This window comes from Protopterus annectens, chromosome 3.part0 (assembly GCF_019279795.1).
Source record: "Protopterus annectens isolate FY-2018-M chromosome 3.part0, PAN1.0, whole genome shotgun sequence".
NCBI classification, from domain to species: domain Eukaryota; kingdom Metazoa; phylum Chordata; order Ceratodontiformes; family Protopteridae; genus Protopterus; species Protopterus annectens.
Genome location: NC_056731.1, coordinates 776,894,717 through 776,966,805, shown reverse-complemented (window position 1 = coordinate 776,966,805; position 72,089 = coordinate 776,894,717).

The following is a 72,089-nucleotide window of genomic DNA, read 5'->3' as shown; positions in this document are numbered from 1 at the left end:
GGGCATGCTCACACAGTAGTAGCGAAGGGCTATCTTGTATGCACATGGATTCTAAACACGGAAGGGCACAGTGTGTCTATAGTGAACATTGTTAGCACGAACGCTGCACTACACACATCTGACACCGGTCATCAGTGCTAGCTGTGTAGCGTTTGTGGTCACAGCTGACAATCCAGATCCAACAATGGGGAATACCGACATCTCTGCAGTGAGGATCACCTGGCATATGGCACAGTTGTGCACAATAGCAGTACCACTGTATACCTCAGATACAGACATGTGGGCCATAAGACCGTGACGGACCGCTCCAGGTGTTACTGTCCCCACGTACATGAAGGCCTCTCACATGTACTGACCAGTACACACTCAAGAGCCATCACAGATGTCTCAGGTGCAGATCACAATAGTAAATGTCGCAGTCTACTATGTAGCCCTCGGACATTACCATGCCCTTGGACCAGCAACACACATCCATACATTACTATACCACCATGTTACTCATGACCAATGGACAGTACATGGGTCTACAACAACTGTGCAGACTACACATGTACTGACAGGGTTCCATCATGTGGTATGCAATGCAATGATACCACAGTTCATAACCAGGTCGGCTCTACACATAACAGGGGCCCTGGGTCTTACACAGCTGTAACAGATGACTGTCACTGTACACCAGAAAACACTCATGTTTGGATATGACATACATGTAATCACAGTGGATATGTACATGGCCCACACACACACAACGCATATGTACATAGCAAAACTTTTGCTGTCCTCTGTGCAGACAAGTGGCTACAGCAATCACACACATACACATGGAAGGTAGGTCTATGGCTGTTGAATGCTAACAGTACATAAGGTAGCAATGTTGACTGAGGTAACATTCCCTCTGTACTAGTTACCCATCACAACCAACATATCATACAACAGTCCATTTGTCATGTATGTCATCACACATGTTCACCAATTGCAATGCATACAAACATGGCTACATGACAGGAATGTAGGACCAACACACATGTACATGTAGTCGTGTGCATGCAGCTACCATGCATGTGCAGTAGCTGATGTATGTCGTTCATCTGTGTCTAACTACAACATGCAGTTGCAATGCAGCCCCATCGTTGACACCTGTATATGGTGAAATACTGATAGTACGGTAGGATGTACATCAGGTATGGATGGATGTGTGTACCTAAAGTGGTGGTCTACCTTTGCAGATGGATGTTTGCTGAGGACAGCTCACAGTTGTGTCACAAGCCATCCTACCATTACATGTGCAAACAGTAAGCTATGTTACTGTTACCTGAAGGTGAAGACATACAACCTACACAGCAGTCAGGGTGTTACTGACTGTACATCACTTGACACCTGTAACACTTACATCCTCCCGTGTGCATATAGCAGCACAATTGCCAAAGGTAGCGTTGGTACACATAATGTGGCCAATACAGCTGCATGTCTGTCAGACGTATCATCATATAGCAGGTGTATGATTCACAGTACTGCCATGTGTGTTTGCTTGTGTGACCATATATGTCACATATGGTGGGGAATACATCCCAATTGTTACACACCCCTGTACACTGTTGTAGAGATCTGTACATACTGCAGTGTAGAAAGCAAGACGTAGGCAGGGGCCGTGTTTGTATCACACACATGCCAGCTATCTGTATGTGAATGACATTTGTGGACTCCACAGTGTGTGTGTATGTATGTATGGCTGTCTGGTGCATGGAGTGAGGGTGTATGCTACCATACAGAACAGACAGGATCCCTAACCCCTCATGGTGATGCAGTCTACTACCTTGTTGATGCCATTGGTCTCAGCCTTACTGGCTACCTGTACATGTTCATTCTCTGTGTCGCGTCATGTGGGTGCACAGTACTGTGAAGGTGATTACCACATAGGCAGGGGTCCTCACCTCGACACTATCTAGTGTGTGTTATAGTGTTGTTGACCCCGTGAGTGTGGTCATGTTACTGTGTGTTTCTGTGTATGTCTGTGCATGTTCTCATCCTGTAATGTGTCAGTGTATTACTGCTGCACAGTGAGGCCTCATGCTATCAACTGGCCTCTAACATTGACATCAGCCAGACCGCTGTGTAAACCCCCCGCACCATGTCACCATACCTGTGATTTGACCCGGTATGGATGTCACGTCTGTAGCCACTGTAGCCTATTGAACAGCTCACATGCTTCTGGATCAGTAGATATGTGGACATCTGTGGAATGGTAGCCTTTCTAACAGTGAAGTTGAGGCTACGTATAGCATGCTGGTATTGCCGTACATGCCTGTGAGTACTCCACATTTACACATGGGAAACTGCAAACACTGCTACTTATTGGCACATGCAAGTAGACCTTAAGGAGGGAAGCAGGGCATCATTGCCAACATGCTGTTACTGTTGTTACCAAGACACAGACTGTGAACATACAACAATGCACTCTAGCTGCAAATACTGTAATGTAATGGCACATGCAATTAGACCTTAAGAAGGGAAGCAGGGCATCATTACCAAACATGCTGTTACTGTTGTTACCAAGGCACATGCTGTGAACATATAACAATGCATTCTAAACCTGTACTACATGGTATGTCTGGTGCATGTCAACAGTATGCAACAAATGTAATATACACTACTCACTATTCTGTTCACCCTGTGCATCAGGCCATATGAGCATGTCCCTGCACTGATGGTGTGGATGACAGGGATGCGGCACAGGCATCATCATATGCACAGGGTGATAATGTTTGCCAGGGGCATAGGCTGCACCAGTGGATGACATCATGTGTGTGGGTTAGGGCCAGTGATCTGATTGGACATGTGTGGTCGTTATGCATGTGGGTGTTGTGGTGCCCTACAGATGTTTCTGCTGTGTGCATGTGTGTGTGCACACAGTTCTGCCATGTGTCCAGCCTACACAGGGGTATTATTGACAGCTCCAGATTGTACAGACCAGGATGTACAGCTCACTGTGTCCGGCCACAGCCATGTGACCTGTGCCTGCCAGGGGTTGCACGGGCACTACTAGGCAGAGGTACAGATTGGCTACTGTCGGATGACACATGTCCACTGGAACCGTGTCCCCACTGGGAACATCCGGGGCCATGTCCACATGGCCTGCTGTGTCCTGTTGTTGACAGCGCGGCACCAGCTGCACTGCTACTGCTACCGGCACTGTGGGAGCGGGCATGTAAGGTGGCTCATTCACGTTGACCTGCACCAGGTGGTGTAGCTGGTCTATGTCCACGTGGCCTACACCTCACTCCTACCAGATGTTCCAGCACAGGCAGCTCACACTCGCAGATTGCCATGCCATGGTTAAAGATTCCAACCATGTCACCCAATCACCTGTCCAGAACATCAGCGATCTGCTGTTGAGCATTTGCCAGTGCCTAGATGTTGTTGTTTAAAGAATGGATAGCAGCCCTCTGAAGCCTCTTCCATTCTGTGTTCTGCCGTTCAGCACATGCCTGTGCTGCCATTACAGTCTGGAACATGCGTCTGGTGACACAAGCTGCTGTGCTCTGTCCTGCAGGTGCATGTCTGCCAGAGGTCCTCCTACGAGCAGCACTGGCTACATGCCTGTGTGGCACATCTGCAGTCATTACACTGACACCATGGTGTGGAGACACACCTTCTGTAGCCACCACAAGTTCCTGTTCCAAGCTAACACACGCTGACTGTCCCTCTATGGCCACTGATGATGAAGTATGTGTTGGCATGAGTACTGTGTGCGGGGAAGAGGGGGACATAGCTGGAATGGCAACCATTGGCACAGATTCAGCCCCTGACAACCCTGCCTGTACCTCATGCATATGTTCATCACTGCTAGTATCTGTGGGGACACTAACATCAGATGGACCGCAGGAGGGTAACGCACCTACTTCACCTGTGAATGCAAAGAAAGACTGTACATTACAATAGGTACACACAGACACACACAGACACACACAGGCACACACAGGCACACACAGGCACACACACAGACACACACAGACACTCACTGACTCACTGACTTACTGACTCACCATGCATGTGATTTGACAGACGGCATGCAGCATACATATGATACAGCAGATGGCATGCAGCTCAGACATTAATAGTGGTAGTTAGCATACCTCCCTGGGTTGCACACAACAGCAAGCAGGTGTCATATCAGAAGCCATGCAGTTCACACAATCATGGTAGTAAGCATGCATCCCTGTGATACACCATGTGGACCAGCACAGGTTAACAGTATACATGGCTGATGTGACCTTGACATTGACATGTAGTATGACATGTAATCTGCGGATGTGTGCATTGACATGCATACATGTCTGACACAATGGTGTCCTGACACATATACAGTGGTGTAATGGGTATCACATTGCAGTGTTGTCTGTATGCCCTACAGATAGAAAGCACTTTTAGCAGATGTGCATGAGCATTGAAGGGTAGTATGAGGCATCTACATTGCTATTCAGTGTGAAGTACAGACACTGTACCATTGCATGGCATCATAAGGTGCCTATATTGCTATACAGTGTGCAATACACACACAGTGCATAGCCATGACTGAGTGCAAACACATGACATAACTACTGTGGATTGTGACCCACGTCGCTGAGGTGTATACACACTAAACCATGCTGTGTCATGTGACAGGTCACTGGAAGACCTACGGATGACACCCCTGCACAACTACTAACATGTCTTAGCTGCCTGACAACCGTGTCCACACATGGCAGACTTGTCAATACACCATGTCCCACATGACAGTTATGTACCACACACACGAGGTGCACAGCTGACAGTGATGTCCAACAGCAGCAAGGGAAATGTACGAAGCCTGTGGCCTGATGTGGTGTCTATGTCTGTGGAAGCTGTACAGGTGATTACTGTCATGCTATGACACAGTCATGATGTTCAAGACATCTTATATGGTCGAATTAAGTGACACCTCCACAAGCTGTGCACAGGCTTTTAGGATGTCCAGTATTCCACATCAACTATATAACCATTCAACAAAGGCTATGGTTGGACCATGTGTGGACCCTGTGCAACAGGGTGTATACACATCACATCTACTGTGTAGCTACATGTCTCTGGCCATCCTCCATAGCCATGTGTGAACATGTGTTGGCCAAATGTTTGTGATGGCCATCTATCTCACATGCCTGTGTTGTCCCATATGACATACACCCATAGATGTCAGATACGTCACTGTCCACAGGGTTATGCAGACAAAGGGTTATATGTTTGGTATGTGGGGTATGTATTATAGGATAGTGAGACAATATTGCAGCTGGAACACTACATGTCTGGGACTTGTCAGATGGCACATCACAATGTGTGCACCCATTGCAGGGGCATATTACACAATGGTGAATCCTGTGGGCTGCCCACATCCCAGCTCACTGTGTGGTACTGTTTGCGTACCACACATGTGTTGTTCCAATGTATAGTACATATGCCTACATTGAACAACACATACACCATTCTATGCACAGCTGTCCACACATCAAGCAATGACAGATACTGTGGTTTCATGTCGGTGTTTCATTTAGTCTGTATATATTGCACATGGGTAGCCAGTGTGCTTGACGACAGATGCGACCTGCATATCATGATTGCACCATACATTATGTGTACATGTGTTAACTGGCCACATGGCGAATAGATATATACATTAACATGCCTGATACTGATAACTGTCTCACCTGCGATGGACTGATGTCTGCGCGGCACGCCTGAGGTACCTGTATAGGGGTGACACAGCGGTTTGAACATTATCCATGACTGTATGACAGCTACAGGGTGCACTGTGCATGTTAACACATTCGTCTGTACAATAGCATATAGTATGCAAATGTGTGCAAACACAGGGTAGCAAACTATAGTATGTGACATGTGTGTAAACATACCTTGCATATGATGTTACATTACATATTGTACAGTGACACATGCACCTAAATGGGATATAATAGTCATATGTGCATTAGTGACTTACCAGGCAACTCCAAGCTCAGTGGTTGGGAGACACCCAGCTCCACGATGGCAGCTACTGTTTGTGGATGCTGTTCTGAGGGTGTCTCCAGGCTGGCCAGTAGCTCCTCAGTGTGTGTGAGTGGGGGCTGGGTTGGTGGCCCACCACCTGTTTCACCTTGTTCCCTGGCGATTGCATTGGCATGCTGTTTTGCATGTCGTATCAGGTCTGTGCAGTGTCTGCGCACCTGCTGGTAGGTGCGGTTATGGCCACCAACATCATTAACCCTCCTGCGTAGTTCCTGCCACAGGTCATCACGCTGCTGGGCATGCTGTGGCACATGGCTGAAAAACACCTCATAGTTATCATGGAGGTACGGGATGAGGGCATCATCCTCCTGGTGGCTATACGCTGGCAGGCATGAATGAGGCATTATCTGGAAGACATAATGATGGAGACAGGTCACAGTATCACAGAGATGTACAGGGATACAGCTGCACATACATTTGTATTAAATCTAGTACATATGAACAGTTATCTTTGCAAATCGTCATGACAATGACATGACTGACATGTTTGTGTCACACACATGTAACACCCATTGTGCATTGGATATCATCACCGTATATGTGTGTCACCTCATTACATTGCTCATACTCAATGTGAATGCTGTCTTGATGTGGGCATGTCTGTTCACCTGTACTGGTGTTCTTACCTATCAGCACATGCCTGGATGTGTCCACAATAATGCTGTTGACCTTGATGCTGTGTATATGTCACATATCAACACATACACTGCCTTAATGGACATGAGCAGTGACAATGCACACATGCACACGGAAACCATTACATGCATGTGTTTTTCCATATACATCTACACGGCACTGTACAGCAGTTCAACATCCTGCCACGTATCGCCTGTGTTGCACATGTGATACACATGGGACAATGGCTAGCCGGATGTTATTCGCAGGGATGGTTATCAACCATGGCATGTACGGGCAAGGTTTTCTAGCTGTATCCAACAGCCATTTTGCCACTGCCAGGTGCATCAGTGCCACATTACTGATCCAGGCAGTTAATGATACATCTACCATGCGGTCATTGCACCATGTTTGACAGAGATGACACATGCAGCTTTGATGGACAGGGTTGCATGGTATGGCATAAGTATGTAACATGTATGGCACACAGATCTGTCCAGCATGTGGCGATCATTGTAGTAGGACAGTGGCTGTCCATGACGTATGTCTTTCAAATCAGGATATGTATGTGTAGCATGTCCAACATCACAGTGTAGCACATGTCTTTATGCAAGGTAGCCAGCATGCTGCATAGTGGAGGTGAGGATTGTGAAGGCTGGTATCGCCCATCCACGCATGGCCAATACCCCTGAAAGGTGATATGTGATCCAACATTGGTCATCCGAGTGCTGAGTATGCCTGTCCAATGATCTCCATGCTCATAGATGGCACACTGTCATGACATGGGTGCCTCATATGACTACCTAATAGGCCTGGAGACGTCACCAGCTCAGGGAGGTGAACTGCACAGCACCATCCCTTACACACAGTGTCCATAATGTTGACCACTGCCTAGGTGGTAGTTAATGGGTACAGGGTTATTCACCTAGCGGTGACAATGCTATTATCAGCTGTCAGATTGTGCACATATGTCACGCACCTCACCCACAAAGCCCATTCTGTATGTTGTCCACAACACTGAAACAGCTGTTGCTCCTAGGTCATGGCCATTCACATCCTTACATATGCAGATGCCCCCATTTGTCTGTGTGGTATGGGCTACAATGAGGGGGGAGTACAAAACATTAACCCTGTTTTACTGTAGCTGCCACTGGTGTGATATGCACATGTCACTCAGACACCATTTGTAGTGTTGCTTCTGTCAACAGGCCACTGGTAGACCACTCCTATGACATACGAAGGTACATCTAGTATACTCAGTGTAGCTGGAACACAGTATGGGTGATGTCCTATGACCTGTCACAGGTATGCTATGCAGTGTGAAACCATCCATACTGTCATCTACATCTCTACTGCTAACATCTATGTTGATAAAGGTTCATAGACTTGCAGACCATACTCAGCAGGGTAATAGTGCAGTGCCTCTAATTATGACTGGCATCTCCGCTTGTGGGTTGCAGTTGCAGTGGGTTTATATTATCCACTACCCTATCTGTATTGCATATTCATGCTCAGCACTTGTTCAGAACATGTAAGCACTTCATGAGGTACTAATTATTATAGCACACATTCCACTCATTTCTTACAGGTACACTGTCTGTCCTTACATTTCCAGCTTGCTCACAGTACAACAGCTGTTGTACACATGTAACTCACATATCTTGTGAGACATGGTTGAATATACAGGCATGTCCAAGTGTCACTTACCAGTGTTATTGCCTGTCTATATGATGAATATGGCAAACATGAGGCAATACAGCAATTGTCTCATGTACACAATCAATGCTCACCTCCCAACATACGACACTACAGCCTGTGGGAGATGCACATATGTAGCCATGCTGGGGATAATGCTCTCACCAACCAGACTGAACCTGACATTCATGTGGGGACGTTTAACATTTGCAACACACCCCACTCATCACATAGTCTCACTAGATCTCCACCACCACAGGCCACACATAGTATGACTACAACATTTGCAGAACCTCTCCATACGCTCTGTGTAGGCAACAGAGGCAGCCCCTATCACCAAACACAACACCAATTACTTATAGCCCACAGACTCATGTGTGCACATTAACTACAGCCAATAGGGTGTCATAACCTACACAACACACCGGCCATAACTCTGTAGGTGGTCACACTGATGTCCCACTCAGCAGGCTACACAAGGCGATAGTCGCTTACATCTGGCTGTCGGGTTACAGGATCCGCAACATAACCTATGCACCCATGCCACACCTCACCAGGTATGATTTGACTGTCATTCTCCATGTTAGTGTGACTGCCCTGAGATGTAACTTCCTGGACTACATGTACAGGGACATGCAATAGCTCTCCGGTCTTGTAGCCCAGAAGGTATCGCCCAAGCCCTGAGAAGCATTCTACATTCATCCAGACTGATACCACTGTACAACAACTGAATGTTTCACTTCAACAGTTGCCTATGCTTCTGCTGTCATTCCACAGGCATCCAGTATCTGTCTGCTTTGAATGACATGGTCAAAAAAACACGATGCTTTGGCACAGATGACCTGCACCTGTCAGCCCTGCAAGTACAGATAACATGTAAGGCTCTTGCTGCTCCTATGCTGCCTGTCTTGGACAGTTTCCAATAACATTCACCACCAGAACAGGAACAGGCAAGCAAAACCGGGGGTACTGTTACTCAATGCTTGACATCTTCATCTTTAACGCACTCAGGCGAGGCACTCCTTATAATGGACCATTTCGATATCTCTGCAGTGACTGGGACCTGCCTCTAGGCTCTGGAGGGCACACCTGCACTGACAGGTTACACGCAGATCACACCTTCTGGTCATGTAACCAGGACCGGAACACCCACGGCGGAGGTGTGTCCATATTTCACAAGGATGTACACACCTCCAGGCTGGTTCCTTAGCACAATGCATCTGAGGTGATCCATGTGCAACTAACTGTGGCCAGAACTGTTATACACATTGTAACTTGCTACGGATTCAACAACATACCCCACGGTTACCGGCCCTCATTTCTTGGTGTACTGGACAGTAGGGTTCAGACAGGTACTACTGATGTGAGACTGACACTACCCCACACTTAACTGGGATGCCTACTCATGTACCGACACATTAGGCCAATGCTTTCTGGGATTCATAACCTCCACTCGGCTGGATCAACCCATACACACCACCACCAAGACCAACAATATCCTAGACATGGACATTACCAACATGTGACTGGTGTTCCACATCTGGGGTTATCCCCTCGTTGGTGCTATCCGAACATATGCTAATCACCCTTGCTATCCACATCCCAGCACCACACCCTTCACGAAATACACATTAGAAGATTTCTACAACGTCTACTTCAGACGTCTTATGACAGCAGTAGTAAACATCATGACACCCGTGCAGATGGGCAATGCACTTACAAACGCTGAAACATACACCAGTGCACTTCATTAGCACTTACACGACTGCATGGATCATGCTATCCCAAACAGAGCCATGATGGTACCCACCAGATAACGGATGCCACTCTGGGGGTCCAGTTCCATGCACATAATGTACAACAGAAGGTGGTGGCTGTTGCAAAGTGGAGTACAATCCCATGGGTGGGGTAGCTCACTGGTCAGCCTCAGTAGGAATCCGGGATCCCTTATCACATCCTCCAAATCTAGCTATGTAAACATTACTGCGACACATTCCAAGGACTACCACAAAGCATTATGGAGGTATGTCAGTACTCAATGGCAATACCCACATCTGCTCTGACATATGACAGTTAGGCAGGAACATTACAGACTGACTGCTATTGGCACCATCCTGGCAGATAGGTTCAATGCTAACTTTACACCCTCTCACTCCCTACAGGGCCAAAATCCATACAGGAACAATGCAGAGTCCCTGCGGTCACAACTACGCAGTTCCAACCTGCACTCTCTAAGGCCTAGAACACAGACTCCATGTGACCGTCCAACATCCCAGGCTGTGATTTACACAAACCTCAGAAGGACATGGCTCCCCACTTGGCCACCAGATTCAGTAATAGCCTTGTATCAGACATTGTGGCCCCTGAATGGTGCACAGAAACAGTCATCACACTCCACACAGGTGGCACCACAATGAACCACAGGGACTATTGCCCTGTACGCCTGACTGGACTGTTCTGCAAGGCTATAAGGCACATCATCATGGAAGTCATTCACAGAGACATTGTTGGCCTCCAGACCTTTGATGCCACCCGGGTTGGATTTGTTAGGGCTAGACCATGGCTCCTACACCTGGTGGACTCCTTTGATACAGTTACCAGGGTAGTTGATGATGGTAAGGAGGTCCACACAGCCTACATTGTCCTCTCATTGGCTTTCAGCAAAGTTCTCCATTGTGGTATTGACAACATACACATCCACCTGCACATCGACCCCTATGTCTCGGGATGGTATGCAAAGTGGCTCATGGACAGGACCCACACAATGCGGGCAGCATACCATGGTACCTACAGTAATTCAGTTACACTTGGCATACCACAGTCCTCGGTCATAGGGCCCCTCATGTTCAGTATATGCTTCCCTGAGGTACAGGCTAGCACAGAGGGACTTTCCCTGAATAGGTTTCCAGATGACTGCAAACAAGGAGCCATGATTGATCCACCAGCTGATACAGACACCCTCCATATGGGTGTCACTGTGACGGATACCTGATGTCAATAACATGGCCTCAAGCTGCATAACACAAGGTGCATAGACATCCCCTTTGGGTTCACTAACTGTCACCTAGGTGGTAGTCCCCTACATACATGTGACATTATACAGGATCTTAGTACACATGTATATAGCACCCACTCCTTTGATAACCATATTGCCAATCTGGCGTGGATATCCTTCTATATGGCCACCCTTATCTGTAATGGGTTTGTAGCTGGAACAAAGGCACCCATTGTACCTCTATACTCCTGACATATGACACACATTCAGGGGTACAACACCCCTTTTGGGGTGTACCTTATGGAACAGCAACGGCTTTACATACCACAACATTAACACACCATGAGGATTATTGACCTCTGAAGGATGACGTATGCGGCACAACTGCGGACACCACGACTGTACACATTTGCATACTGCATACTCAGGGGTGACCACTGCTGAACATACAGGGCCCATGTCCACAACAATATTTATGGATATACTCCACATAAGCAACATAAGCAAAGGCCACTGAGAGCAACATGCTCATGGATATGTGCACAAACACAACGATGAGTGGGACGAGCTTGAGGGATACATTCCTGAACCAGACACTCACCATGGTTTGGAACATGATTCCTATGTACATCAAGCAGGGACACTCACTAGCACTCACCATGAGATACCTCAATGGGTGGATGGGAGACACACATGTATGCCAGGAATCACTGCAGTGGCTCTACTGTACACAGGTGCAGGTAACACATGGCTCTGCTGTTCACAGACAGGACACTACCCTAGGGAGATGCTGCCAGTGAAAACACTGTTGTTGGGCTTACACATGGACTTGGTCAGACAGCTTAGTACCTCACTATGAATATGTGAAGCTATTACATGTCCTTTATGCATGGATAATTGAGTAGCTTTTCCATTTCAGTTAGCTATCATGCTGTTACAGTGTCCTGTGACTACAAGCCATATGTATCCTGTTATTGTGTATTCTACATGCCAATAGACAATACCCTTTGTTTGCATGATATAACAGTTATGCTGTGTAAAATATCTGACATATCTACCTACAATACTGTACATTACACATATTTTAAACATTATCCCATAATGCAAAGCATACTTACACAGCAGGACCACCCTAGGCATGTTATTCTCATTATATGCCCTTACACATGCCTACTGTGACAGTATATCAACATATACTATCCCCTGCTATGGCACATACTTGTTGGACAAACCCTACCACTGATGGTGGGTGGTATGGAATTGCTGTGTTTAAAGCCCTCATGTAGCATCCCTTGTGGTGTATGAGATGTTTACCTTGTGGCCCACAGCAGGACACACAATTTCTACAAGCGTTACTATGCTTAACAAGACATAACTACATAATACCTTTTCCCACTTTATGCATTGCGTACACTTTAATTACTACAAAACAGGCTCTACATACATTGACATACTGAGTGTTCTGCATACCTTGTTTCCTTCGTAAAATATCTCTCTTACACCTTTACTGTTTAACAGTTTTATGGTATGAGCTTACGGTTTGAATCTATGGCAAGGCATCCTTATATACGTCGATACCTGTAACATGTGGCATCCTGCCACCAATTGGTGTTCCTGAGTAAATTATTACATGCACATCAGCTGTGCCACTACTCCAATCGCCAATTATGCGGCAACAGTGGGGTATAATTGAATTCTCCACTTGGGCGTTGCCCTTTTGCCCTACCTTTGGGGAGACGGCCTGTATGTGTTTTGTTGTGAGGAATTGCAACTGCTATTTGGAGAGACATGGATATTTTGAATTCATGTCCCCCGTGGATTTTGTGTGACGGCTAGAGTATGTGGTTCTACATGTGAGTGTACCTGTCATCTCAACCGTCTGATAAGGGACTACTGCAAACAAAACCTGTAACATCGCCATCTGTTCCATTATACAACAGCTACGATTTCACATGGTGCCATTACAAATGTGTCTCTCACAAGGTATGTTAACGGTTCTGCAGATGTAATTGAGTGAGTGGATGTTTGTGATGTTATTACAGTCTGTATTGCAATTGTTTCGGATGTGGGGAAGATGTAGGTGGGTGTACATAGCATATACAGGTTTGTGGGGACTGCATTTCTACATATTCCATCATATGTGTGTGTGGGCTCCTTCCCTAATTGAAGATCTATCATTTAGTAGACTGAGAAACTATGGTTGTTACGGGCTTATACATTGAGCCATTGTTAATTGGTTTCTATATAGCATGCAGCTGAGGTTGATACTTCAATACCTCCGGAAATACATCGATATGTAAGGGAATGTTACTAAATGACAGCTGTCTCATGTATTTCTGTCACAGATATTTGCACTCATTGCAGTTGTGTTGGTGATTGAACCTCTTTGGCATGGGTTGCCACCTTTTCAAATGGCCATAGTGGGACATTTGCAGGACACACATCGGTGTTTTCAAGCCGACACATACCCACGGTCAGTACACAGGATAGAACATACTTTTATCCTGAATACATACTTATTCTTGAAGCACTTTAGCTACTTATGTTTCATGTAACATTTACGTATTTTAGATACAGGCATAACTATTTAATGCAACTATTACATAATATATGGGACATAATTATGTCCTACAATCTCGGGCATTTGCCCTTTTTAATATTTTTTTGTCAGGACACAACTGCCAAGGGAGGGGCTGTCCCTCTTAAAGTGGGACAGGTAGTAACCGTATGCCTACGGCCAGCTATGGCCACACCTACCATAATGATCTACCTCTGAGTTAGCACTAACAGACACATGATGCAAACAAACACACACACACACACACACACACACACACACGTTACAGTCCCAAAGAAATGCACACAGCACCCTCAACACTCACATACACAGACTACAGCAATCACAAACACAGTTGAACACAGTACCTACCTGGACCGCAGCACCGGCAGCGATAACTAAATGTCCCTTAACATTGTGATAATATTACTCTCGGTTCTAGTGTTCCGGTACTGTGGTCTTTCAGTCTTTCAGCCTCATGATTACGCGTGTCGGTATGTGACACATTCGATAGTTGGCAGTATCCTATTTATTTGTTCCTCCATGGTTGTGTACATGTCGTTGACCTATCTATATATTTGCAGATATAGGTGAATACATATATATCAACTTATATCTCTCTATCACCCTTTTTATATATATATATATATATATATATATATATACCTTTCATTGTGTACATGTTGGTGTATAATGTTTCCTGGACTCCGTACGTTTGTGTTTTAACCTGTCACAATACACACCTGCCATTGGTACATCTCGGGTAGCTTAGTGTTAGGTGATTGTGTACATGATTGCGTGTTCTACTCCTGGCAGTGATCGTTTTATCCTTCAGAGCAGGCACTATTAGCACAGGGGTGAATAATGCTAGTTTCACCTGTTCTGGACATTGTTGACCTTGATCTGCACGATATTCAGAAAAGCTTAGCCCTGTTTTGCGCATATTCGTATATTCATGTTTAAACTACGCTTATCAGCACTTGCCAACACATAATCCCTCTGACATGTGCTATACCTGATCTGATGACCTGCATCCATCATCCATTATTCATGTCTTCGGGATTACGTAACATCCCTTGCAGGACATGGGACCAGGAACATGCACGACAGTCAGGGCATTTACCAGTTGGGCATCTGGGATTTGTACACGTGTTATGGTGTTTTGTATGTGGACTGTACTATGGCTGTTACTCCATACTGCAATCAAATGTGTAACTCATTTAGTTTACATATGGATGAGACCTATTAATGGTATGTCCAAGTGATGTTTAATGGATGTGCTCCAGCATTGGTAATGTATGTCTCAGTGAGTCACACACACTATAATGTGCTACACCTTCACACAGCCATAGGTGGAGCATGCTGGGGTGACAGATACCTGTCATGGGTACTCCCCATGCTTTGCCACTACATCCCTGATTGCATTATATGGAGCCCCTCATTAACACACCAGGTAAGCCATGCAGAGTGTGTGGGGAACAGTGAGTACACACATGGATCCCGCAATTGCCTCTGCTCCACTGAGGGACAGTTGGTTAATCGATGTGGTGGCGACAGCAGACACTGTTTGCCTCAGTTGATGAATGGCCTCTGACAATTGGGCATGTACCTACCGATGTACCTAGGAACCTATACATACAGTATCAACATATGCTGTTAGGTGTGTGTACTGTTCAGGTGTTGACATTCCTTGTTCCAATAGCTATTGTGTGTGCAATGGTTGAGGGCTGCCTATGTAGGATTCACACAGTAGGCCACCTATACATTACAATTTACAGGTGGTCGTGTGTGTGTGCCATCCAGTTTACTGTGTGTGCAGGTGGAGAAGTGTGTCAGTCCATAGGGGCCTACACTGTCAGTGTATGTGCTATACGTTCCCTCTTTGCCAAGGCGTGGGCATATTGGGCACGCCTCCGTCTGCCTACTGGGGCTGGCACAGGGTGTGCGTGGTCTGAATCCCTCTGTGCCTGTGATGGCCTTGGCACTTGTGGTGGGCTGTGAGGGCCTTAACCATTATGTCCCTGCTGCAGCTGTTTCCACAGGATCATATTATGTAGCATGGCACATACTATGAAGATGTGGGCACACATGCCTGGAGAGTACTGCAAGGCTTCACCAGATATGTCCAAGCAATGGAACCATGATTTCAGCATCCCAAACACATGCTCTATGATGATTCTGGTTTGTGCATGTACCTCATTATGGCGTTCTTGCATGGGTGTGTGTGTGCATTTCTGATTGGAGTCATCATCCAAGGCTCCAGTGCATAGCCAGCATCTCCCACAACGTGGCCATGTGGGATGTCCTCCCTGACAAATACCTGATACAGCTGTGAGGCATGCCAGATGTGGGAGTCATGGTAGCTTCCAGGGCTGCCGGCACACACATCCATAATAATGCCCTGGGCATTGCACACGACCTGGCAGTTGATGGAGTGGTATCCCTTGCGGTTTATGTAGCGCCTACCATGCTCACCGGGTGGTGACTTGATATGCATATGCGTGCAGTCTATCGCACCCAGTACCTCCGGGTAGTATTCCACCTGGTGGAAGAGACGCATATTGCTGGCCAACTCCTGCTGAGTTTGGGGGAAGTATATATGCTCATTGGCATGTGGTAACATAGCATCCAGGAACTGGTGTAGTACCCTGGATGCTGATGCCTGTGAGATCCCCATTATATCTCCAGTTGGCCTTTGAAAGGTACCTGTGGCTAGTATTCACAAGCCTACACATACCTTTGTGTCCACTGGGATGGGTTCCCCTCTGTTGTTTCTGGATCTCAGGCGTGGCCGGCACAGCTCAACTATTTGCTGTAAGATATCCCTGTCCACCCTGCAATGTTCTACTATCTCCAGATCATGTAGCCCCTGGTAGGTTAGCCTTGGTCTGAACACTCTTCTCCTCCTCCAGAGCATGCGGTGGTTGTCAGCATCATCCTCCACAACACCTTCAGTCTCTAACACATGGTGATGAATCACAGCTATGGCAGCTCCCAACATGTACATTGTAAAAGTTCCCCATCTGTTTACACCGATGGTGCAGTGTTTGGGAATACACAGGTGTGTGTGAGGTGCCTTCATACTTTATCCTATTGTGTTGTGAACACTGATGATGTCATAGGGTGTGTATGTACCATCGGAGCTACAGGGTATCTTATGTGTTTTACCACAGGTACTGCTATTGTGGTGCCTTTGGTGTTGAATTACATCTGACTGCCGTGAATTACCTCTTGCTCTTCCCTTAACATTTCTTAATGTTTCCCCTCCCATTTTCTGGCATGCATCCAGCAGCCTGCTTTCATTTGTACTTTCCAAAACCTGGCTTATCTTACAACATGTGTTCTATGGCCGATCTACTGCAGGTTTGCTTTGCTCTGCTATGACAGTTCTCTTTTCTTTGCAATCTGACACCTCCCCTATCCTGTTCTGCAGGTTGCTGCGAGCAGACTTGTTAGCTGCCGTTGATTGCCCACTTTGAGTTAATAGGTGTTAATTGCTCAGTTGTACTCCAATTACCCTACTGCGGCATTTCCTTATTTTCTTCCCCTAACCTTCCTGTTTGAGCTATGGTGCGTGGCGCGTGCATCCACTTACCGGGTTTCGGGCACGTTTTCATCCGCATACACATGTGCTTTCGGGCACCATATGTGCTCTTAGCTAAATGATGCTATACCTACATCCCCACCCCTATCCTGCGGCTTTGCTTAGCAATGGGCAAGCCAGATTTCCATTGCTCCAATGTGCTTACAGCTACGGTGGCACACCCCACTGCTGATGTCATGTATACCTCCAAACCACTCCTCGGTGTTGTAGCGCTGCGCCGTATGGTACATCCTTAGTCCGGCGGGACATTTGCGATTCACTATTACTTGCCTCATTTGCATTGCACTGACTACTAATTCATAGTTACCGTGCCGAACACTGTCACAGACCCTTAGCAACCCTTGCAGCTTGGTTGTGGTGTACCATGCATACCATTGAGTATTATGGTGAAATCATGATTTGTATTACATTGCGATTTTAAGACATTTGTGTATATTTTCCTTGTGTTCCCATTTGCGCACACATGCCCTGCAGTTGTACTTTGCGTTACTGTGGACATGACATTAAATGTTGTTTTTTAGGTGTTGTGCATCGTTTCTTATGCCATTGGCTGTATATTTAGCCATTGGCATATGTTAACTTTGTAATGCATGAGTCTGGTCCGCTTTAATAGCTCTGATGTTCTGTTTGGCAAAATGTAAACCGTTTTTTTTTGGTTTACATTTCTGTGGGCTTATGCTATGTCTGCACCACTTCATGAATCACTATGTACCTTCATTTGCATGGTGCAGTACTGCACATGGGGTGATTAGCATACCTGTGCCGAGGGCTGTACAGATATGGCGTACGCTGATAGTGCACGTGGAATTGGATTGTACCTGAATCGCTCAGCGGTCATATTTGGCATTATACCGCCTACACTATGCCTGCGCCTGGCACAAGCTTCATGAATCCCAGGGACTGAGTAACTTTACACAGATGCCACCTCTTCCCATGCCAGAATGGCTGAGTACAATGCTTCCTAAATATTGATCGATTCCCTGTTGCAGTTGATGATTCTTATGGGCCAGTGACAGCCAATACTTACTTCAGACAGGAAGCGCAGACAGCAGTAAGAAAGCTTACAATGTTTTCAGTTGCATTAGAGCAACTTTTAGATACACCCTTTGATATTTACATTTTGCCCCTGAAATTTTAAAATATTAATGCACAATGATTTATTTGCTTGCAAATATATTAAACAAGTGCAGCACAGTATTATAGTTTGAAATTTGCATAAGAGTATGAAAACCACTTCTAGAAATTTAGTCTCAGTAAAAAGAATCATCCAGAGCAGTGGTCTCCAACCTTTTTTGCACCAAGGACCAGTTTTATATATGACAACAGACCAGCCATCTAGTGCATATAATAAAGTGCATAATATTTATTTATTTATTTATTTACTAGGGAGACTTGACTGGACTAGAAGTCCATTTTCAGCTGAGACCCAGAGAGAGAAAAGCTCCAAAGTACAATAAAAAGACAATTGACAATAATTACCCCCCCCCCCAAAAAAAAGTGTACATTCTGCTTAACAGCATAACATTGATCTACTATGATCAAGAGGTACGTAAATCTAATAGCAACCTTATTGACTTTCTAAATTTATAAGAGCAATATTTAAAATCTGTCCCTATTATTTGGCTCTGTCCAGCATACCTCTCAACTGTAAACATTTTCGCATAATGTTCAGATTTCTGCCTCATATTTGTGGTCTGTTTCTCATAAGACTGTTGTTTTCTGGCAAATAAGTAGTAGATCATTGAGGTTTGATGTCAGAAAATAATGACAGACAGTTGAGTTTCAGACTTCACACCCTTCATAAAATACATGGTAATGGAAAACCTGTATTTCTATCTACTTTCTAAGTTTGTAAGAGCAGTACATAAATGTATCCCTATTTTTGGGCCTTTGTCCCCCCCATTATTTTTGGTTTTGTCCAGATTTCTTGCTCTAAGAGGTTGAGGGGTATGTGTCCAGATTTATTGTGCAAGAGGTTGAGTGTTATGGTCGAGAGGTACATAAACCTAATAGCAACCTTATTGACTTTCTATGTTTATAAAAGCAGTATTTAAAATCTGTTTCTATTATTTGTGGCTTTGTCTAGTTTTAGTGTGCAAGAGGTCGAGAGGTATGCAAACATCATTGGTGCTGATCACTCTCACTTTTCATTCTGTCTATGTCACACACACACACACACACACACACACACACACACACACACACACACACACACACACACACACACAGTCTCTTTTGCTTTCATGCACACATTCACTCACACATGCAGGCAGAAACATAAATACACACAAACTCTTCTGTTTTCATGTACGCATTCACTCACACGCAGACAAAAACATACACAGACACATTTTTTCAGTTTCTTTGACTTTTATTTTACACTCGCTAAACAGCAAAAACACTGCTTAGCAAGTGTAAACTAACGCCTAGATCAATCTCACTGCTCACTCTCTCTCATACACCCACAAGCTCTTCTTTCACACAGACATACACTCTGCTTTCATGCACACATTCACTCATACACACAGACAGATGCATAAAACACACTTGCCATTCACCCAGTCAGGATAAAACAGATGAACATGCATGGGTTTTGTTCAAGCAGCTTTATTATGTACAAACACATCAGTATTGAGGCAAATAACTTTAACTTAGGTAAACTTATAAACAGACTGACTATTTCTCTTATACATGTTCTCTCTCTGGCTGCACTCTCAAAATGGCACTGAAGCTAGCATGTGCTTGCTATTTATATGCATGTGCTGACCTTGGAAATGCTTCTTATAGGTACAACTCACATACATATTCTACATCCTCCCACTTTGAGAAATGGGTCATATTTCATTGACAACATTGATCGACATGCAATAAATACAAGCTACTTCTTTGACATGCAATTACATAGAATTAAATACATATAGACAAATATGTTCAGGTTGCTGTGCATTTCACACTAGATCTAGAGATGTGATTAAATCATGTGACATAGAACTGAGAATTAGGTTTAGCAACTGGGACTGTCTCTGCTGAAATTAACCTTGGGCACATCAGGAACACAATCAGGAACGGAAGTGAACGTTAAGACACGTTCTGCAAGAGGAACACTGTCTGGATTGGTCTGAGATCTATAGTCTGTATCACAAGAACAATGCTGCGATATCAGTTCTGATACAGGAAAAGAAGTCTGCAATTTCTCCTGTACGCCACACCATCTGATTCCACAAAATAGGATCTCAGCTCAGCACACATACTTGTTACTTGACCAGTCCGGTAGAAATCTTTCACCGTCTGTATCCTCACTGTCTCTCCTTCTTTCAATGGAAGAAGAAATCTGCCCATTTTATCATAACTGGACTTCTGGAAAGAGTGCTTTAATTGCTCTGTTGTTCTTAGCTTTAGGCCTCAACAAACTGGAATTGATAGGCAAAGTTGTTCCGGTTTGCCTAGCTAGAAGTCTTTGAGCAGGCAAGCCAAGTATATCATCACAGGGTTCTGAAATTAAGTAAATTCAAAAAGACATCGGTATTATCACGCTTTGACTTCTTTAGTAATTGCTTTGCACTCGATACTGCATGTTCAGCTAGACCATTTGACTGTGGGTATTCAGGACTACTAGTAACATGTACAAAGTCCAATTCTTTTGCAAATTTCTAAAACAATTGACTACTAAATTTATTACCATTATCAGAGACAAGCTTATGTGGACTGCCATGGATGGAGAAATGACATTTCAACTTAGCAATAACAGTAGTAGACGTTAGGATAGGCAACAAATCAATCTCAAACCAGTTCGAATAAGAGTCAACCAAGACTAAGTAATGCTGATTGTTCTACTCGGATATGTCAGTGGCTACTGTTGACCAAGGTAGTTCAAGAACTTGACTTAGCTGTAGTGGCTCTTTTTGCAGATGCAGTCTAGTACTATTGCATACTGAACAAGATGAAAGCACTTTGTCAATGTCTTTTGCTAGAGAAGGCCAAAATACTAGTCCTTTATCATATTTCTTTTGGTAGATTTTGACCCTGGGTGACCACAATGGAAAATCTGGATATATTCAGTGGTACACTGGATTGCTTTCACGGCCATCCTACCTAGATTCCAAATAGGAGAGGGCACAGGACCAAGCCCTGTGGGACTCCACTCGTGACTGGTTGAGAGTCTGACTTGGAATCCGCAACTTTCACTCTGTGGGTCCTGTCTGTGAGCCAATTTGCAAACCACCTAGTGATGTAAGGATTGATGCCTAGTTTAGTAAGTTTATCAATGATACCTGAGTGGGGAATGGTATCAAAGGCCTTGGCCAGGTTGAGGTAGGCTGTATGCACTGTCTTACCCTCATCCACAGCCTTGGTGACTGCCTCGAAGATGCCAACCAGGTTCAACAGGCAGCATCTCCCCTTGACAAAGCCAAACTGTGTGGGGTCAAGAGTTTGGAGATTGCCTATATCTTTGCTAAGCAGGTCCATGATGATGTGCTCCATAGCTTTAAATACCAGCCTCATCAGGCTAATGGGATGATAGTTCCCGGGATCTGTAGTTGCTCCCACGTCATGGAGCGGGATGACTGTAGTAGTGCACCATTCATTAGGGACATAGCCTGAGGTAAGGCTGTAACTGAACAGGGCACACAGATGTGGTGCCAGTTCATTTTGTAGCTCATGCAGGATGCAGCCAGGGATATTATCAGGTCCCATGGATGCTGTAATCTTGGCTTTGGACACTGCAGCTTTCACCTGTGTCGAAGAAATGGTGGGTACCAGGATTTATTCTGGTATTGTGATAGGGCCCTGGGGGGAGGGGTTCATAGGTTCATAGGTTCATACTAGGCTATCTGCCCTAGGGCATTTATAAGCCTAGCCAGAGTGTGTGTGGCTTTCACCACCCCTTAGGATGAGAATACTATACGCATTAGTTTGCTGTGCCTCTGTACAGCAGTGATACAGAGATGATTCCCAGGGTAAACCTACGATAAAGTTGGCACTGAATCTGTCAGACAGTATGTTGGCTATATCTGATGGCTCAGTATATGAGGTGCCATTGTGCAATAACTCAGACCAAATTTGGGTATTGCCTTGGAGGTTTTTAGCCACAATTCTGCCCTCATAGCTGGCTTAGAGGATTTGATAAAGGATCTCAGCTTTTTGTTGAGATTGATAAGGGAGGTTTTCTAGTCTTGTGACTTCATTTTTTTCTGCAACAGTTTCTTCCTTCTGTTGTAGATTTTATTAATGGCTGGGGACCACCAGATTGGCTTCCTTGTTTTGGAGGAGAGCATCTTAGTTCTATTTGGTATGGCAAGGTCCATGCATTTGTGTACATGCTCGTACAGTGCATTGGTGTATGACTCAGCAGTCATTCAGGTATTTTCTATTGGCATGGGTGCCGAGAAGTTAGCCAGCTCTGATTTAGGAGCCCAACGTCGTCTTTAGAGAAGTTTTTCAGAGTGGTCACCTTAGCAGGGGGTTGTAGGTGAAATGGAGATTTCCATGGTGATCAGTTTGTGGTCGGATTTAATCAGGGAGGAATTGACTATAGATGTGGAGTAATGGTCTCCCATGCTGGTGATAACCAGGTTGAGAATTTTGCTTCCTCTAGTGGGGGTCAGAACGAGCTGGTCAAGAGCACTGGAATTGATAAATTCCAGAAAGTGTTGGGCCTGTCCATTGGTACTTGAATAGTTTTCCCAGTTGATGGAAGGGTAGTTGAAGTCACCCAGTATGAAAGTATTGGGTTGGACCTTGATAGATTCCAGGGTGCTTAGGAACTCGGAGTGAGAGTCTAGGGATATATTTGGGGTTCTTTAGTAGGCTATGACTTGTATCGCCATTTTACCCAGTGTTAGTTGCACCTGAAGTATCTTGGATGCATTATGCTGGGCTACCTGTCTAGAGGTATGCATATCCTTTAAGAATACGGAGACACCACCACCTTTGGAGCTTCTGGCCATATTCTGAGGCCAAAAGGTGTGGAATGAGTTGTAGCCTGGGAGCACAGGGGTGCTTTCTGCCTCTTTAAACCAGGTGTCCATTACAACACAGATGTCAACAATCTCCATTTTGAGGAGAGCTTTGAGTGAGTGCATCTTGAGATTTAGACTTCTAGCATTGAGCAGCATGACCCTCAGACTGCATTTGTTTGTAGCTCTTACAGTGGAATTTTGGTCTTTGAAACACTGCCTAAAAAAGGCACTATAGGGGTGGCAAGACCCTTAGCCAGTACCCAGAATCCCAGGGGTGACAGATGCAGGCCGTCTTTGGAAAAGCATCAAGGTCTGTTGATTATGTCATCCCAGGCAGACAGATGCTGGATCCCCTTAGAATGACACCAGAAACATAGCCAATTGTTGAAGTCAATCATTTTCTGCTCATACTGTGGTATCATTCTGGGTGATGGTAGAATACTGCTGAGGGCTAGGGTCATAACTGCCTGGGCCGCATAATCTGAGAGTTCCATCTCATAACTTTTCATGTGGTCCAGGGAGGTACATCTCAGGTCATTCACACCCACATGGACAATGACTGAGTCATATCTGTACTTGTTGTGGAGTGACCTGAGTGCATGTGTTATGTGGCAGATCTTGGCATCTGATAGAAAACTGACTGTCACTTTCTCCTTGTTCAACCTAGTGAGTGGGACATCAGTGTGCCTCACAAGTGAGTCTCCTATGATTAGTACATTGGGCAAAGTGTTTTGCCTTAAGGGCTTAGGTTGAGGGGCACACTGTGGTGGTGAGCTATGTGTTCTGGGGTTGGTCTTGTGTTGTGGTGGTCAAGTGTGTTCCTGTCTCGGGGGTCTCTGTTGTTTGGGTAAATTTTTATTGAGATCCTCCATGATGGTGGATGTATGGTTTGTGTTTCTGTGTGTGGGTTGTGATGGTTGGTGTTTTGGAGGGCTGTGTGTTCTATGTAGTGAGTTGCAGGTCTTGACCTTCTACTCTTGACCATCTAGTATGGTCTTGGTTGGAGCGTGCACTGCTTCCAGTTTGGTGATATACGTGCATCTCTCACATGTATGAGTGTTGGGAGGTAGGAGGAGAGGGTTGTCTGTGTACACTAGACAGTTGCCACACTGTCTCAGAATGCCCAAGTGCACCAGGTTAACAGGAGAAAGCACAGGAAATTGCTCTACAATCATACCAGTAGGGGTGGTCATAACTAATAAGTGCTGGTGCTGTTACTGCATAGGAACAGTTAGTGCTGATAGCACCTAAGTGTGCTACAATAAATGCTACAAAAGCCTGTTAAAGTGCTAGCCAATTATGCTAATTGAAGTGCAAGAAGTAAAAGAAAAAGCACGTTCTAAAGGAAAAACTGAAGAGCAGACATTCTGGGACCGGTAATAGTTTACCTCAGCTGAGCACGGCTGCTCGGTGCACAAACCCGCACAAACACAGACTTTCAAACCAGAAAGTTGAAAGGGATGCAAAAACTGCCCAAATGGCCAATAAACTACAATTTCTGGACCAAAAAGCACTCCTCTTGTGGTAGATAGGCTACCTAGTGCATACCATTCCCACTGATAAGCTAGAAGGCTTCCCTCCAACACAGAAAGGTCTGGGGGGGGGGCTCAGAAACTTATAAAACAGTCCTGAATACAGCACATCTGTATCTGGACTAGACTAGTTAAAGGAAAGGTGAGAAACAAGCTTAGAAATGTTTTTGTTTTGTTTTGTTTTTTGGGGGGGGTTGCAGAAAAGCAGTTAAAACAATAGCAAAAACATGTTAAAAGCAGTACAAGCTAGCACACTTGAGAGTGTAGCAATATTAAGGCAAATGCAGTTTAAATAAATGAAAATAAATTAAAAATGACAAAAAGAAAAAAAACAAGTGCAGAGCTTTTGCAAAACAGAATCAGTCGTTGTATGATCTCGCAGCCCGTCAAGTCTCGTGGTTAAAAAATTATGCACTTCCATGACATCAAAGTCAAAATTTTCTGCATAAAACTGTTCTGTTGTATTTCTGGGTGATTTGGATAGGGTATCAGCCAGATAAAGAAGTTTGCCTTTTGTATAGACCATTTTGAAGTTGTACTTTTGTAATAAGAGCATCATTCTTTGCAATCTTGCTGGAGTGGAATGCATGGGCTTCTTTAAAACAGTAACTAGAAGTTGATCAGTTTTAATCTGGATATCTCAACCATAAATATAATTATGAAACTTTGAACATGCAAACACAATTGCCAAAAGTTCCTTCTCAATCTGACCATATTGTATTTCAGTTTGGGTAAGAGTTCGACATGCATAGGCTACTGCTCTGCTCTCTTGAAGAAGAACTGTGCCGAGACCAAACGATGCATCACAGGAAAGAGTGACTGGTTTATTGACATCATAGTACCTTAGTGTAGGCGGACTAGGAATTTTCTGCTTAAGATAATCAAATGCTCTCTGGTGTTCTTCTAGTCATGGCCATGCAACATTTTTGCACATCAGCTATCTTAAAGGTACTGTCAGTTCACTAAAATCTGGTATAAACTTGCCCAAATAGTTAACCATACCAAGGAAACACTGTAGAGCTTGAACATTATCAGGTGCTGGCCTGTCAAGAATAGCTGCTTGCTTGGATGGGTCTGATCGTAAATGGCCTACATATGTAACTTCTGGTAGTCTGAAATTATACTTCAGAGGATTGCACTTTAAGTTCACCTCATGTGCTCTCTCGAGAACTTTCTTGAGGTTTCTGTCATGCTCTGCTTCACCATTGCTTCCGACTAATTTATTTATTTTTATTTATTTTACATTTGTTGACCGGGCTAGTCTAACTGGATATATGTCCATTTTCAGTAGAGGCCCAGGGAGAAAAGCTCCAAGCATGAACAGTGACAAAGTTAACAATGTATAGCAAAGACATGTATAATAACAGTACAGAGGTAGCATTGGTTAAAAGAAAATTATAGTATTATAATTATAAACTATAGATATTACATTAAAAGTTAAACTAAATAAAAAAACAATTATACTAAACACAAAAGTGGGTATAAGCAAGACAGAGTAAAGCCCTTATATTATATCCTCTTACTATGAAAAAAAAAAAAGAGAAGTAATTAGATTTGGAGGCCTAGGTTAGGGGAGTGGGGAAAAGGGTATGAGCAGGAGGGGAAACAGATTTCAGTCTGGGTTAGCACAAGGATAAAGCCACGGAGTTTTAAGATGTTCTTTAATATGTTTTTTGAATAGAGAAGTAGAAGCTAGGGTGGATAGTTCAGGAGGAAGCTGATTCCAGTTTTACCTGTAGTGTTTGAGAAAAGTGAGTCGCCAGCTTTGTTGTTAGATTTAATCGAGGAGACCAGGAGTTTATTAGCAGAACGTAGTGTAGCTAGATTTTTATATGGTGAAATCAGATTAGTGAGGATAGGGGTATAATTGGGGTGGTATAGGATCTTTTGAGTGATAAGTAACTGTTGACAGAGTATATGGTTCTGCAGTTCTAGCCATCCTAGTTGTTTGAGGTTAAGGCAGTGGTGAGTTTTAAAGGGAGAGCATGTGATGAATCTAGCTATGCTATTATAACAGGTAGAAAGTTTGGAGAGGTTGTTTTTAGATATGTTAGTATATATAGCAGAGGCATAGAAGAGGGTAGAAATGAGGTGGGTTTGGGCAATAGTTTTCCTGGCTGAAGGGGTAAGGAAGGGTTTAATTCTATAGAGAGTACCAAGTTTTTTGTTAACAGACTTTATGGTGGAGTTAATATGGTCATCATAGTTAAGACGATTATCAATTGTTACACCTAATAGGCGGGTTGTAGTATCTAGGGTTATGTTGGTAGCATTGTTAGAGGTTATAGAGAATAATGTATTGGGTGATTTATGAGTTGGAGTAAAAAGCAATAGTTTTGTTTTTTTTGGGATTTAGGAGGAGGAGGCAGTGTTGCGTAAACCAGTTTTCAACATTATGGAAAACAGTTTGGGTGAGGGACTGGAGGGAGGCTATATTCTTAGCAGTACAGATTAAGGTTGAGTCATCTGCATATTGAATGCAGGTGGCTTGAGGTATGTTCATGTGTAGGTCATTAATAAATAAGGAAAAAAGAAGGGGACCTAAGATAGAGCCTTGAGGGACTTCAATATTTACTGGAAGTAATGAAGACAGATTGTTATCCCAAAGTACTGCTTGCTGTCTGTTTTTAAGATAAGACCTAAACCATTGTAATGCTTGTAGATCAAGAAAATGGAATTTTAGTTTGTCTAGAAGTAAGTTATGGTTAACCATATCAAAGGCTTTTGACAGGTCAATAAATAGTGCAGAGGAAAAGGAGTTATTGTTACAATTTTTATTTATAGTCAGTGAAGGATAGAAGGGCAGTAGTTGTGCTGTGGAATGGTCTGAAGCTATGTTGGCAGTTTGCTAGTAGGTTATTTTGTAATAGGTGGTTAAGTAGTTGTTTGTGAATACATTTTTCCATTATCTTAGCTAATGGGGAGAGTAGGGCAATAGGTCGAAAGTTAGAAAGCTCAATAGAAGATCCACCTTTATGTAGAGGGATGATGTGGGATACTTTCCATATGGTAGGGATTTTGCCTTCAGAGATAGTTCTGTTAATAAGGATAGAGATGGGGTAGTCTATAGCTTTTGCAGCAATTTGTAGGTATTCAGATGGGAGACGGTCAGCAGATGGGGTGCAAGGTTTCAGTTTTTTAAGTAGCTTATAGATGAGAGATGTAGGTACAGGTTGTATATGAAAGGTAGGAGATAAAGTCTTGGAGGTATTTGGTGGGGAAGCAGTAGTTATTAAATGCATCAGGGATCTGGTTGGAATTACTATGGTTGAAACCTGCTGGGACAGGAGTAGTAGAGTGTCCTGGCTGAAGAAGTTTGTTTATCCCTGACCAAAATTTTTGTGGAGTTTGTTGACTGGTTTGTTGGAGGTGAAGGTAGAAGTCTTTTTTTTTGTCTCTAAGAATTTCTTGGTGGCATTTCTTAACTGTTTAAAGAGGAGGTGATTAGATGAACATTTGGTAGCTCTCCATTTAGCCCAGGTTTTGTTTCTGAGGAGCATCTTTTGCTTAGTTTGTTTTGTTAGCCATGGGGCAGATTTGGTTCTAATTCTAGTAGAGTGGTAAGGTGCGTGGTAGTCTAGGATTTGAAGAAAGTTAGTGTTGAAGTAGGTCATAGCCTCATCAAGTTCAAGATGGGTCAGTGGTGACCAGTCACATACTTGCAATTCATTCAGGAAGCTATCTGGATTAAAGATTTTTTTTGAGCGGGAACTTTTGACATTATGAGTAGTTGAGAATTGAGATATGGAGTTTTTGTCTAAATATGTAAGTAAGCATATGGTCGCTGATATTGTTGGGAAGGGTTCCTGGAGTGTAATTGCCAGGGTGGTTATTAATAAGGATCCAGTCAAGAGTAGATTCTTTCCTGCTAGGTTTGTGGATTCTAGTAGGGGTGGTTATTGAGAGAATCCAAAGAGATTTATGTGGTTAGTAGGGTTTTGGGAACTGCAGGTGAACCAGTCTATGTTGAAGGCACCCAGTACAATGGTCTCCTGGGGTAGTTAGGTGGAGAGGTAACTAAGTACGTTTTCAAGAGTATTAGTATTGTTACCAGGGGGAAGATACATGCAAATTAGGTTGATAGATTTGGAGTTGTTGATTTGGAGTTTGGTAGACAGCATTTAAGATTTGGTGTCTAATGATGGAAGCACATTAAAGGGGGAAACTTGGAGATTAGATTTATAGAGAATGGCTATGCCTCCACCTTTTTTGGTTTTGTGGTCACATCTAAGAATATTATAGCCTGGAGGGGTAATTTCCTGGTCTAGAGTAGATGGTTTTAGCCAAGTTTCTGTAAGACATAGAATATCAAATGAGTTCAAATCAAGGAGTGCATGCAGGTGGGAATTTTTATTGTTAATACTTCTAATATTAAGGTGAGCTATCAAGAGGGAGTTAGGTGCTTTAGCTAATGTGGAAATCTTAGGTAAAGTTACATTGTCAAGGTTATTGCTATTGTCATTATTGGGGCCAGGGTTTGGATGAATATCACCGTCTAGCAGGAGGTGACGCTGGGGATAGTGTAGAAATTTAAAGATTTTGTAGGAATTATTAAAATTCTTTTTGATAGTGAAGTAAGTCACATGGGTTGCTTTGTGGTATTTTGGTAGTATATAGTTAGAGGTACAGGTTATGTTACTGTGGTTAAGGGTGCAGATGAAAGAAGATGGTGAAGTTTGTTGGAAATGATGGTTTTGTTCAAGTAGAGTAAGATTTTCAAAGAAGGTGAGTGAATAGGGTATGGTAAGAGAGGCTATTGCGATAGTAAAGAGTAGTGTGTATGTGAAGATAGTTTTGTAGGTATTCAGATGGGAGATGGTCAGCAGACGGGGTGCAAGGTTTCAGTTTTTTAAGTAGCTTATAGATGAGAGATGTAGGTACAGGTTGTATATGAAAGGTAGGAGATGAAGTCTTGGAGGTATTTGGTGGGGAAGCAGTAGAAGGAGGTAAAGAATTGGCTAGGGTTTGAATGGCTTCTGTAAAATAGTTATTAAAGGCATCAGGGATCTGGTTGGAATTATTATGGTTGAAACCTGCTGGGACAGGAGTAGTAGAGTGTCCTGGCTGAAGAAGTTTGTTTATCCCTGACCAAAATATTTGTGGAGTTTGTTGACTGGTTTGTTGGAGGTGAAGGTAGAAGTCTTTTTTGTCTCTAAGAATTTCCTTCTTGGTGGCATTTCTTAACTGTTTAAAGAGGAGGTGATTAGATGAACATTTGGTAGCTCTCCATTTAGCCCAGGTTTTGTTTCTGAGAAGCATCTTTTGCTTAGTTTGTTTTGTTAGCCATGGGGCAGATTTGGTTCTAATTCTAGTAGAGTGGTAAGGTGCGTGGTAGTCTAGGATTTGAAGAAAGTTAGTGTTGAAGTAGGTCATAGCCTCATCAAGTTCAAGATGGGTCAGTGGTGACCAGTCACATGTTTGCAATTCGTTCAGGAAGCTATCTGGATTAAAGAATTTTTTTGAGCGGGAACCTTTGACATAAAAGTGGCCATAGTAGTGAGTAGATATGAGATGAGAGTAGCTTGTGTGAGTAGGTGAAGTAGAAAAGTAGGAGAGAATGTTTCAAGAGATTGAGCAGGGTATAAAATATGCAAAAAAGAAATTAGAGGATGTGGTATAGGAGGTAGATATGGGAAGTAGTTAGTGCAGAAGATGGTTAGGATAGGTAAGGGAGTAGGTAAAATGAGAGGTAATTAGAGCTAATTAGGAAAGAAAGAAATAGGGGAGTAGCATAGTGATGAGGAGGTTTGTGATAGGTTGAGAAAAATAGGGGGAGTTTTTAGTGAAGTATACGTCTAGGACCACTGGGGGTGGGTGGGAATTGGGGGTAGGGTATGGGGAGCAGAGTGAGCCTGCAGGGTGAACGGAGTGGGGCAGACCCAAGTAAGGTAAAAGCAGTGAAAAAAAAAACAATCAGTAAGGTAGGACGTAAGAACAGGAGACAGTAAGTAAAAAGGCAGAGGTTGTGAGTGAGAGGAAAGGGGAAAGAAAAGAGAGGGTAAACCTGGGTGAGTAAGGGTTAATGTAGGAGTAGTGGAGGTGGAGAGGAGGCTAGGTAAAGGGTTTATAAGGACTATGGAAGGAGATGCGTGCAAGGTTTAAATGGACTATGGGAGAAGATAGTAAAGGAGAAAAGTGCAACAAGCGTGAAAAGTTTAAAGTAAGAGGTAGGAAGAGAACTAAGGTAAACTAAACTAAAGTAATAAATCGTCTACTATTATAGCACAGGGATAACCTGAAAAGATCTGTTCCATTGCATGCTGGAAGACTTCACTTGCAGAATTTATTCCAAATGGCATCCTGAGAAATCTATATCTTCCAAATGGGGTACTGAATGTAGTCAGTAGTGAAGATTTGCGATCAAGTATTACTTGCAAAATGAACTCTTTGCAACCAAGATGGAAAATACAGTGGCATTTGGTATTAGGGTTGTGACTTCCTCGATGGTTTGCATGGGATGATTAGGTCTTTTCAATGCTTTATATGCATATTCTGATTTCATCTGAGCCTTTTTTGTGAGTTGCTAGCATAGATGACACTCATTCAGTTGGTTCTGTAACTGGATCTTGCTGCACCATTTTATCCAACTGAGCTTTAACTCTGCTCTGCATAGCTAGTTATTCATTTATTTTATTTATTTTACATTTGTTAACCAGGAAAGTCCGACTGGATACAGGTCCATTTTCAGAGGAGGCCCGGGAAGAAAAGCTCCAAATGTACATAAGTGTAAATACAGTGAAATTATTACAGTGAATTATCACAAAATTGAAATGTGTTTAGCGATATGTACACACAAGTACATGTTTTTCTCACATACACACAGGAAAGGTTGGAAGTTAGTAGCTGAGAAAGAAATAGCGATTTCATCTTAAAAAAAGGGAAACACATACATTAAGGTGGTTAACATACATGGTATCATCTTAACTTTATATCTTCCAGTAGGTGAGAGATATACAAAATTCTAAACAGAGGATCAGAGTTTTATTCTTGTAATTTGGTTCTCATTTATAGATTATGTTTGGGTGTGGGTTAGTCAGGGTTTGTCCGGGGACAAAGCCAATGCATTTTTAGGTATTTCCTAAGGGATATTTTGAATTGGGATAAGGAGGGGTCAGTGGTGATGTCAGCAGGAAGTAGGTTGCAGTTTTTACTGGCAGAGTTGGAGAATAGTGATTCACCAGCTGAATTGTTGGTTTTAACAGTTTGTACTAGCATATTATTGGATGAGCAAAGGGCCTTTAGGATACTGTAGGGGGTGATACTATTTTTCACTATGGTTGTACTGTCTGGTTGGTAGACAACTATTAGTTGGCTATATTGCAGTTGGCAGGGTAATTCTAGCCAGTCTAATGATTGAAAGTTAAGACAGTGATGGGTTCTATAAGCTGATACTGTGGTAAATCTGGTAATATTACTGTAGCAGCTAGTAAATTTATTGAGGTTTGATTTGCTTAGGTTTATAAAGATGGGTGAGGCATAAAGAAGGGTTGATAGCGGATGTGTACAGGCAATAACAGTTCTAGCAGATGGGGTTAGGAATTTTTTAATCCTGTATAAAGAGCCTAGTTTTTTATTAACTGTTTTAATAGTTTTGTCTATGTGAGCATCAAACTTAAGGTTGTTGTCGATGATTACTCCCAGTAGTTTAGTACTAGGTTCTGGGGAAATTATGATGCCATTGTTAGATGTTATGGTGAGAGATGGTGAGGGGGTCTTGCGAGTGGGGGAGAAGAGTATTAGTTTGGTTTTATTTGGGTTTAATAGTAGTCAGCGACCAGTGAGCCAGTTTTCTACTTTGTCGAAAGTGATTTGGGATAAAGACTGTAAATCTGTGGAGGAGGTGGCAGAGTAGATTAGGGTGGAGTCATCTGCTTACTGAATACAAGTTGCATCTGGGATGACTTTGTACAGGTCATTAATGAATATGGAGAATAGGAGGTGACCTAATATAGATCCTTGTGGGACTCCAAGGGTAACTGGTAAAAGGGACAATAGGTTATCATTCCATAGTACAGCTTGTCGTCTGTCACTTAGGTAAGAATGAAATCAGCTAATTGCTAGGTTATGTATGGAGAGCCAAAGGGAGGTAGAAGGCAGGTCTGCCTGGAAACATTCAACAGAGTGGACAGCAAGTTTGGAAGTAAGTATGTAAGGTTGCTGAAAGAATAGTCAGTATAAAAATATAAGCAGAAACGCTTACAAGAGAACACTGGCCACAAGCTGCACAGGTAGATGTACTTAAAGGAAAGTCATTGCTGAAAGGCTGAAATAGAATAGGCAGTGAGACTATAGCAGGAGAGAGAGGTATTAATAACAGCAAATAGCAGGTCAAAGAAAAATTAAATAGATATTTTTACAATGGCAGTAAGTAAGAAACTAAAGGCAGCAAAACAGGGCAGAAATACTAGCGATAGAGCGAGACTAGACATGTTGTTCAGAGGAAGAGTGAAGTAAGGGAAAGGAGAATAGCACAGAAATAGTATGCAGGGTGAGGGTAGCCAAAGAGAAAGATTTGGGGTTGCTGGCGTCTGCTTTTTGTAGCGACTAGCGGGAAAACACTGCAATTATCTGTTATATTATTTACTCTAACATTAATCAAAAGACTAGCTTATCGTGTAGTAGTTATTCACGGGGACACATACTTCTGAGGTATTATGTTTAAGCTTATTTGCTGGCTCCTGGACCGATGGTCAAAGTTGCAGGGTATCAGTTAAGGTCCACAACCCAGTGTTGCTGTTACTGTGGCCATAAGAATACCACAGGGAAAAGGTCCTTTAGGGCTATGAAAACAAAGAGGAGGGGGACTAGTTAAAAGCAATAATTCAGGAAAGAGAGAGGTAAAAACACTGAGGGTTGAGAGAGATAAAGCAATAAGTAATAATTACAGGTAGGCAAAGACAGTTTGACTATCACTAATATCCGCTGTATAGGTGTCTTACTCACATAACTAGTTAAGATCATAGCAGCATTTTTAAATTATGTACAAAAGTAATGCAGAAAAATCAACAGTTAACAACAGTACAGAGAACTGGAAAACTGGAGAATATTTGAACAAGAGAATGATATTTTCATGCAAGTATTGGAACTCTTCTTGCCGGTCTGACCACTGGGCTGACCTCCAGGTCTAACTTCATGGAATACAAAACTGGAAGCTTGCCTAGCTTGTCACAGAAAGCATCAGCATATTTTGAGAAAATAGTATCACTGAAGCTGGAACTGGGACATGTGCTTATGTGATGAACCTCTTTAGTAAAGGAAAGCAAGTCCATTCTCAAACTGTCTCTGAGACTCCATAATGACTGCACAAGTCTTCGGACTACATAAAACAACAACCAGTAACTATTCCTAGCCAAATAGCATGAAAGCACTACTGATCATACGGTTTGAATTTCTTCACCTTCATATGCAGCAGGTCTCGCACAACTAGCCACATTAAGTTGTGCTCACTCAAGGATACATCTACAAGATTTTAAAAATCGAAATGTTGATAAAAGGAAATGACGGGGACACAGCTACAGAGTAATAAAGTGAGTGAATTTCATAAATAACAGCTAAAGTTGAGAGGTGAGACCGTTCCCAGGGAAAGCAGATATAGTAGGGGACATTGCATATACTGCAGGCAGTGCACAATTGTGGAACTTCACTAGAATTGTCATGTATACTGTGAAAATTAACAAAAGCAACATTTTACATAGAAATGAACTGATGTTTGAACATACATACAGGTTGAAGAACTGTAACCATTTCCTTTGTATGAAGGAAACAACAATGAAGTTGTAATGGCAATATACACAGATGTCAAATTGGAGACAAATTGAGAATAAACAAGCACACCTGTAAAATCATTCCAATAATACTAGTAATTCTAGAAATGATCAGTTGTGTTAACAACCTGCATATTGTGAATGATCTGAAGTGTGACTGTTTATACATGCCATGTTTCATGTACTGAAATTCAGGAGGACCTGACACATATACTGAATTGTCACTTTTACTATCATATACAGCAGAATATGCTACTATCCATACTTACAGATGTGTGACTATAATGGATGTCAGATGTACATATCTGCAAAATGAGGGGCATGGTTCATAAGTTCATAGGTAGGTACTAGGTTATCGGCCCAAGGGCCTAAGTAAGCCTAGCCAACAAGGTCCCCTGGCTTACGCCACCCAAGAAAGTTAATTTCCTGTGCCCCTGTCGAGCAGAGACACAGAAGTGATCCCCGAGGTGTATTTCCTATTTACCATCCACTCATCAAGATTTTTCTTGAAGAGTGCTAATGATGAACTTTGCTTGACATAGATGGGTAGCTTGTTCCAGAGTATAGGAAGTCTCTGGGACAGGAATCTATCCCTCCAGCATGTCCTGTTTATTGTGGTGACAAGGTTTAGGTCCCTAGAGCGTGTAGCTCGGAGGGATTGGGATTTTTTTAGGTGTAGCATGTCCAACAGTTCTGGGTTTTACATAGCTTTATATGTTAGGCAGAGGTCTCCTCAGAGTAGGCAATATGCTACAGAGTAAAGCTGGAGTTTTTTGAGACGGTCTGTGTAGGGCATCTGTTTGAGGCCAGTAATTCTCTTTGTGAGGTACAGATGTCTTGTGAGGTACATTCCAAAAGGGGTGTTGTACTCTATAATGGGTCTAATGAGTGCCAAGTAGACGGAAACAATGACCTCTTTTTTCCTGGATGAGAACCTTTTTGTGATGAGGTGTGGCACACAGAAGGATTTCCTGACTACTGTGGTGATATGATTATCAAAGGAGAGACTACTGTTCACCTGGGTCCCAAGGTCACTTATCACACATTCAGCATTAAGTAGACTGCCGTTTATGTGGTAGTTCATAGGTACAGAGTTTTTACCAGAGGGGATGACACTGCACTTTTTGGCATTGAGCTTGAGGCCATGCTTCTGACACCAGGCATCAGTCTCAGTGAGGCCCTTCTGTAGGATGTCCACATCATTTGGGGACTCGACTATGGCTCCTAGTTTGCAGTCATCTGTGAAGTTCATTAGCCAGAGGCCTTCTGTGTTAGCCTGTACTTCAGAGAAGTAGATACCAAACAGGAGAGGTCCCAGGACTGAACCCTGTGGTACTCCACATGGTTTGAAGTCAGATTTGGAGTCTGTAACTTTTACAGTGTGGGTTCTGTCAGTGAGCCAGTTGGCAACCCATCTTGTGATGTAGGGATTTATACCTAGTTTAGTGAGTTTAGCTATAATTCCAGAATGGGGGATGGTGTCGACAGCCTTGGCGAGGTCAAGATAGGCTGTGTGAACCACTTTACCCTCGTCTATGGCTTTGGTGACTGCCTCAAAGAAGTTGATCAGGTTCAGAAGGCATGATCTGCCTTTCACAAAACCGAACTGGGTGGGGTCCAGAGTTTGGAGGTTACCAATGCCTTTAGGTTCATAGATTCATAGGTTTATACTAGGCTATCTGCCCTGGGGCAATTATAAGCCTAGCCCGATTTTGTTTGGCTTACGCCACCCTTTGATTTGAGTATACTGTGCCCTTTTTAAGGTTTAGTTTGCTGTGCCTCTGTCTAATAGTGACACGGAAGTAATCCCCGGGACAAACCTACGATCCCCCATCCACTCATCAAGATTCTTCTTGAAGAGATTCAGTGAGGTGCTCTGCCTAACATGAATTGGAATTCTATTCCAGAGCGAAGGGAGCCTCTGGGTTATGAATCTGTCCCTCCAGCAAGTTTTATTTATTTCAGTGCTGAGGTTCAAGTCCCTCGAGCATGTGGCTCTAAGGGATTTATATTTACTGAGGTGGAGCATGTCCATTAATTCTGGACTGGACATATCTTTATATGTCAGGCATAGATCGCCTCGAAGTAGGCGGTATGCAACTGAGTAGAGCTGGAGTTTTTTTAATCGAGCAGCATATGGCATCTGTTTGAGTCCCTTGATCCTCTTGGTGAGGTACTTTTGGGGTCTTTCTAATTGCTGCAGGTGTTGGGTAAGGTACATCCCAAAAGGGGCATTGTATTCTATGATGGGCCTGATGAGGGATGAATAAAGGGGCACGATTACCTCTCTTGATCTAGAGGTGAATCCTTTCATGATGAGGTGGGCTATGTAAAAGGTCTTTCTAACCACTTTGGCAATGTGGTTGTCAAAGGAGAGATTGCTATCAATTTGGGTCCCCAGATCCCTAATTTCTTTCTCTGTATTTAATGGGTTACCGCCTATGTGGTAATTTGTGGGCACATTGTTTTTGCCAAAGGGTATGACTATACACTTTTTGGCATTTAGCTTTAGACCATGGCTCTGGCACCAGTTATCCGTCTCTGTGAGACCTTTTTGAAGGATGTTTGTGTCAGCTGGAGAGTTGATTATGGCGCCTAGTTTGCAGTTGTCTGCGAACTTGGTGAGCCATAGTCCTCCCACATTGGCCTGTACCTAGGAAAAGTATATACCGAACAAGAGCGGTCCCAGGACAGAACCTTGTGGGACACCACTTGTGACCGGTTTCGAGTCTGACATGGCTCCAGCAACTCTCACTCTGTGGGTTCTGTCTTTGAGCCAGTTTGCGACCCATCTTGTGACATAGGGGTTTATATTTACGCTGGATAGCTTATCTATGATGCCCGAGTGGGGTATTGTGTCAAATGCCTTTGCTAGGTCCAGATAGGCTGTGTGGACTACCTTCCCTTCATCTATGGCTTTGGTGACTGTTTTGAAGAAGTCAACCAGGTTCAAAAGGCAGGATCTGCCCTTGACGAAGCCGAACTGGGTAGGATCTAGTGTCTGTAGGTCCCCAATGTCTTTGTTTATAAGGTCCATGATGATCCTCTCCATAGCCTTGCAGACTAAGCTAGTCAGGCTTATGGGGCGATAGTTTCCAGGTCCGTAGAGGCTCCACCTTTGTGGAGTGGGACCACTGTTGCTGTACGCCATTCTGTGGGCACATATCCTGTAGTGAGGCTGAGATTGTACAGCTGTTTTATTTGAGGGATTAGTTCTTCTTGGAGTTCATGTAGGACACAATCCGGGATGCCATCTGGTCCCATGGAAGCAGTGTTTTTTGCTTTGGAGAGGGCAGCCTTCACCTGAGCATCAGAGATGTTTGGGAGGCAGCCCTCTGCCGGGATAGATACTTGCTCTTTTTTGGGGGGGGGGGTGGAGAAGTTTGCACTGAACCTGTCTGCCAGGATATTGGCGATGTTTGTGGGTTCAGTGTATTTTTTGTCATTTAGAATCAACTCAGAACAAGTCTGGGAGTTGCATCCCAGGTTCCTAACATAACTGAAAAAAGCCTTATGATTGTCTTTAGTGTCCTGAGCAATTTTTCTCTCGAAGCTGGCCTTGGAGGATTTTATGAGGGATCGTAATTTTCTGCTAGTACTGATCAGAGATGCCTTCCCTATTAGGGATTTTGTTCTATCATGTAGTATCTTCCTCCTTCTGTTGGACAGTTTATTTATGGCTGGGGTCCACCAGACTGGATGCCTGCCTTTGGATGTTTGGGTTTTGGTTTTGTTTGGGATAGCATGATCCATGCATTCCTGGAGATGTCCGTAGAATGCGTTTATATAGGATTCTGCAGTTTGGGCTGTAGTTTCCACTGGCCCTGGGGCCTTGAAGGATTCCACTTCAGTTTTGAGAAGTGAGAAGTTCACTTTTGAGAAGTTTTTCACTGTGGTTTTCTGGGCTGGGGGTGGGGTCGGGAATGTGGACATCCAGTGAAATTAATTTATGGTCTGATCTTACCAATGAGGGATATACTTCAGGTGTGGAGCATAGAGTCCCCATGTTGGTAATGATCAGGTCTAGTATGTTATCCCCTCTTGTGGGAGTGGTGACTAGTTGTTCCAAAGCATTTGAGTTTATAATTTCCAGGAACCTTTGGGCTAAGGTGCTGGGGCTTGAGTAGTGCTCCCAGTCTATGTTTGGGTAGTTGAAGTCACCCAATATAATGGTGTTCGGAGAGATCTTCATGTTCTCCAATGTTTTCAGGAAAGCCGAGTGGGATTCCTGACTTTGAGAGGGTGGTCTGTAGGATGCTATAAACTGAAAAGCAGTCTTGCCCACTGTTAGTTGCACATGGATGGTCTCCGATACTTCGTGCAATGCCACTAACCTGGAGGTGTGGATATCCTTGATGAATATGGAAACTCCCCCTCCTTTTGTGGTTCGGTCCAGGTTTTGGGGCCGAAAAGCATGATATGAGGTATAACCTGGTAGTGCTGGGGTGCTCTCTGGAGCCTTGAACCAGGTTTCTGTCACTGCACAGATATCGATGTTCTCCATACTGAGGAGAGGTTTGAGTGTGTGCATTTTGAGGTTAAGACTTCTGGCATTTAGCAGCATTACCCTTAGTTTCTTGTTTCTTGTGCTGTCTATGGAGGTGAGTTTGACTTTTGAGCCTTGCCTAAAAAAGGCACTATGGGGGTGGCAAGAGCCTTTGCCAATATCCGAAAGCCCAGTGGTGACAGATGCAAGCCGTCCCTAGCGAAGCAACATGGCTTGTCGAGCATGTCATCCCAGGCTGACAGACACTGGATCCCCTTAGAATGACACCAAAATTTTAGCCAATTGTTAAAATCGATCATTTTGTCTTTGTACTGTGGCATCATTCTGGGTGAGGGTAAGATGCTGCTCAAGGTCAGGGTCATACCGGCCTGGGCTACATGATCAGAGAGCTCCTCTATGTCTCTTTTCATGTAGTCCAGGGAGGTACGTCTCAGGTCATTCACACCAGCATGTACAATGACTGAGTCATATTTGTATTTGCTTTGGAGTGACCTGAGTGCTTGCGTTATGTGGTGGATCCTAGCACCCGACAGGCAGCTCACTGTGACCTTCTCTTTATTCAGCCTGGTGAGCGGGACGTCAATGTGTCTGAAAATAGAGTCACCTATTACAAGAGTATCAGGTGTGTTATTCAGCCTTAAGGGCTGTGGCTGCTTGGCACACTGACTTTGTGGGCTATGTGTTGTGCGTGTTTTGTTTTGGGGTAGCGTTTGCTTGGATATCTGCTTTGGAGGTCTCTGTTGCTTAGGTAGATTTTTATTTAGAGCCTCCGAGTATGTTTTTGTGTATTTATGTGTTTGGTTCGCTGATGTGGTGGGACTATAAGATACTGGAATTGTGTTGTGTGCGGTTACCTTCTCCTCCTGACTGGTTTCACCAGTTTTGAGATGAGAGAGCTCAGCCTCCACTTTGGCTATACGTTTGCATCTCTCACATATATTTGAACCTGTTTGGAGGAGGAGAGGGTTGTCTGTGTACATGAGACAGTTGTAACATTGCCTCAAAATTCCCAGATTCACCAGCTGGACTGGAGAGGAAACCATTGACTGACCTTTGGACATGCTAGAGTAATATAGGGAAATTGAATTAAGACAGACCAATAGGGGACAAGGTAATCGTAGAGAGTATAAGAGTAAGTAGTGCTTATGGTTTAATACTGCTAACTTGTAAGATTACTTATTTGGACCAGTGAAGGGCCTTAGAATGAGAATATGGTGTTTAAATTGAGAGATAGAGTAGTTCTAAGGGAAAAAGTGAAGAGCAGACTTTGTGGAGCCAGGAATAGTTTAAACCCAATTAGGCGGCACTGCCTGTTGTTGCGCTATGCACAAAAACGCGCAAAAGAGGGATTTAAGAGAGGAAGATCAAGGAGTTTGGAATTGACCCAAAATGGCCAATAAAACTACAGTTTCAAGTCAGTAACCACTCCCACAGGGGCAGGCAGGCTGCTCAATGTTTATCACTGCCACTGATGAACAGAGATAATTCCCTTTAGCCCAAGCAAAAAATGGCCTCCAAGAAACTTTCAAACAGTTCAGAACAGCAAGCCTGTAACTGAACTTTTTTTAAATTTCAGAAAAGTGGGAAAAAAGCAAGATTGTTTATTTTTTTTTTCAGAGATAGCAGAGGTTCACAAGTATCAACAAGTTATAACAGTGCAGTAAATGACCCCACACTTGAGTGCTAGGCCAGAGACAGATAAAATGCAAGTTTTCTTTATGAGTTCCTTGCAGACCAGGCTCATCAGGCTAATAGGGCAATAGTTCCCAGGATCAGTGGTGGCTCCCCCTTCATGGAGTGGGATAACTGTTGCTGTGCACCATTCAGTGGGCACAAATCCTGATGTGAGACTATGATTGAACATGGTGCTTAGGTGAGGAGCCAGTTCATTCTGAAGTTCATGTAAAATGCAGCCTGGGATGTTGTCCGGTCCCATGGATGCTGTGTTTTTGGTTTTAGAGAGTGCAGCTTTTACCTGCATAGATGTGATTACAGGGACTCTGCATTCTTCCTTTATAGATATGGGCCCTTTAGGGGATGAGAGGGAGGCAAAGTTAGCACTGAACCTGTTTGCCAAGATGTTGGCAATATCAGTTGGCTCTGTAATTTTCATGCTGTTGTGCTGTAACTCAGACCAGATCTGGGTGTTGCCACTGAGATTCCTGACATAACCATAGAATGCTTCATGGTTGCTCTTAGAATCAGTGGAGATTTTGTTTTCATAGCTAGCTTTGGAGGATCTTATGAGGATCTCAGCTTCTTACTGAGGCTGACCAAGGAGCTCCTCCACTCATGGGATTTTACTCTCCTTTGCAACAGTTTCTTCCTTCTGTTGTAGAGTTTGTTTATGGCAGGGAACCACCAGATTGGCTTCTTTTTTTTGGAGGATAGCATCTTGGTTCTGTTTGGGATAGCATGATCCATGAACTCGTGCAAGTGCTTATAAAGTGCATTTGTGCAGGATTCAGCAGTCGTAACTGTATTGTCCATTTGCATGGGTGTCATGAAGTTCGCCACTTCTGTCTTAAGAAGCATAAAGTTGGCTTTGGTCATGTGACATTTAGTAACATGCACATTAATCAGGGAAAAACTCATGTAGTCTCTCACTTGACAACTGGGTTGTGTGTGTAGGAATGTTAGTGCATGCTTATGCATAAGATGCAGATATCTGCAGACTTAACCCAAAAGAACTTACATGTCTGCAGTATAGTATAATGGCATCAGCTTCAAAGGAAATGTATCACCTGTCATTTAAAAATTATTTGCATATAATGCATTTTTAGCAGTGTAATCATCATATTATGTGCATCCTTCCTGTTGCAACTACCATACAATACACATTGAAATACAAACATCTATCAAACTACACTTATGCATGTAGTATAGCATCATGCTGTATGTCACATTTTCCCTGAAGTGAGCCTTTTTTAACACATTAGGGATACCTGTATAACAGTACACAAACATAACTCACAAACAAGTGAAACATTAACATCTATTAGTAAGTGAACTGTTGAAAATTTACATTTGACATACAACTGTACACTGGCCTGTAACAATTGTTATTATCCTGTGCACGTAGGTCAATAACTCTATTATGCAGACACTGTCAGAGCCAAGCTGCCAGAGGCCAAATCTATTAGGTTTTGACAAAAGAACAAATGACAATAACTATCTCATAACTTTAATTATTTAATGTGCTTTGTGCTAAATGGTGTGCATCTACTACATCGTTATATCGGGCATGCTCATTAGGAAGTACAGCAATGAGTGCATTAACATCACTTTCTGACCACAAAGCCACAAGAAAGTATAACAACACAGGTGTGACTACTTGTCAGCATGACACACATCAAAAACAGGTGATTAAGCCATTCTTGCCTTAACCCACTATACTTGAAACAAAACAATAAACTGATATATAAATATTTCCATTGCATTATATAATAAATAGCATTCCTTTTGCAGAAACTAACCCTGCCTGTAAGCATTCCCTGACATAGTCAGTAGTTACACTTTGGTAGACTCAAACACATGACTGAGGTCATACCTCTTAGAGTTGTATATCAATCACTGATGCCACAGAATAATCTTATCACACTTGAAGGGATTACATCAGTTGTGTGTTGGAATCATTATGGCTCCCCTAAAACAGAATAGGAGGCCTGATAAAATGTGGTCCTATTAGTGTGCTATATCACCATTGTTTGAGGAAAGCCCCTCCTGTGTTGTCACTATTGCCTGACAGACAAACGTTACCGGAATCAAACCCCTGCTTATAAAGCTCCACACTCTGTAGAACTGCTTATTTTCTGCTTCTGCCACATGAGAGTTAATGTTGTTTGTTTTTTTTGGCTTTTCCCGGTAAGGGGTCGCCACAGCAGAACTCTGGTCCGCTAATGATTGGCAGTAGATTTTTACGAAACGCCGAGGTGCCCAGCTCGATGCCCAACCTTCAACAAAGGCACGCCCATTTATGCACGCATGTCTTTAGAATGCTACTCAACTGCGGGGAGGACATGCAGACTCCACACAGAAGGCACTCCCAAGCCATGCCGAGAATCAAATGGGAGAACTTCTGGTGTCAAAAAGGACACACTTCAAGGTCTGAACTAAGCAATGTTTTCAATGTCTTTTATCCACAAAAAATAAAAATTATTTTGAGGGACCAAAAGTCTTTAGCTATGCTACTGTGCACACAACTGTCAGTTAGCCATAACGCAGTTTGTTGGGTAAGCCACTCTTTTCTATCATTATTGTTTTACACATATACATTACCATATTTGAACAACTGCTTATCTAACTCCACATGCTACAAAATTCTGTATTAACTGCATGTGCTACAGGAGCAATCTTTACCACAAGAGTCATAGAACACCTGTTTGAATGGGATGGAGTCATCAAAATGTTGAATGGCATATCCATCCATCTACATCCCTTTTTCCCATTTTTGCACATGGGGTCAGAGTGTCACTTCAACAGTAACAATCATCTAGAGCCAAGGTTTACACCTCCACATGGTTAGCCACAGTAGTTTATCCGCACCACACACACACACACACTCATACCTAGTGCCAATTTAGAGTGTCCAGGTCACCTGCTGCATGTCTTTGGAATGTGGGAAGAAACTGAAGATCCCAGAGGAAACCCACACAAACACAGGGAGGACATCCAGACTCTTCACAGAAGGCACCCAAATGAGAATTGAACTGGGAAACCTCTTGTTGCGTGGCAACAACTCTATCCTCTGCACCACTGTGTCACCCATATGTTAGACCTAAAAAAGATGGAAAGAGTTTGTGGGAATGCTGGATATGGCAATCTTCCATGTCACTACACTCACATTATGTGGGCCTTTGTTTGATTTGTACAGCTGTCTATGTAAGTCCACAGTCTAGAAAACTGTGCATTCACTGCATGCCCCACAGGTAAAGTCTGACTATAAGTGTGAGACAAACAAATTTGAAGGCATGACATCATCATTGTGTTGCAAGGCATAGGTGTGGCTTAAAAGTGACTGAAAGAGTAGAGTGAGTTCTCTCCCCATGTCAAAATCTTGCACAAGTACTGGTGTACACACCACATGTGTTGGATAATCCAGTCCACTGTAGCAACACATACAATATTTAGAGAATGCCAGATTCAAACACCTGCTTACCTAAACTCACAAGCTAGAGAGCATTATATCACTCTCTGATGCCACAGGGTGAACAGAATAAAACATAGAACGTTGACAGTCCCAGTGTCTTGAGACGAAACTCACCAAAAGAACGGCAATTCAGCAGCTGAAAAGTGTGTACGAAAGCCAGTGGAACAAATGAAACAAATGCCTTCAAAAAACAACAATATCCACAGCCAAAGTCTCAGCAGTTAAATAAACTTTTTTAAAAGCCAGTGGAACAGATAAAACAAATGGAACAAATGTCTTCAAAAACCAACGGTATCCTCAGCCAAACTGCAATTTTATTAAATGAAACGCAGAATAATCCAAAGGTTAAGCGCTTTCACTTGCTAAATGGCAAGCTTCTTCAGAACAAGTTGAAACAGACCTCTCAGCACTTAAATAAACTTTTTGGCACCAAAATTCAAAATACACAGTGCTTCATATTAAAGGTATATGACACCTACAAATACACATAGTGCAAAACCTATTATAAAAATCCTGTCTATGCTAATCACAATGTGAACACATACAAGGTGTAATATATATTATAAAATATAAATCTAAACCTTAAAAATATTTTGGTATTAAATATTTATATGTATAATGCCTGGGTAATACAGAACAAATTATTACATGTCCATCCGAACTGTCCTATAAAAACTATAAGAATCTAGACAACAATAGAATATACAATGACCAAAATATATATCTAGTCCTAAATCTACCTATCTATAAAAATATTGTAACAAAATTGTACCATTAATTGTAAAATTCACTTCGTATAGCAATGATTTTGGTGTACCATACTTAGACACATGTGTTTCTAAAATGGGATCTGGGTTCAAGTCAAGAATTTATAGAAAAAATACCTTTTCCAACAGTTATTTAGAATTTTCCAGTTATCATCCCAGGAACAGGTTTATCAACATTTATAAAGGACAGATCATATGTGCCATCCGAATGACTTCTGTATATAAAGACATGATAGAGGAAGTGGCACATATCACGACTATGTTCCAGGAAAGAGGGTATGATGACAAGATGATGGCTAGGGTTAGTCAGCAAACTATTCAAGGATGGACATTTAAATATAAACCATTGTTGGGTTTATATTATGCATCAGGGCTGACTGATGATCCACCAGTACATTCCCTAGAAGATAGTCCATCATATGGGAAATATTGTGTGTTGGAATATGGACCATATATAGGTAAAGTTAAGAACATCTTAACTACCAATTGGAATATTATTGCCATTGATGAGGAATTGGTTAGCACTTTAGGGACTGGACCCAGATTTGTGTATAAGATGGGGTACAACATAAAGAAATATTTAGAGAAAAGGAATTTAAAACCAATATCTTATGACTCTTATACTAAAAATGTGGTAGTTGTAAACAGTGCAGTCACATTCTTCAGGAAAAAAGTATAACATTGGAAAATATAAACAGTACAAAAATAATATTCAAACAAGGTAATTGTTGCACAAAGATGATTGTATATATGGCTAAATGCATGGCATGCTCAGGATTTTATATAGGAAAAACTGAGAGGAAATTTAATAAACGGATATATTCTCATTTATATAGTATCAGGACAAAAGATGAAAAGAACACTCTTTTTAGACATATTAAAAAATGTGGAGACAGGCACTATTTCAAGTTTGCTATTATTGACAGTGTGCAACTTGACATGGGGGGGGGAGACTTCAAGGGCCTGTTATCATACAAAGAGTATTGGTGGCAGGTTTTATTGGATGCTTCAACCCCACCAGGACTCAATGACGTTATTTCTATTAAACCTTTGCTAGCTATGGGTTGAATTTGGGTTTAGTGGCATATGCAACAGTTAATTTGTGATTATAAGACACAAACAGGCATATCAAATTTTATATTCATTTATATTTATATTCACATCATATTGATGGTACAATTTTGTTACAATATTTTTATAGATAGGTAGATTTAGGACTAGATAATTTTGGTCATTGTATATTGTATTGTTGTCTAGATTCTTATAGTTTTTATAGGACAGTTCGGATGGACATGTAATAATTTGTTCTGTATTACCTAGGCATTATACATATAAATATTTAATACCAAAATATTTTTAAGGTTTAGATTTATATTTTATAATATATATTACACATTGTATTTGTTCACATTGTGATTAGCATAGACAGAATTTTTATAATAGGTTTTGCACTATGTGTATTTTTAGGTGTCATATACCTTTAATATGAAGCATTGTGTATTTTGAATTTTGGCGCCAAAAAGTTTATTTAAGTGCTGAGAGGTTTGTTTCAACTTGTTCTGAAGAAGCTTGCCATTTAGCAAGTGAAAGCGCTTAACCTTTGGATTATTCTGTATTTCGTTTAAAAAAATTACAGTTTGGCTGAGGATACCGTTGGTTTTTGAAGACATTTGTTTTATCTGTTCCACTGGCTTTTAAAAAAAGTTTATTTAACTGCTGAGAGTTTGGCTGTGGATATCGCTGGTTTTTGAAGGCATTTGTTTCATTTGTTCCACTGGCTTTCGTACACACTTTTCAGCTGCTGAATTGCCATTCTTTTGGTGAGTTTTGTCTCAAGACACTGGGACTGTCAACGTTCTATGTTTTATTCTGTTCAGTAGTTGCTTGGAACATTGGTTGATGCCACAGGGTGAAATAAAGCACATTTCAACAGATGGCCTCACCAATGTTTAGCAAAATAGGCGTTTGACTAAAAGGAGAGGAAATTGATTGGGGAGCCCTATCCTGGTGCAAATGTTTCTCCCGAGTGAAAATCTACATGTGAGATCTATGGTTGACGCCAGTCTTTTCTAGCATTAAAGACACACACACACACACTAGTCAATCACTGGATTTGAATTTGAACACCTGTCTTTCTGATTACACACTCTAGAGTACACTGTATCAACTGCAAGTGCCACAGAAGTCCGACTACAAGTGTGAGATACTGCACATTTGAAATGATGACATTATCAGTGTTCTGCAGAGCAGACAGTATGCATCACATATTTGGGTGAAAAGGAATGTGTCTTAACCAGCAGACAAAACAGCAATCTATTGATCATATGTAATTACATACTGCTCACACAACTTGTATATCCTTTTATTCATGGACATTGTGATAGTATAAGTGATATCTCACTGTTTCACATTATGGTAGTTTGACATGTACGTGGTGGATGACAATCACAAACAGTGCAGTGACAACCAAGCATTCCTTGCTGTTTAGATCAGGATCATTGTTTGCAAGTCTCCATTACTTGGTGTGTTGCTGTCACCATTTCCTAATGCATGTACAATATGCAATGTCAATACAAAGCATGCAGGTCAGACAAATGAAAGGACATTACTTCATAGCACTCAGCAAGTATGTGTCCAAAGGTCCCACACCACTGTACATCATTTGCAAATCTAATGTGTTGGGGTGCAAACATAATTTACAGTATGTAGTGCTCAGACAGCATCACAGTGACCTCAACATATCTCGAGTACAAAAATCCACTGAAACATATAATAATAATAACAATAATAATAATAGTAATAATGTCATTGACATTAAGTTTTTTTAAAACTGCTTTCTTAAGCATAGTGCTGACAAGCTCAGTTGTGTGAATGATAGCTAAGTATTAGTGCATGCATAATTATTTTTTGAGGTTTATTAGCAGTGGTCTGTGGTGCTCCATGCCAACCTTCATGCAAATAAGGAGTACAGACATATAGGCAGTTCTGATTACGAGCTATTCTGTGTCATAATCATTGCAGTAAAGTATTCATTATCTATAACACAGGGGCATACTTACTGTGTCCTCATCTTTGCTGACTGTCCACATGTTTAAGGCATGTTTGTAGTACTCTACTCCACTACTAACCTACCTGCCTTTAAAACTGTACTAAAACAACACATGTTCAACTCCTGGCTATGCCCTTGCTCTGATCCAGGCTAATCTCTTCTCCAGATCAGACCAGACTAACTCTCATTCACTGTCTCTCTCCATCTGTACTCCATTCACTCTGTATCATTTACTTGCACGTTTATATCAATTACTTGAATAGTTACTATCTGGCTCATATCAATGCACATGTTTATTTGTAACTCAGGAAAATTGTTGCCATCTGTATAAAATTTTATTTTTTACATCTCTGTATGTACTTGTAACTCATGTACTTTTTATGTTATCTCTATAAAGTCTGTACATGTATGTATGTAACTGGAGCTTTTCTCCCCAAGCCTCCGTTGAAAAAGGATTCTTTTTGACCCAGTCAGACCTTCCAGGTAAATAAATGTCAGATAAATAAATACTCTTTATACAATTGTATTTGTTCTATCGAATCACTGACTGATAAAATCACCATATGATAACGTGCATCTTTGTGTCAGACTTCATATACTTCAGACAATTGCATGGTAATGCTAAATATTTAATCTCACTCTTTTTAAGTGTATAGTAGAAATTGTTTTAAACTGTGCCTAGTGTTGTGCAATTATCACCCCATAAGAGCTTGGTTACAAGATGTCTTGCACGTACATCAGGGAAGGTACTAGCAGAGTTGGTATAATTGTGAAACAAAGGACCAAGCAGGGCACTGCTGGTGGAATGACATATGTATCCACAATTTAACAGGTCAAAATTTGGTGACAGATTTTAATGTCCTTAATTTTACACCTGATGCTGGGTTCAAATACTTGCCAATATGCATCAACAGTCTATAGATATGATCATTAGCTGATCACACCACAAAGGAAGGCAAATGTCAGAGGGTGGCTTAATGGCTAAGGTCTTTACCTTATAAACACAAGGTACAGGGTTTGAGTCTCACAAGGGATAATTGGCTAGGCTTAAAATGGCTCGCAAGGGCAGTTAGCTTAGTACTAAACTATGAACTATGAACCTATGAACGGACAATAAAACAGTATGGAGCAAGGGAGTATGTTAGCAACATACTTCATAACAGTAATGACAACTGAAACATCCAATATGGTGTACATTCAACCCTACAGCCTGTTCAACATACGATAATAAATGTCTGCTCATAGTGCTACCAGTCTTTCTTTCCATGGCATAGTGAGACTAAGCACAGTAGTACAAGGGGTGGGATTTGTTAACATATAAACTGTCATTTACCTTCTGTTACAACTGACACTCGATGCCAAGTATTGCCCAAATACTAAGAACAGAGTGATGATAAAAAGTGTAGGGGGACAGATACAGAGGGAGAGCGAGAGACATAAAAACACTTCTGGCCATCTTTGTAGTATGTTACTCAGGTTTGTCATCATGATGATTCTGTCATGCTCTGTGTTCATAAATGGGGAGCAATCAGGCGTAGAATGATGGAACAATGATTAAGGCATATGCAGGCTAATGGTGGGTTAATAACATACATAAACAGTGCTACAGACAATATTAATATGAAAAAATATTTAAAAATGTTTGGCATACTTCTGGATTTGAAATTTTGACACTATTGCCAAAAACATTCTACATGTCTGCATCTCAGCAAACCACACAGGAACTCATATTTCACAGAGTAAAACACACATTTGAAGGGACATTGACAAAAGACTGTAGCAAGGGGGAATGTATACATCTGACTTCATAACAGTTATGAAAATTGTAACATCCCATAAGGTGTACAGTACATCCCACAGCTTGATAAACATATGAGAGTTACTGTCACCTCACAGTGCTCTCAGTCTTTATTTGTATAGCTCAATCAGACTAAGACCAGTTGCATGACAATAGCCATACTAGTGCAGTTGAAGGTAAAATATTCAGTTTTTGCCATGGGATGTGAAATGCCATTTACTGGCATTTACCACTGATGTGTGATGCCAAGTGTTGTGCAAATGCTGAGGATAAAATTTGAAGGGTTGTTTATGGGCCATTTCTGGCCATGTGTGCTGGGTGTGATGCTATTTTTTGACCAGATTTAAAGTTTGAAAAGGAGTTGATAGGAAAGTGGTGAAAATGAAAGTGCGCAGAGGTTAGGACAAAATGGAAAGAAAACGTAAATGTGCAGAAAGTTAGTGGGAGAGCACCATAGCTATCCAGTTCTTCACAAAATAACTGTGTGCTTGTATAAATAATTTGATGAATTCGGATAGTCACCACATCATGGGTTTGGAAAAGCAACTTACTAATGTTATATGGCCAGTTGGACCAAATCAAATGTGCCAGACCGACACATATAGGTGAAGTGGAGAGTTAGGTATGGGATGTGTGTATATATATATATATATATATATATATATATTTGGAACAGATGCTCATTTTATTTATTTATGGGGGTTTTTTTTGTTTTGTTTTTTTTTTTGTTTACTGTAGAGAGAGGAATGATGGTGAATGTGGTTAGGAATAAGAGGGTTAGGTAGCTCAGGTACATTAGATAGCAGGTGCAGACAGATAGGATATAGAAGACAAAGATGGTGATGAACATAAAAGGTTGGGGACACCATGACTGGGGAGAGGCAGGGGATACCAAAGGTGCATCTGCATCCAGCATGCACACAGTGAGAATCTATTCTTCACCCTCAGAACTGTCATCACTGTCTCCTGTCACAGACACTTGGAACTGTCATCATTGTCTCCTGTCACAGACAGTTGGGGCAATGCCAGATGGGGCAATGAACTGACTATTTGATGCATGATTTTCTCAATTCTGACAGTTCGTGCATTGAGGCCCCTATTTATAATGTCCGCCAACAGTCCTGTCAGCATCTGATGGGTGATGAAATTGCCACCTCCTATAGTACTACTCCCAGTGAATGCCACTGCACCAGCCCCAGATGCAGTTGGAGCAGGTAGTAAAGGAGTTGTGGAGGCAACACTGACAGGTTGTAACTCAGATGTGCTGGGTGTCTGTGTTGCCTGTGGTCGTGCTGCTACACTTACCTGCAAGGGTATTGTGGTCTGATCACCAGTGGTCAGGCTACCTCCTCGTGGTGATGGTCATTTGTGTTGCAGCAGGAATTATGTTGTCAAAAAAGAGAGAGATATAGCATGGGGGACAGAAAACTTACCATCAATTCCATGTCAATTTACAATCTCAAAATATATTTAAATTGACACATTCATATAGTAACCTTTGGCACATCCAGATATTAATGAAAAGTCATAAATGTGTCATAAAACACATCAATGCTATTATTACAGACATTTGGAAAACAGTTAAGTGACTACTGCATATATGATATCTACATTCCAATTTAAAAATAATTCAAAGACAAAGATTTTAATGGCACTAAAATATGTTTTATGTATCATTCTCAAATAAATGCGAATTGTTGCTGCTTGCAATTGAACTCACACAGAACTGATTTACACACTGCCATATGCAATGATCAAGAACTACTAGAGCAGGTATATATGCTATATAAGTTATAGCTAATCAGTTGTTTCAAGCACCGACATTTGGTAATGTTAACTACATTTCTGATGCATTATGATTTTGCTAACATTCGTACCAGAGCCATAATTACTTTGTGCCCCTCTGAGGCATGTCAATCATTTTTGATGCACCCCACAATTCTAGTCAAGCTCTTCAGAAGCTGTGCAAAACAGAAAATAAAAAAGCCATAATGAAATACTACATGTCTTAGCAATTCATGCTACTGCATTGTACGCAACTCAAGGGTATCAGCAGTTGTAAATTCTGCCTCCCTTCAACTCAGGAGGTCCTGCTTGCACCTTTTTAAGTCATTATAATAACAACATTTTGTTGAATAGTATGTGGAATACCAGTTGCATTGGTGATAGCCTTCGTCAAGCTATTTCAAGCCTCAGTCTTGTACTGAGTCTCGGTGCAGTCCTGATGCAGAAAATATAGCTGTAGTAGTTTACAAGGAGTGCAACAAAGATCCTGGACTCCTCCTGACACTACCTTTGGGGTCAAAATGAAGCACCCTCTCCATCATCTGCCATTTCTTCTCAAGGATATCTGGAAATATAGCAGGGAACTGATGCCCAACTCAGATCTCAAGTGTATCAGCCTGTGTGCAATGAAGGACAACCTTATCAACTGCATTTGCACAACAGAAAACAGATAAGTAGTCTGGTAGAGATTTTGGGTATGATTGCTTCAAAGTACACTGCAGGTGTGACACACGGCAGTGAGACTTGGACAAGTGTGATGTTCAGTGTATTTACATGTTCCACAGTGAATTCATAGAATGATTTCTGCTGACACTGTCTGATATACATTTGAAATTATATATTGTCACCTCCAGCCATTTTCTTTTGTATGATAGATGTTAATCATACACATACTCTTATGACAGACAGATGTAATGATATTTTCAGTTACAATGGTTATAATCAAAGTAGTCAATAGATATAGTTATATAAATTGTGACATAATGGGTTAGTGGGTCAAGCATTTTACATAATGTGACTGACAACACCTGGGAGTTGAATTCATGGCAAAAAAGAATGCTGACCTGCTACATTCTCTTTATTAACTGTTAATATTATAGAAGAGCTAACATTTTCAGGGTGTAAGCTGGAGATCTTATTCTGGCAAGCCTTTACATGTGAGACTTTGAGTTGTGTGTTAGTGGACCTATATTCAAAGGCAATAACTTATTCTTGTAAAACAGTTTCTTTTGCATTGACTTGTGTGAGCTCAGTAAAACATGTGGAGGAAGGGGCCATACGTATTTTGTATGAAATACTGTCTTACATACCTAATGATGATAATTATAATGAGTCATACTTTATCCCAATAGATACTGGCAGCATTATACATCTGCAAGTGCACTTTACATTAACTATGATCATTGTTATACTTAGCATACTTTACACAAAGTATAGTTAACCTATTAAGCATTTATTACACAGTGTTGTGTTGCAAGTTTCAGTTGGCAGCTTGACAGTAGTACTTCATGTTCAATTACTAATAAAAAGTCATAGACAATGTTTTACTGAGAGAGTCAGAATACGGTAATCTGTAATCTGAATTCAAACCTTGCATTACCTCTTCTCCTGTATTACTTCTGCTGTTACTCAGAACTTACTGCATTAATACTTTGAGCCACAAAGTTATATAACACGTGTATTTTCTACACTCAGTATGCTCGGAATGCTGACTGATGCTGACTGGTGCCACTCTCACTTGCAGTACTAATGGCTAGGTCTTTGCCATGTCAAATAAAACTTTGAGTTTTTGCCTTTAGAAGTCAACTTCTGCACACTGCTAGTGACCACTGAGAGTCAACAGTGCACAATGCCAAGCATCTTTCAAAGGCAGAAGCTAAGAAATGGAAAAACATGAAGTAGTCTGCTAATTTATCCAGGTGGTGGCCATCTAAAAATCTTGATTTGAACCACACATCTAAGACATTACCCTGAAACATTCACTATTTTAACAGTGTTTGTCACATGACAACTTGCATTTCTGTTATACATCATCATGCTTTCACATCATGACACTTCTTGAGGAAGGGGCCACACAGGAGCTTACATAAGTATATGTACACAGCACATACAAGTAAAATGCATACCTGTCTTAAGATAATGTCTTACTGTCATGAATACTTGTTCAGACATATTTAAAATGGAGAACCATATTTCACAATTCATTCCTTTGCTGATTTTACTTCCTCAGACTTTAGTCCATGGCATATTTGTTATATCACACACTATTAAGACTCATATCAAAGTTATCTTGTTTGCTAACTATTATATATATTTACATTGTTACAACTCAAACACTGGAAATTGCAATTATACTCCATGTTCCAGTACAGAAAAATGTCTTTAACTGTGAATACTAACTTCAAAATATCCAAATCGGAATTCAGACTCAGTATTAGTGGTGCTGTTACCATTAGCTTACTACATTAACACATTGAGCCATAGATGTGACAGGTATCTTTTTGGCGCTGAGTATTGTCCAGTACAACAATGCCCATCTTATTTGCACTACTGATGGTATTCCAAATTAAGTTTTTGTCTTGGGAAGTGAACTGTCATTCACTGATAGTCACTGCTGACAGTCACCAATGCACAATGTCAAGCATCTCACAAAGGGTGAAGACAAAAAAATAAAATGATTAGTGCAGAAAGAAACTGTATATATTTTAAAATTTAAAACCATGTTTCCTTTTGGGCTGAATGAAGAGCTCAACTGGAGAACATTAGTTTGTTGAATTGTTGTACTAATTGATTAATTATGTAATTATCTCATTTGCCATGTATATAAGCTGCTGCTGCATGCAAGTGTTTTATTCTCCTTGAAGGCTTTTGGCCGAGACGTCAGAGAGAAAGATTTTGTGCTTTTAAATAAATCCTGGTGGAACTTGTTCCTGTTGTTTGTTACTTTCTACTTGGTTCCTGTTGTTCCAGCTTTATGCCTACTGATCCTCAGTTCCATCTACCTCGGATCTTCAGAGATAACATGGAGGGAAGTCAAATGTCCCTGGACAATTTTTGGTAAACTCTTCAGCTGCTTCTAATCATATGGACAGAGGTGAGAGACAAGCTGTACAAAGAGTTTCTAATGATGGCTCCAGTATATGGGAAAAATGGGAAGAAGATAGACGTTCAAGACCCACTAACCCTTTTCTGGGGTGGGTAGAAAGATTTCCTAGCAGTCAATGCAGAACACAAATTACTTTTTGATGAACTGGAAAAGCTTATGTGGAAAGAAACTTGATTGCATTATAACATCTGTGGGCTACAAAAATATGTGGAGACGGAGACTACACCTAGAGGTTTGAGAGTCTTTAAGGATCCCTCTAGTCCTTTTGACTTGAGTGTGGACACAGATATTTCTTTCCACAAAAGGTGGGTACATGCTGCCCACAAGTGTGTGAGTGAATGGCTCCAGATATTGATAGAACGTGACCAGATTAAACATAAGGAACTGTGTTCTAACATAAAGAAACTCTGTACTGATTTAACCAATGTGGTTCCTGTGTCCGTATTTGATGAATTTCTTATACAAACAAATGGAAAATTAAAGAATATGAAGTGACTTTGCTTAACAGAAAGAAAGGGAAACTTGTGAGGGATATTCGTGATTATGAATCCAACAAAGCGTTCATGTCAAGGACTGAACGCTTCAAGCCGCATAAGCAGGTTAGGTTTTGCCCTGATGATGCGGAAATCAAGCCTTCAACTCCTCGGCCGGAAGGAGGTTATACCTCTCATGAAGAAGACTGGAATGATGGCGACTTTCCTGCACTTCCAACAGCTGAGCAAAGGGACAGATTTTACCATACTTTTCGGGGAAATTCGTCCTCGTCCTCGATTCCTCCAGCCCAGGGACAGAAACGGACCTGGGAACAGTTTTCCAACCAAGGTGGGCAACGCTTTGGACAGAGGGGGTCAAAACGGGGAAGACGGTAATGTTTGTTCTACACAGCAGAGTAATGGAATGTTAAATGTTACAGACTATGTAGTTAATCTTTCTAACTACAATTTTAGTGACATAGAAATGTCTGTATTAAATAAGGGACTTAAATTTGTCCCTACAGTGGTTACTCGTTTACATGATATTAAAAGTGATGTGTTTGTTTTTTCTAGAAAATTGCACTTAAAATATTTTTTTAGTAAGAATGTTTTCTCTGCTTCAGAAATAGAAAAAGAGAGTTTAGATAGCTCTATGGATAGTTTTTATTCATGTGCTTCAGAAAATGATGATAATAATGCATATTGTATGTTTGATACTTCTAATGTTCCTTCATACAGTACTTTTATGCCTGATTCTCTCAATACTGATGTATGTCAATTTGTTAACTTGGTAAATCATTTTTCTGAGTTAGAATTCAAGCAATTTATGAGTAATAGGTCTAATATAGTTTATAATATGTCTATTCAAGAATGGAAAGCATTGTTAACTCTGAGTAAGAAACACAATATTGTTTTTAAACCCTCTGACAAAGGCAACAAACTGGTTGTCATGGGTTTTAATGATTATATGGAAATGTGTATGCAACATCTTGGTGACAGCAATACGTATAGAGCTGTGGAAACTGAAAACTTTTTTTCAGCTATTCGTGATTATAAGGAGCTAATTAATAAGGGGGTTAAGACTTGGCTATTTTTGCCAGTCAGATGTTAAAAAAAAGTTTCAGACAACAGGCTGTAAAATGGCCTTATTTTACTGCCTGCCTAAAATTCATAAGAATCTACATAAACCCCCTGGGAGACCCATAGTCTCTGGGTCTAAGTATTTTCTTCATAATTTAGGTGTATTTTTGCATCACTTTTTGTATCCCTATGTCATTAGGTTGCCTTCCTATATAAGTGATGTCTTTGACTTTCTGGCTAAAATAAAAGATGTCAAAGTAAATAGGAATATGGTTTGGGTCAGCATTGATGTAAAAAGTTTGTATACAAGCATTGGGCATGAGTATGGATTGGAAGCCCTTCGGTTTTTCCTTGGCAATTCTCCTGCTTCAGAATATGTTATGGAAATGGTTTATTTTTGTTTGACACATAATTTTTTTGAATTTAATAATATTATATATCATCAGTTACAGGGCACGGCTATGGGGCTTCATTTGCCCCCATGTATGCAAATCTTTTTATGGGTTTTTTTGAATCAAATATTATTTATAAGCATAGATTTTTTCAGGAACATGTTATTTATTATTTCAGATATGTTGATGATTTAATATTTTTGGTAGACAGTGACAAAGATACAATTATTGAATTTTTTAATGAAATTAATGTTAATAAATTTCATATCAAATTTGATGGCCTTAATATTGGTCACACTATCCCTTTTTTAGATATAGTATTGGATATTTCAGATGGTGAGAATATCATTACCCGTCCTAATAAAAAATTTGAAGGGACTTGCCAGTATTTACATGCAAATAGTGGCCATCCTTTACATGTTATTGAGGCTCTACCTTATGGTGAAATGCTACGTATTTCCAAGTTATGTAATAGATCTGATGTATTTCATGAAGAAATGTGCCTTTTGGTGCAATCTTTTTCTACTAGAGGCTATGGCACAAATATTTTGGATAAGAGCTTCTTAAGATTGTGTACAGGTGTTAAACCCAGATATATAAAATCTATTCAACAAAGGGGGTGTAATATAATACAACATGACAGCTCTGGTTCTACTAAAGAAAATATTTATTTTGTTACTACTTATGGTAGTTTTACAAAACAGTTCCTTGATATTGTCAGCCAATATTGGCTTTATTTTTGTTCACTTAGAAATGTTCAACAATGGCTTGATGTAAATATGAAGTTTTCTTACCGTAAAGGCAAGAATATAAAAGATTTTCTTGTAAGATCTAAGATTAAGATGCCTGCATCACAAATATACATGGAACCTGCTAAAATTGGGACTTTTCCCTGTGGGAGATGTAAGGTTTGTAAACATATTGTATCCAATTTTAATTTTATTAATAATGTTAAATTTGATAGTTGGGGTACATTTAGTTGCAATTCTGAGGGTGTCATTTATGCTCTAAAGTGCCCATGTAACAAATTTTACATCGGGAAACAAAGAGGCCTTTTAAAATAAGGTTTTGGAGCATTTAAGAGACATCAAAATTGTAAAGAAGACAGCCCAGTTGCAGCACATTTTTGGAAGCACATGATAAATGTAATGAGGGCTTGAAAGGAACTATTTTAGAACAAGTTTGTGTTTCTATGTACAATGATATTGATGTCAAAACTAGATTAGTGCAGAAAGAAACTGTATATATTTTAAAATTTAAAACCATGTTTCCTTTTGGGCTGAATGAAGAGCTCAACTGGAGAACATTAGTTTGTTGAATTGTTGTACTAATTGATTAATTATGTAATTATCTCATTTGCCATGTATATAAGCTGCTGCTGCATGCAAGTGTTTTATTCTCCTTGAAGGCTTTTGGCCGAGACGTCAGAGAGAAAGATTTTGTGCTTTTAAATAAATCCTGGTGGAACTTGTTCCTGTTGTTTGTTAAAAAAATAAAATGACTCTGTGATGACTTCTGAACTCTGTGGTCTTATATCATTAAAATGTTGAGAGCAAGGATCCCTACATTCAGACAGATAGCCATCTCTCTCTCTCTAAAGTTGAACCATGAAACTATTGCAATACCATGAAACACTGATAAGATCAACAGTTTGTCACATCAACACAAACATTATGAGGTAGAGAAAGTAGAGAGCCATGCACTCAGTTTTGTAATTTAACATTTTACATTTATAGAGCAATATAAACATGTTCTCACAATTGTCTTTTGTCCTTTCACAGTAAAAGTCTGGCTGAATGGGATATTTGCACATTAGGCTATTGAAGCATGTCACAGTACAACCAAATGTATGCAAATGAAAGTTATTCCCTTTCTTTGTGAGCAATATTCACTTTAGATGCATTTCTAACAAGATTGCATTATAATGTACATTAACTTTGAACGTTTCTGTTTGTATGCTTGCTGTAAATTATTGATACGACATACAAATATTTTTTACTCGAGACACAGTTACATATTTTCATAAAGGTTATCTCCTAAGTCAGTCAATGTAATAAACTTTGCTGTAAGCCTCTTGTTCCTGACACACTCTCTTTAAGGTTACATCCAACTAGCAGGAGTGTTAAACACTTAATTAGTAATGCAGTACTGCTAATGTGTCACACTTGCAGGCCATGAGCTAGTCACAGTTCTGAATACTTGCTCTTGTACTGCTAGGAGTGTGCCTGGCATTGTGTAGGTCCTCACATCATATTTAGCTACTCAGCACTTCAACCAGATTGAGTTATTTAGGAATTATAATGAGCTGGTACATGATTTACATAGTCCATATGTCTGATAAGCACACCCCAGGGCTAAGGAACTTCTATCATAGTAGAGAAGACTGACTGGATTCACCAATTACTCCTAAACCTATGATACTGCTTTTTGACTGAGTTAACTTACTGTAATTGTATTATTTTGGGAGACCTTTATTACAATTCCTGTCAAGGCATGTTATGTTCTTTAAAAGTAATACTTACATTTATGATTTTATTACGTTTTCTTAGAAAATTGAGTGATGTCTGCACTTTGCCCAGTTTTGTTTATAGTGAAGGTATAACAGTTATTAGTGCAAGGATCCTCAACTTATGTTACATGGGTTTATGGAAATATTTCTCTAAGGATGTGAAAACATTTTAAACTTAGAAGAATTTGCAATGTTAAACAGACATTTCAAAAATTTTCTATTGCAAGATTTCTGTATATGCCAGACAAACAACTCTTATCCCTTTAGAAGGTTGTGCTCTTGCCACTTGTGGTTGAGGGGTTGGGGTGGTTTATTTGTAGGAGCTCTTGGCTTTTTATTACATAACTGAGAGCAGTCTACACTTTGCAGTGTTCTTTTTGTAAGGAAGGTTTAACAGTTGCTATTACAATGATCATTAACTTGTATAACATACAGAAGCTGTGTTTAACCCGCATGTCATTAGGATTAGCAGACATCCAACTTTAGAGTGTTTTAAGTTTCATTTCATACACTTGTTTGCTAATGCTGTTATATATTCATGATACAAACTAATTTCTTTCCTCTTATTTAGTTCTGTTACTGCCAGTGGTTGGTGATTTTTCAATTATGTTAAATGTGTCTTTGTGTCTTTTGGCTTTTCCCGGTTAGGGGTCGCCACAGCGGAACTCCGGTCCGCTAATGTTTGGTAGTGGAATTTTACATACTGGGTTACCAGCCCTGACACACAACCTTCAACGAAGGCATGCCCCATTCACATATGCCTCCACACAGAAGACGCTCTAGCTGAGAATCGAATGGGACGTCTTACTGTGAGGCAACAATGCTACCGCAGCACCACCACCGCAGTACCAATTATGTTTGAATTGTCACTTGTGGCATAGGCAAATTTACATTTATACAAAAGTAATCAAACTGTAAGAACATGTTAACAGTATCAATCATTATACTTCACATATATTGCTATATATCATATAACCTAAGCAACATTACATAAATTATTCAATTCCTGGTCATCACTAAAAACTTGTCAATAATTAATTCATATGAATAGACATATTTAATTATGTTAAATGTGTCTATTCATATGAATTAATTATTGACACGTTTTTAGTGATGACCAGGAATTGAATAATTTATGTAATGTTGCTTAGGTTATATGATATATAGCAATATATGTGAAGTTTAATGATTGATACTGTTAACATGTTCTTACAGTTTGATTACTTTTGTATAAATGTAAATTTGCCTATGCCACAAGAGACAATTCAATAAGTGTTTAAAAAAGTTTTTAATGATGATGACTGCATAAATGAATACTTTTTTCTGCTCAGTGTAACTCATCTTGTAAGCACACAGCCCTGCTGATTTGTTTGATAGCAATTTTTTTTACTTTACTATAGGGGTATGGCACCTAAAAAAGCTGAGTCGCATATACCTGCATTTTCTGATGCTGAGAATGAGGTTACAGTTCAGGCCTTCCATCAACATAGATCACACATCTTTATGAAAAATTTAGTTGACAAGCCCTTCCATCTCCATGTCTGGCAGCAGGTGGTTGATGACCTGAATGCTGTGGGTGGCTATGGTCATGACTATCAGGCTATCAGACCTCAGGTCAATGACATGATTAAAAGTAGAAAACAGGACCAGGCCTGTTGTACAGGAATGGCGAGCTACTGGGAGTAGTTATGGTACCAAACCACTACTTTTACTGAGATGGAACAGTTCCTGTCAACTGTAAGGGATCCAAACAGCTCAGAAAAGTTGTCCATTGCCATGATGGATATGGCAGCAGAGGTGCAAGACAATCATAGGCTGTCTACTGCTACTGCTGATGATCCAGGTATGCAATTCAAATATATATATATATATATATATATATATATATATTGATGTTTTAGAATTATAAATAGTTGTCTTTCATTTGTCATTTTCTGTTTAATGCTTATCACATATGGGTCCATCTCTATTTTGTTTGTCTATGCACATCTGGTATTGAGGTTCCACAACCACCTGCAAATGGTATGGACATACATTTTTTTGTCTTAATTCTTATACTGATTTTTAAATCTACCTTACTGAAATTTTTACTTGCACTTGCATCTATTATTACTTTACTCAAGGTTACATAGCATATGTCTGATCATATTTGTTCTTGTATTTCTTCTTGTTTGTGTTTTATTGTTATAATCACAGGTGAGCCTGCCACCAGTACTTTGGAGCTCCTACAAACCGATGTTGGAGTATTAGTAGCCTCTGGTAATGATAGCAGTGATGAACAGGCACAGTCTAGAATTGCATATGGCATATCTGACATTGAGGTTGTAGTTCTCACATCCCCTCCCCATTGTTTGGACACAGCAAACTCTCTGTGGATAATAATGAAATTTAATTTAGACATTGATGGTTGGCTTGAAAGAAGCTGCTTTGGCTTGATGCACAGGCTGTATATATGTGTTGGGAAAAGCCGTTTTTACATATCTTTTTTTTCTTACTTGTTTCTATATATTATTCTGCTTGCATCACTCATAAGCTATTGCTGGCATTCCTGTACAGTTGAGTTATGATTTATCTTAGTGAAGTACAGTACTTGCATTTGATGGCAATCATTTATACCTGCTTTAAGGTTCATCACATGCAAGTACAGTACTTGCATATGACAGTAGGTTCGTAGGTTTGTAGATTAGTACTAGGCTAACTGCCCTTGCAAGCCACTTTAAGCCTAGCCAATTATCCCCCGTGAGATTCAAACCCTGTACCTTGTGTTTGCAAGGCAAACACCTTAACCATTAGACCATCCTCCCATCATTTAAATCTTCTTTAAGGTTCATCGCTTACCTTGGTTAATGTTGCTGCTGCAAGTTATCTCTTCGGGGGTTAGTACCTTGTTTTTTTTTAAACAAGAAACATCTTTATTAAATTATCACGTATGACATAGGCAGTCATACATTTATATAAATGAAAACAAATCATACTGATATAATTTTGCAAACATTATACATCACAAATGATACTGACATAATTTTAGTTGCAAACATTATACATTACCTATAATCTATCCAGTCATTGTCAGTCAAACATTACATAGCTCATTCAGATCCAACCTTCTTTGAAACCTTGTTCCTCCACTGCATGTATCGTTCCCATAATTCCCATTTTTTTTACGTAATTTACTCCTACCCTTTTCTAAAGATCCCAGTTCCAGTTGTTTTACCTCTGTCATTATATTCACTGTTTTTAGTAAAGCTGGTTTAGACTTTACCTAGGGTTCAATAAAGTCTGTGTAGGCTTCGAGCAGAGCCTACATGGAGTATTACTGCGGATGCATCGTGCAATGCATATTAATGAGCACATGGCACACCTAAGCAAGCTGTTGCTGGCTGTGAAACCTCTTAGCTGAATGCAGATAGCATTTTTGTGTGAGGCTGCTGGCCATGAATACTTGCAAGCGAACATGGATAGCAATTCTGTGCAAATCTGAGCAGCTCCAGTGCACAAATTTTCACAAAATGCCACAATGACCACAAGGACTACACATATACTTTTCAAGTGCACCTCATTACAGGACACCTCATTTGGGGTGTTAAAAAGTTCATGTTGCACGAAGTTCCACATTGAAAGGGTTTGTCACAGTATTTTGAAGTTTCTCACTGATATCCTTGGTAAATAGGAATGAATCACATTAATTCATTACGAGATCTTTTATGTAAGTAAAACCAGCACATTTTAACCATCATATAATCTTCCTAGTTTCAGATGTTAGTAAGCCATTAATATGTTTTCCACATTAGGAGGCTACTGTTCCTTATTTTGGAGATGGAAGGTTGAGAGCTATGACACAGATAGCATTGATTCTGCCCATGGATTGTATAACAGCGTAGCATTTGCTTTTCCCTTTCTTTAAGTTTTCTTTATTTAATTTTTTTTTGCCACTTTTTGCATGATGTGCTTTTTACAACAAATACCTGGAAGTGGAGAACTTGTGTACCATGTTTGCATGATGGTAAGCATCACATAATGTTTTCAAACACTGTGTACACACCCAGTAAGTGTGAGATATCTGGAATTGTAGGCAAACCATCAGGATGCAAAATGCAATTGGTGGGAAAACCTCATTCTGCATTGGGCCTGATCTTTGGTAGTCACGGATGGTGTTTGTGGTGAGGGAGCATGCTTATGAGCTCAGAGGTGAGGTGACCAGGAGTCTAAAGTGTTTGTTGGACTCCTAGTTAAGCATCATGGGCCCCAGTTATTGCAGAAGGACTAATCAGTATACAAATCTAAAGCATGGAATAGTGTTGCCAGGGTTTCGACCAGTGACACAAGTATCTCCCGCACTGGTGATCAATATCATTACCATTTCAATGACTTCAGGAGGATGAAGAGGGATACCTCAACCACTGGATCAGGGAATTTATGACCAAGGACTCCCCACAGACGTGTAAGCATTAATTACAGTGACTACTTCTAAGAGTTAAAAGCTGAATTAAAAGTGAAAGATAGCTTATTTGGTATTGAATACAGATGTATCAAATTGTCCATGCATATCTCAACTGTAAAAGAAAGTATGCATGCCTTAGTCTGTAGACAAAGCGACTGTTTCATATTCTCAAATAACAGTGAACATGCATCTCTCAAGTGTAAAAGGAAACTATGCATGCATTAGTCTGTAGGACAAAAATAACTATACAGGATTAGAGAGTAGTCAAAGATTGTGGGATCAAAAACCACACTTCCCAAATTTACAGTACTGTTAAGTTTTCATCATTATTGCAAAGTAACATCAGAACTCTATTATCAGTGGCACAGATGGCCTCGTGTAAACTATAATCAGTATAATGTGGACATGCATAATTGCAATATATATGCAAGGATTGATTGCTGCAATCTGTAGTATAGTGTGCAACTGTTATGAGCTGTGTAGTCTTAAAAGTAAAAAAGGCATTCTTTAGGAGTTGGTAGTCTTAAAAGTAAAGTTAAAGGAATAGAGTCCAATAATTATATCAATGCATTGTATATCACATATTAAGTTACAAAATTACCCCTTTTTTCTCTCACCCCAACCCTTATCCTCTCTCCTCTCTCTTTTTTTTTCATGTTTTTTTCCCACAGCATAGCAAAGTAGGCCTGTCCCACAGGATCCTCCTGCCTCCATGACTGAGATGCAACCTGGCAGCACCCCCTCTACAGCCCCTGCACTACCTGGGCCCTCAGGTAGTTCTGTTCACAGGATAGGCCAGTGATTTCCTCTGGGAGCAGTGGTGGTGGAGGTGGTGATTTTATCACCAGTGATGAACTGCCAGGGTTGGGGCATAGACTTGTCCTCCACACTGTTGGTGCATACCTACCATTGATGTATTGCAGGCATCGGTGCAGTGAGGTGACAGTCTAGTGGGTGAGGACTCAATTCTCACTGTCATCCAGCTTGATGTCTATGGGTTCTTGATGTTCCCACCCTCACTTCAACCATGTTTTTACTGACCTCTTGTATCCTTCACCATCCCTGTGTCTTGTCTTGTGTGCCCTATCAGTCTGCTTCCTCACCTACCCAACTTACCTAACCCAGACATAACTACATCCCTTCCACAACACTCCTCTCTCTCTCTCTCTCTCTCCATAACAAAAAAAAAATCTCCCCATACATAGCTCTCCATTTCAAACATGTGTCTAATTCACACACTTGATTTGGTCCGATTGGCTATAGAACATGATTGTGTTGTGGTCACCCCTATCTCTAGAGGTGACATTACAATAATATTCTGTGTATATGATATTTTTTTAGTGTTGAAGAAATGGATAACTATGGTTCTTTCCTACCTCCATCCTGTCAATTCCTGCCCTCCTTTCACTTTGTTTTCCCCATGCTTGCTCCCCATTTCACCACTTTTCTATCTTCTCATTTCTTTTCTTTAAAGAATTATTGCACAATGGTGCCCACTGAGCAACAACAAGCAGCAAGTTATGAAAAAGCAGTTAAAAGTATTAGATAAAGCTGCATTCAAACCCAGTACCATCTAGCCCATAAAAGGTACTTATTACTGCATTAACACCCACTGTCACAGAGTTAAAGTATCAGGTATATGTGAGAGTCTACCTAACAACTATCACACTTTAGAAATGCAGCTGGAGTTTGCGCAGTGTTTACCTACATGCAAACAGGTGTAACAAGCATGCCTATGCACTTTAGGATTGCTAACATCTAATAGATACTATTAGGTCTCTAACAGATACTTGCTACTTTACTAACTGTGTGACAGCAGGTGTTAATGCAGTCTTAACTTCCCTTTTGGATCTGCATAATACTGGGTTTGTATACAGCTGTATCTAATAATTTTAACTAGTTCTACAGTACAATTTGTTCTCTTTAAAGTATTATTGGGTGATGGTGTGCATCAAGCACACTCAACCAAAAATGCTTTAAAGAAAATAATTGGGCAAGATAGGACAGTGGTGAAATGGAGAGCAAGCAGGGTGAACCTAACTGTCAATCTCTTACAGCTATAAATCTGGACAAAGCCATATATAAGGGGTGAACAAATGCTCCAAAATAGGGACAATATTTAAATATTCATTTAAAAACTTAACAAATGGTGAAGATAGGAGTGTGTTGAAATGTGCAGCAAGCAGGGGGAAGAACATAAGGTAATCTTTCAGACACTGTGTGACATTTAATACTGACTGCATGAAATACATCTGCTACATAACTAACTGTGGCAGCAGGTGTTAATGCATTGTTGCTGGATACAGATGGTAATGGGCTCAAATATGGGTGTAGGTAGTACTTTTACAAGTGCCTATGATACTTTTTGGTACATTTAAATATATTGGTGCTGTTTAACATTGCTGTGAGATGGTGAGTGATGTGCACCATCTCAAAATCATTCTTTAAAGAAAAGAGATGAGGGAGAAAGAAAGTGGTGAAATGGGGAGCAAGTAGGGGGAACAACAAAGTGAAAGCAGAACAGGAATGTGCAGGAGGCAGGTAAGAAAGAACCATAGCTATCCATTTCTTCAGCAGTACAAAATGATTTATATGTGCAGAATATTACATGAATTTACACTGCCACCTCCAGAGAGAGGGGTGACCGCAACACAGTCATGTTGTATAGCCAATTGGACTGAATCGAGTACATCAAGAAAACACGTGTGTGAAATGGAGAGCTATGTATGGGCCAAATAGTTTTTTGTTGGTCAGGTGCCCATTTTTTTTTTTGAGAGAGAGAGGAATGTTGTGGAAGAGACGTAGGTATGTCTGGGTCAGGTAAGTTGGGTAGGTGAGAAAGCAGAGTGACAGGACATTTAAGACAAGACACAGGGATGATGAAGGACAAAGAAGTTGGGTGAACACCATGGTTGGGGTGAGGTGGGGACATGGAGGACCCATGTATGTCAAGCTGGGTGACAGTGAGAATTGAGTCTTCACTCACTGGACTGTTATCACAGTCACCTCACTGTGCCAATGGCTGCACTGCCCAACAAATGCGTCTCCTCCTGGTATTTTATACAAGGACAGAGAGCAGGCACTCCACATCCAGGGTAGGCATACACCAACAGTGCGGCACACAATCCTACACACCAACCCTGGTATTTCTTCATGGGTGATAAATTCACCACCTCCACCACTGCTCCTGGAGGAAACCAGTGGCCTATCTTGCTGGGCAGAACTACTTGATGGCCCAGGTAGTGCAGGGGCAGCAGAGGGGGTGCTGCCAGGTTGTGTCTCATATGTGCTGGGCAGCAGTTCTGCAGCCACTGGAGTGGAGGCAGGAGGATCCTGTGGGACAGGCATATCCTGCTGTGATGTGTGGACAACAAATATAAAGTAAAAAGAAAAAACATTTGAAAAAAAGCACAAATAAAAAAAAAAAAAAGAAAAGAAAAGATAAGGGTTGGGGTGAGAGAAAAAAAGAGGGATAACATTAGTAAATTCATGTGTGACATACAAAGCAATGATACAATTATTTGACTCTATTTTGTTACTTTTACTTTTAAGACTACCCAGTTCATAGTGGAAGTGTGGTTTTTGAACCCACGACCTCTGACTACTCTTTATTACTGTACTGTTGTTTTGGCCTAGACTTATGCATGCATATTTTCCTTTTACATTGAGAGATGCATGCTCAATTTGATACAACTGTGTTAAATACAAAAAAGCTGTCTAACTTTGAAAGCTACAATAACAGTACTGTTCTGATGCATATATACCACATGCTTCTCTCATCTTTGCCAATCTCGCAGCATGGGTCCTTACATTCAAAGCTCTGTCCGTGGCAGATGTGGAAAAAAACAGAACAGAATACCATTATGAATACCAGTCTTGGCTATATTCAGCTTTTAACAAAAACAGTGCGTGGGTTCTCAACTTCCAGTGTACAAACAGTGGCCAAAAAATGTTAAATGAAGAAAACTAAAGAAAGGGAAAAGCAAATGCCATGCTGTCATACAATCTGAATATCATGGTGTAACCTGTGACATGCGCCATGCATTTGGACAGGAGAATCCTGTAAGAGATATGTTAGAAAGTAATAATACACATTGCAGTTTCTTACTTCACAACCCTTACAAGAGATACAGTTCTGAAATACTGATGTTATCAACTGTTGAACTTTCCAAGGCCAATATAAGTTAAAGGTACAATGAGCAATTAAACACTACAAATGCATATATACTAAATAGTATGTTAACTATGCACCCTGAGCATCAGATGACAAGCTATTTTCTCCCTGAATCCAAAACATAGAAAACAGGGATATGGCGCAGTTATCATCACTTGAACAGGGTTTTGTGTGGTGGTCATTATAGAAAGAAGTTACAAAGGGATGATACACATTGTGGTTTCTGAATTCACAGTCCTTACAACAGCATTCACTATAAAGTTGTGACATTTGGATGCTCTCAACTCTCTACATTTCCAAGGCCAATATAAGTCACAGATACAATAAACAGTCCTCCAACACAATGCAGATATAGTAAGCACTAAGTTAGCTACACACACTGAGCATCAGACACAGGTTTTGTATCCCTGAATCAGAAAGGTAGAATACAGGGATATGGCACAGTTATCATTACTTGCACAGGGTGTTGCGGAGGGGGGGGGGGCAGGAAGCCTAGGCTTTCACAAAAGGTTGGAGAGTGTGTGTGAGTAAGGCAGACATTTGAACAAAACAACAATTGGGCAGATAGAGAAAATGAATAACTGTTGTGCGTGTGTGTGTCTCTGTAGGGATCCTCCAGGTGAAATTGGTGTATGAGTGTATGCATGAACACAGCCAAGCTGAGTGCTGATTCTTGTGTTGGCAGGTGTGAGCTGTGTATGGTATAGGTGGCAGTTCATTGTTGTTGTCCCTGACCATGAGAACTGGCTCTGCCAGGAGTTGCATTGGCACATTGATATCCAGAACAATGCTGCTACCTGAATGTGACTGCTGTCTGCTGGATGAGGTCCACTCAAGGAAATGTCCAGGATCAAGACCCCATGGCCTGCCATATCTGCGTGTGGACAGCATAGTCACTGATGTAGCAGTGGAAGTACTACCACTATGCCACTTTAGGAGTGTGATCAGGTATGGCCATGTTAGTTGACAGCAAATGATGTGGCTGACCTACACCCACTAGGATGCTGTTCTCCTCCGAGCAGATTTTCCATCACAGACACTGCTCATTGTATGATAGACACCCCTCGGTCCATCACAGACACCCGTCTTTCCAATGTGTCATTCATCCAATCCATTGAATCAGTAACACTGTGAAGGCAGTCATGCATGCCAGACTGTGCCACATCCACAATCCTGAGCATTTGTCTGGAGCACCTATGGGAACGTGTCTGTACCTCCATGGTGGCCCTAAACATAAGTTGAGTGCCATGGGAAGTGACACCTGCACCAGGTGGAAGGGGAACAGCAGACCCCCTCTGATCACCCCTATAAATCCTCCTGCGTAGCACCTCACCCACACTTTGGCTACAGCCAGCCTCAACAGGCACTGAAGCCACAGTAGTCACACTTCCCCAAGATCTGTGGGCTCAATGGACTGGGTAGGTGTAGGTATACTGGCTGGGTCCAATGTAAATGCATGGGATGGCTGTATGTCAACCACTCTGTCACATTCAACCTATGCACCCCTGACTGTGCCCACCATCATTGTCAGACTCTGCTGCTACACTGACATTAGGTGGCACAGCACCCACAATTTCACTGTGAGAATCACCTGTGATAAAAAACAAGACACACAGGAACACATTAATACCAGCACTACTACAGTGCAATATATGCTAACAAAGTAACAATGCTGCCACTATTACAGACACTCCATCAAGTAACACAACACGCCTGAGATCAGCAGTACTGGCATCAAACTACATAGCTTACAAATGACAGAAGCCAAGTTTTCCTGGAGGCCTGATGGTTGTGAAAGAAGGTAAGTAAGAGGGAAGGGCAACAACATCAGAATCAACTGTAAAACAAGGTGTAATACATTTCCCCTTTATAGCTGCAGTAAACAAGCATTTAAACAAAAATGTGGCTGACAACTCCAAGCTAAGCTTATAACAGTAGCAATCTTCAATTCCTCCAACTGAATAAATGCGTGTGACATAGAATTAACTTATTCATTTAAATTCACTAAATATAGAACAGGATTCAACAGTTCAGATAACAAGGCTTTCCTAGAAGCTCCTCTTGGGATGTGGTTGGTATGTCCGATGTGCTCGCCCCCACATCTAGCACATGGTGGACTTCAATTTCCTGGGAGCTTTGTGTGGTCCTTAAGTCAGCTAGCAACTGCTCATTGGGGGGTCAGTGGTGATTCCCTGGTAGGACCTCCACCTGTTTCCAAAAGGTCACAGCCTACTGTAGCTGCTCTCCTTCTTATAGCAGTGATCATATCAGTAGCCCTGTGATGCATCTGTTCATTGGTTCTGCCATGGCCACCCATGGCATTTATATCAGCAACAATTTGTTGCCATAGTACAAGCCTATGGCCCATATCTTGCCTTCTTCTTTGCAGAAGAAAGGCACCATGTTGATGTAAACCATCAATTATTATATTGGTTTAGCATCTGTAAAGGGTCTGAGATGCTGATCCACATGTTTCAATGCCATGATTGTAGATGACCTACAAGAAAACAGACATATAATACACATAAGTATCACACAACTACAAAATTTTTTTGCATATACAACAAAAAAGGTAGCCAGTCAGTATTACTCACTGGTAAAACATAACACAGTCTAGAGATGTGAAATACTAACAACAGGTAGGATGGAAAATAAGGAGAATAACAAGAGCAAGATATCTTTGTTAGTACCATAACAGTAACTCATGTTAGCCCCCCCCCAAAAAAAAAAAACAGGCAAATGACCGTTTTGACTAACAAAATATATTTGAAATGCTACAAGTGTAGTCAAAGGACCTGTCCTTGAAACATTTCTACATATTTCTCACACAGCAGTCATTTCCATTTATTTTAATGTCTTGCTCATTATGTCTACCACTGAAATGGCTGTATAAACATGGCCATAACATCTGTACACTTCTAAGTAATACATACAGATAACCATGTAAAAGCCTTTGTTGCACGTTATTGTTAAATACATTCCAGCATGTGCAGTATGTAGGTGACAAAATGGAACCATACCTTGTGAGAATGAGTACCAAACATTCCAAACATATGCAATTAACATCATCTTGCCTAGCTACACGGTAGCCATTTTATATGGTGTACACGATTAATGGATTACAGCTGTGAGTGATTATTAATTGGGAGGGGGAAATCATAACAGCACTGCAGGCTGCTTTATTTCCACTAGGTGTGTCAGCTTAGATATAGAAAGTGTTATGTATGGTTGGAAATGTAAGTAAGCAGCACACAATTCACAGGTTATGTCCCTTAACATCCAAGTTGGCCTTCATTTCTTGACAGCTGCATATTATATAATTTTCAGTTCATATCCTTACACATTTTAAGGACAATGATATAGAATGGGTTACACACTACATGGCTCAGAGTACTGTGGCACAGTCTACCATGCGCGACTGGCTCTACTGTGTTGCCCAACCACAGCTTTGGATGAATGAGACATGGAAATGAGGGGTGTCTGTGATGGACCAAAAGGTGTCTGTTATGGAATAAGTAGTGTCTGTGATGGAATGTCTGCTGGGAGAGGAACTGCATCCTCATGGGTGTAGGTCAGCCACATCATCTGCTGTCAGCCAATGTGGCACGATCACTCTCACATAGTCCAGTACTTCCAATGCTTCATCAGTGTGTGTGCTGTCTATACAGAAACGTAGCATAATACAGGGGGTCATGGTAGTGGGTGTCCCCATGACATCAGTTATGTTCAGATTGCAGCACTGCATCTGACCATGGTTCAGGACATCAAAATGCCAATGCAACTCCTGTCAGACCAGTTCTCCTGGTCGGGGATGCCAACAATGAACTGCCCCCTCTACCATGCAGGGATCACACCTGTCTGACAGACCAAGAAATAGAGCGAGCACAGAGCTTGGCTGTGGTTATGCACACACACACAACTATTTTACCTGGAGAAACCTACAGATACACACAACACTCTCTGGCCATTTGTCATTTTACACATATGTCTGCCTTCTTCTCTTTCTTACTCACACACACTCACGCAACTTGTGTGTCAGCCTAGGATTCTTATCCCTTACCCCCA